Source organism: Syzygium oleosum, unplaced genomic scaffold, assembly GCF_021117445.2.
Source record: "Syzygium oleosum isolate NSW1041296 unplaced genomic scaffold, Sole_v2.1 Sole_v2.01, whole genome shotgun sequence".
NCBI classification, from domain to species: domain Eukaryota; kingdom Viridiplantae; phylum Streptophyta; class Magnoliopsida; order Myrtales; family Myrtaceae; genus Syzygium; species Syzygium oleosum.
In genome coordinates this window covers 26,902,957-26,972,700 of record NW_026607485.1, presented here as the reverse complement: position 1 = coordinate 26,972,700, position 69,744 = coordinate 26,902,957, and the positions used below count along the sequence as shown (strand labels likewise).

General features: G+C 40.5%; 6 protein-coding genes and 3 long non-coding RNA genes across 14 annotated transcripts in view; 6 read left to right on the top strand and 3 right to left on the bottom strand.

Annotated features, from left to right (window-relative positions):
• The window catches only part of LOC115669020 (probable proteasome inhibitor), a 4,700-nt gene extending 987 nt beyond the window's left edge, over positions 1-3,713 (top strand). For both annotated transcript variants that reach the window (XM_056312017.1, XM_056312014.1), the window contains 6 exons: positions 1,229-1,318; positions 2,236-2,313; positions 2,407-2,441; positions 2,536-2,599; positions 2,685-2,762; positions 3,264-3,713. In XM_056312017.1, the coding sequence (XP_056167992.1) occupies positions 1,229-1,318; positions 2,236-2,313; positions 2,407-2,441; positions 2,536-2,599; positions 2,685-2,762; positions 3,264-3,336 (418 nt within the window). In that variant the 3' untranslated portion in view covers positions 3,337-3,713. The remainder of the gene's footprint in view (positions 1-1,228; positions 1,319-2,235; positions 2,314-2,406; positions 2,442-2,535; positions 2,600-2,684; positions 2,763-3,263) is intronic.
• A 1,197-nt stretch (positions 3,714-4,910) lies between these two features.
• Positions 4,911-9,784, bottom strand: LOC115686284 (spermidine synthase 1). The gene is made up of 9 exons (XM_030611516.2): positions 9,494-9,784; positions 7,724-7,800; positions 7,503-7,625; positions 6,521-6,625; positions 6,169-6,241; positions 5,994-6,065; positions 5,698-5,893; positions 5,265-5,394; positions 4,911-5,180 (listed from the first exon to the last, which is right to left on the bottom strand). The coding sequence occupies exons 1-9, from the start codon at positions 9,672-9,674 to the stop codon at positions 5,115-5,117; spliced, it is 1,023 nt and encodes a 340-aa protein (XP_030467376.1). The 5' UTR covers positions 9,675-9,784; the 3' UTR covers positions 4,911-5,114.
• A 7,989-nt stretch (positions 9,785-17,773) lies between these two features.
• LOC115686328 (uncharacterized) lies at positions 17,774-19,172 on the top strand. The gene is made up of 3 exons (XR_004006336.2): positions 17,774-18,289; positions 18,399-18,666; positions 18,736-19,172. It is a non-coding gene; the product is annotated as an uncharacterized LOC115686328 (long non-coding RNA).
• A 6,771-nt stretch (positions 19,173-25,943) lies between these two features.
• On the top strand, positions 25,944-27,749 carry LOC130140153 (uncharacterized). Of its 2 annotated transcripts, none has more exons than XR_008818141.1 (3): positions 25,944-26,132; positions 26,207-27,105; positions 27,205-27,749. It is a non-coding gene; the product is annotated as an uncharacterized LOC130140153 (long non-coding RNA). The 2 variants fall into 2 exon arrangements; XR_008818138.1 differs by having other exon boundaries at positions 25,949-26,899; positions 26,989-27,105; positions 27,205-27,735.
• A 1,045-nt stretch (positions 27,750-28,794) lies between these two features.
• On the top strand, positions 28,795-30,063 carry LOC130140870 (uncharacterized). Its single transcript, XR_008818855.1, has 2 exons — positions 28,795-29,690; positions 29,821-30,063. It is a non-coding gene; the product is annotated as an uncharacterized LOC130140870 (long non-coding RNA).
• A 2,672-nt stretch (positions 30,064-32,735) lies between these two features.
• On the top strand, positions 32,736-33,413 carry LOC115686304 (crocetin glucosyltransferase 3-like). Its single transcript, XM_056308392.1, has one exon. It carries the CDS (start codon positions 32,736-32,738, stop codon positions 33,411-33,413), a length of 678 nt encoding a protein of 225 aa, XP_056164367.1.
• A 9,571-nt stretch (positions 33,414-42,984) lies between these two features.
• On the top strand, positions 42,985-44,838 carry LOC115686273 (UDP-glycosyltransferase 92A1-like). The gene has a single exon (XM_030611497.2). It carries the CDS (start codon positions 43,098-43,100, stop codon positions 44,595-44,597), a length of 1,500 nt encoding a protein of 499 aa, XP_030467357.2. The 5' UTR covers positions 42,985-43,097; the 3' UTR covers positions 44,598-44,838.
• Positions 44,839-45,930: 1,092 nt separating this feature from the next.
• Positions 45,931-59,211, bottom strand: LOC115686280 (uncharacterized). Of its 3 annotated transcripts, none has more exons than XM_030611509.2 (10): positions 58,640-59,208; positions 56,930-57,089; positions 55,988-56,049; positions 50,663-50,744; positions 50,462-50,582; positions 47,228-47,309; positions 47,029-47,132; positions 46,502-46,580; positions 46,365-46,415; positions 45,931-46,282 (listed from the first exon to the last, which is right to left on the bottom strand). In XM_030611509.2, exons 1-10 carry the CDS (start codon positions 58,943-58,945, stop codon positions 46,199-46,201), a joined length of 1,131 nt encoding a protein of 376 aa, XP_030467369.2. In that variant the 5' UTR covers positions 58,946-59,208; the 3' UTR covers positions 45,931-46,198. The 3 variants fall into 3 exon arrangements, with proteins under 3 accessions (XP_030467369.2, XP_030467368.2, XP_056168691.1); XM_030611508.2 differs by having other exon boundaries at positions 50,663-50,822; positions 58,640-59,196; XM_056312716.1 differs by lacking the exons at positions 55,988-56,049; positions 56,930-57,089 and having other exon boundaries at positions 50,663-50,822; positions 58,640-59,211.
• Positions 59,212-60,204: 993 nt separating this feature from the next.
• Positions 60,205-69,435, bottom strand: LOC115686279 (15-cis-phytoene desaturase, chloroplastic/chromoplastic). 2 transcript variants are annotated; one of them, XM_056316077.1, is made up of 15 exons: positions 69,038-69,435; positions 68,797-68,929; positions 67,864-67,952; positions 67,579-67,636; positions 67,178-67,333; positions 66,144-66,292; positions 65,737-65,856; positions 64,864-64,890; positions 62,995-63,208; positions 62,805-62,907; positions 62,315-62,362; positions 62,128-62,173; positions 61,363-61,550; positions 61,054-61,216; positions 60,205-60,568 (listed from the first exon to the last, which is right to left on the bottom strand). In XM_056316077.1, exons 1-15 carry the CDS (start codon positions 69,260-69,262, stop codon positions 60,509-60,511), a joined length of 1,779 nt encoding a protein of 592 aa, XP_056172052.1. In that variant the 5' UTR covers positions 69,263-69,435; the 3' UTR covers positions 60,205-60,508. The 2 variants fall into 2 exon arrangements, with proteins under 2 accessions (XP_056172052.1, XP_056172057.1); XM_056316082.1 differs by lacking the exon at positions 64,864-64,890 and having other exon boundaries at positions 69,038-69,432.
• Positions 69,436-69,744: the final 309 nt, after the last annotated feature.

Below are 69,744 nucleotides of genomic sequence, written 5' to 3'. Positions count from 1 at the left end.
GAGTGCTGTCGGAGGGTCTTGCAGTATATTACCTAGTTGTCTGTGCTTTTTATTTTTTTGGTTATTTTCCAAGTTTGAACGTGTATGAATTCATTTGAGGATGACTGAAATGCAGTCCCATACTTGACTGAGCTGGATCATGGTGTTCGTATTTGTTTAAAAACGATAAATTTTTTTCTTTTACCACTTTTACTTGGCAATGAAGTTAGATGATTTGTGCATTGCATTTATACACCAGTCAAGACCATAAATGCTTATGCATTGGGGATGCTTGTTTTAACTGCTCTTCTAAATTGTATGAGAGTGATCTGATGACTAAGAAGTCTGCCAAAGTTTTGTCAAGGGGGAAGACAATGTAGTGCTGTCAATCAAGAAAGTTGCTTGGGGAAATACTTTTTGATTTCTTCCCTTGGCTCAAATCGAGAACATCCGGTTTGGTCTGGCTCTAGCCTTTTGACTTTAGCTATGCTTCTGACTCTTTCTTGTCTTAGTTGGAGGGGTTCTATATGTAATCTTTTACTTGCTTAATATGTTCCATGGAAAAGGGGTACCGACTGAATTATAAAAGTAAATGACGATTTTGGTCTTTGAATATACTTCCTATGCCCGGCCAGAGAAGTTCATTCTGCAATTCTATGTGATTTACTCCTTCTCTTTTGTTGGAAATATGATTTTGCCATGGTATGATCATGTCCTATTTAACTTTTATGAACTTCTTGTTTGGGCACAAGCAAGTATTATATAGTTATTTGACTTGAATCTCATTTGATGCAATTAAGCTGTCTGTGTGAATTGGGAGATAGGTCTTCAAATCCTTTCCATTCTATGTTGTAGAGGACCTCGTTTACTCTGCGTAATGATCTATATGCATACGTACTTGCATGTGTTGTATGGTGTGTTATAATCTCTTCTCCAATGAGAAATGCTTGATAATGGTCTTATCGAGTATCCTGTGTTCCACATGAAAACAAACAATTGTTTAGAATGTGAGTTGGTTTCTAGTGATGAAGTCTATCAAATTGATCATTCACTTGTTCTGCTATTGTCATATAAGGCAGCGACACTATGGGCATTTAAGGTACAGCGGTGGGTAAAATGAAGTTTTAGATGATTGCCTGCTTTAACATGTGCGTTCCTTTTGGATGCATAGCTAGATTTTGCATTGAGTCAGATTTTTCATCTTCATTTCTACGCTTTATATATTAAAGGATGTCTTCTTCATTTTCAGAAGAGAAAATAGTGAAGGATCGAGACAACGTATCAATGAGCCTGGTCTTGCACCTCGTGAACCTTGGAGTCCACAAGTTCATCCTTCAGGGTCTCTCTCTCTCTCTCTCTCTCTCTCTCTCTCTGTTTGTGCCCTCGCGTGCAAAGATCCTGACAATCTTATCCAGTGTCTTTTAAACTGAGGGCAATGAAAGTACCTAATTACTGCTAGAATTTTGGTTTGAGAGACGTGAAAGCTGAACTGCTAATGTTGACAAGTTCCTAAGGTTGTCCTATTTTGAAAATCTATTGCATCTAGAATGTTGCACACTGAAGTATTTAACATTGTCCCCTTGGAGTTGCTGTACAGCAAGTCTAATTATTTTTGCTCTATGAGACTCTTGATAATAATTATCTTCTCCATTACTCTTGTCAGCTATGGAACACAATAAAGGGGTGGGAAATGCCTACATTGTGATATGGCAGTTCTGGTGAATTCAATGTTGCTGGAACAGGATATAGCCAGAATAACTGAACAGGAGAGACGTAGAAAAAGCAAGTAACATAGAATGAATATGTATCAGTCTCTTATCAATATAACAAAATGTGGGAGGAGCTCTCTATACCGTGGATAACAAGAGTTTAAGGATCAACATATATTCTGTTCTGTGATGTGTGGAAGATGAGAGTATTGCATGTTTAAATATGATATTCATGAATTGGTTCGGGTGTGAAGTAGTAGTTGGATAGCCAGCTTAGAGCAGTATAATCCTCTTTGTCTATGAGACCTCTTTGTTTGGTTCATATAGGAAATATCTTGCCACTTCCGATTATATGCAAGTAGATTGTGTGAATTCTTATCTATCAAAATGTTTTTCAATAAGCCTACCTTCTCACTTATTTTGATATGTTGTACCATAATTTTTGCCCGAAAGGAAAAAGGTTAGTGTTCTATTGTTGCTTCTTGCATTGAATGCTTTTTTGGTTTCTTTCCTCTCTCTCTCTCACTCTCTTTCTTTTTGTGCACAGAGTTGTATGTCCTCCTGTTTATCCTCTTGGTGGCAACGACCTTTTTCCTGGGCCTGGGGCCGGAATGTACCCAACCAGGTTCCTTGCTGATCTTTGCTTATTATACTTTTTTATTAATGCTTGGCGTTCCCTGATTGATTAGAGATGATTTTTCTTTAATTTTTAATGCAGGGGTGGTTATGGTAGCAGTGGGAGTATCCTTTTAGGTTTGTGTAGTTTCTTTGTAAATTAATCATTTATAGTTCTTTCACAATCACTGTTTTTCGAGAGGTTAACAAGTGTAGCAATCTGAGCATACAGGACCCAATGATCCCAGTTGGTTTGGCGGAGATGCTGGACACCCTGGTTTCCCCGGAGCCCAACCGTGAGTGTCTTCTCTCCCTGTCTCCCTGTCTCCTCTCTTTGTGTGCGCACACGCCTGTTGACCTCCACTTGATCATTTGAAACAGAGGTGTCCCTCCGGGTGCTCGTTTTGATCCATATGGTCCACCTGGTGTGCCTGGTTTTGAGCCTAGTCGATTTGTCAGGTAGTTATATCTTCTTTCCTTGACAATTGATTGACTTCTCTTATCTGGAGTCTGGTCTCACATACTCATTTCATTTGTGGCCAATAGACATTCTAGTGTCTCGTTTTACTGGAGTTTGGTGTGGGAATCGATTGTGACGGATTAATAAAAAGAGAGAGACAAGGCCATGGAGTATAAACGCATGTTCAAATTTCTAATATGAGGTTTTGCAGGGTTAAGAAAATCTTGTTTTTGGTCATTTGGCTAATAGCTTAGGAAGGCAATAATAATGAAAGGAGCAAACTAATACACAGTTACAATCTATAAGTGGTGATTCAGTTAAATGATAGCTTAAATGTTTTTGTTGGGCGAGACTGAGAGAATCTTCATTTTGAATGAATCCAATGTTCGTATCAATTCTGATTGCGTGATGGAATGCCGATTCCATGTGGGCTTAGATTTTTCTTTTCTTTTGAAATTTAAATTAGTCTTTTACGTCTTTGCCAAACTTCATACCTACAGAAACCCGAGGAGACCTGGTGGCGGGACACACCCAGACTTGGAGCACTTCCGGGACGGTTCGGATTTCATCTGAATCTAACAGTTTGTAGATTCTAGCCTTTTCTATGAGAAGACAATCCAAATGGAAGAGAGATGGCAAGAGTCAAATGTTGCTGCTCAGAAACATTCTCCTTTTCCCCCTTTCTTAGTCCTTATAATCTGGCTTTCTGTCTGCCTGAGTCGAATGGTTCTGTATATTATTATGTCGATAAGTTTTTCATTGTGATGGTAACGGTTTAATTTGCGTTGCAACTTCGAATGTGAAAACTTGGCTCTGGCGCATCCTGCCGATCTCTTAGCTGCGGCGGATGAGTTTTTTCTTCAATAGCCTTTAACATGTGAAATTTTTCACGGTAAACAAATGTTGATACTTAAATTTATATTTATATATACACACACATTTGCATGATCTTTTTTAAAATTTGTATAATAGTTAAATTTTCACGGGAGAGCAAAAACGGATTTGTTAGTAAAATTTAGTTTGAAACCGGTCTGGTTTAAAACAAACAACAATTGTAAGGGTGAGTAAAAGAATTGGACCGAACTAGACCAAAATGGCCGGTTCTGGGTGATTCTGCAGGAATCAGTCTGGCTCCCTATTTTTAAAATTTGAAATCGGTGAATATAGGTCTGATTTTTAGTTTCAGTTGTGGATCCACCCACTTGGATTGCTCAGATTGGATTGAAATATCATTTTGCTAATATCATGAGTCTATGGAGAGAGAGAGGAGATAGAGAGGAGAGGGAGAGAGACGGCGGCCGCGGCTATGAAGATGGAGAAGGAAGGTGTTAAGAAATAGACGGATTCGAAAGTCAATCTCCTCCAAGACGGACTCATCGACGTTGGCACTGGTTTTTCAGCCTCTATGGCTATGGAGAAGGAGAAGATGAACGTGATCCTCGTCGACAAATTCGGAGATAAAGGAGCAATGGGTTGAGATGAGCGTGATTAAGGGATGGAAAGTGTACATCGACAGTGCATGTCGCCACCACACAAGCGTGTCCTTATCACATAAATTACTTCCTCTGTTAAGGACTGTAGATTTTTAATAGTCTAGTTAAAACAGAAAAGGCCGAAAGAGGAGCCACTATTTCACTGTAGTTGCAAGAATGCGGAAGCCCCATCAACAGATACTGCCCCAATCAACTGCTCCTACCCTGTGTATTACTTTAAACTTGCAGCAGCACCGATCTAGAACTCCAATTTTCCTAGTATGTAATAACTACTTGCGTTGATTTATCGTGTACATTTATAAATGTCCTTGCATATATTTTCAACTTTGCGACGAACTTGAGAGAGTCCGAACAAACTTGCAAGTCCGTCGCTCGCAACCAGAGCATGTACCACATGATCCAACAAAAATTAAGGGGCAGGGCGGGGCTGGGCTGGTCAGGTGAATCTCAACCCCTTGCTCTAAAGAAACATGTTGAGAATGCAGTTCCAAATGCAGAAAAGAGAAATGCCATCTCACGAGAAACATCTATCGGCGCGACTTTAGGATTCCAGACATGCACGGGCGTGGCAATACGCTACTGAGTTGCAGAAAATTGATTACAAATCGAAAAGAGGCGCAACTGGTTAGCCAATGAGTCTGAACCCAGAACGGATATAAGAATAAAATTGGATTTATCAAAGTGTCCAGCAATAATATATAGCCTGGGGCGAACGCTGCTGCGATCATATATGCAAACCTCAACTTATTTCATGAACTTTAGCCAAACGCACCACTTTCATTGAGGATGGGGAGCTCAAAACACCGGGTAATATCTCTTCTTTGCTCCATTATGCTGCTACTGAAAAGAAGAAATTCCTCAACGAGCCTTCGCATCGATTACCTTCTTCGCAAAGGAGGGCAAACAGAATGCCGCTGTATGAATCTGCAGAAGGTTTTTATTATGATGTCAGCATATGTAAGAATGACCACATTCTTCGGACGATGGACCAAAAAAACCAAATTGTACCTCTGAGTTGTAGAACTTCAGTGGCCGTTTAGTCTTGCTAAGAGTTCCATCGACGTCTATGGGATTCACTGGATGCTTGAAATCAACAGGTGGTCCCTCCGTTGAGCAAAGCATGAAACCGATCACCCCACTGAAAGATCATTACGGAGCTGTCTTAGTTCACAGAGTCATCAGCATCATAAACCGCCTCACACCTAGATCTTATAGATATGAGAGCAACCATGAAGATCACAGGAATGAACAGTCGATATAATGCTTCTATTGAAAATACAAAAATTCGAGCTAAACTGCCTATATTTTGGAAAACAGAGCCCGTCAGTCCCTGCTTGGAACAGGGAAGATTCATGCTAAAAAGTGAAACTGCATAAACTATTGACAAGTCCATCCCCCTGTACCAAACTCAAAACTTATAGAAAATGAGAGAAGCACGTGCCTGGGGTACGTAGGCACAGTGGTCCATGCATAGTTAACTGAGCCTTTGAATATCTGACGGCAATTCGCAACAATGTCCTCGATAATGTGCATGTGAAGCCATATACTTTCTGCCTGAGTGCACATAACTCCTCCTGGACGGAGAGCCCTCCCAACAGACTCAAAAAAGGGCTTCTCAAAAAGTTCTTGTGCAGGACCTGGACAACACCAATGGGGTGGTTGAAGGAGTTGGGTAAGAAAATGATAGAAAAGCCAGCCCAGAAGAAATATGTTAAGGAACTTCAGAAATATCCTTACCAATAGGATCTGAAGAATCAACTATAACCGCATCATAAGTTCCTTCAGGTACAGCTTTCAAGAAAGCGACTCCTGAACAATAAAGACGAAATGCCCCAACAGGTGAAAATGGAGTTGTGAAGAGACAAGAACCAAAAAGATGCAAAAGAAACAGAAGAAAAATTAGTAAATATACCGTCGCCAATGTGGAGGGTGACACGGGGATCGTCATAACCAACTGCAACATCAGGAAAGAATTGTTTCGAAACCTGCAAAGCAGAGATGGAATGAACAAATATCTATACTTGAATCCCAAATGTGATTGATAAAACTGGCATAGGTGTTGCGAGTACATTAAATACTCTGAAGGTACACCCTATTATTTACGAAAAGAAATTCATACAGCAGATTCTCAAACTATTGTATGATCATTTAGGATATAGTCGAGGTGGACTGAGGAGAAAATAATGAATAATCTAGTCGGTTTTGAGTAAAACCTAAAAATTGACTGACAGAACAATAATTAAGATGTCATCAGCTTCACTCACATCAACCACCATCTTGTCAATCTCACATATGTCAATTTGTTCGACAGAAGAGTGGCGAGACACTTCACGAAGAACTCCCCCGTCCCCTCCACCAATGACAAGTACCTGAAAAATGTGCATTGAATTTGAAGAATCAGAGGTGAGAACCAAACCAGAACTATTCCTTTTTTCTAGGACCTGTTCACTAATTCATAGCAAGGAGATGATATTGTTGTGATAGAGCTAGCATAGTAGCATCCAATTGTAAACTTATATATGCGTTGTCAACATTGCATGATTGTAAAGTTCAACCACCGCACCTGCTGCAGAAGTAACATACTCCATAGCATATATAGTCTCTTTCAAAGTCTTCATTGACAGTCTTCTTAATCTAAAGATATCCATTCAATCAAAATGACTAAAACTATCGATCTTCTATTTATTTAAACTTTTTATTGCCTTCCACTAGTGAGGTAACTCCTCATGAGGAAAAGAAAAGTACATAGTTTACTAAAAGAAACCTTTATAATTGCTCAAAAATTTATCCGCTTCGACTCAAGGTAAAAAGTTCTCTGTCAAAATTACCAACTCAGCATATTCCCTTCCTTCAAAGAGTTCAAAGGTCCCGGTTAATTAAAAAAATCGTTCCTTTCCTAAAGCATCTACATTATCGATACATCTTCACACATGCACACATTACAGGAAGAGTAATAATTAAAAAGGAACACCGCTCAGTTTGCAAGAAAGGGCTATTAAAATAAGTTCCATAGTACTCCTACTTCAGTGAAAATGCAATAACCAAGGAAAGAACGCAGCTAACCTTAAAAGAAGGTATTTGAGCTCTCAAAAAACACACAAAGCAATTCTAATTATATGTGCATATTTTCCAAGGCAAAAGTAGACAATAAAATGTCGCAGTTAAAATATATTCAGATATCATCATCAATTTTCATATCAATAAATGTATACTAAGCAAGTCAGTGTCCAACAATAACATGAATACCTTCTTTGGATTCGGAATTGAGCAAAGGGGAAGATGAGTTATCATTTCTTGATATGCACACTCATCTCTCTCGGTAAGCTGAATCACCCCATCCAAGACAAGAACTTTTCCGTAAGTTGACGACTGCAGGAGGAGAATCATGATTAAGTTCAATTATCATGGTGTCATACGGAAGTTATTGTACATGACAAAATTATGATATATCGGCGAAGAGAAAATACCTGGAAAACCATAACATTCTGGTAGTCTGATTTTCCTTGGAATAAGATATTATCCACCTTTAACGAATGTGCTTCCCCTGGTTAACGTCGGAAATTTATTTTAAGCAGGGATAGACAAAAACAAGCAAAATTATATTGGAGTTAACATACTTCTCTAGCCTCAAGATAAGGATTTGCCAACAATTCCGTATTTACTATTTCCACGAAGATATTGATGTCCGTATCATGAAAAACTTTGTAATAGCTATGAACGCTACATAATCTGAACCGTTAAAAAGTAAAGTTTCTCTTCCAAATTGCCAACTTACTAATAGAGCTTAACCGCTTAAACAAGTATTGGCCAAACCTGGCCCTCTAGTCTTTGGCAAAGGAAAAGGCAGAAGAGCCAAATGCAGGTCCTTATGTAGCTCTATAAAAATAATACCCAAATGACAATCCCTAAGTTAATATAGACAAGGAAAAACTCTTCAAATATATACCTAGAGAACTTTTAGAAAATAATGTACCCTCATTGAAATATGTTTCACTATTGTACAGATCATTTCTCTGTATGCCTTGAAACCATCTTTAAAAGTTTCATATTATTTTTCCTTAGTTAAAAACTAGAGCCAAGCAAACCAACAACAGAATAAAGAAGCAACAAAGTGACCAACCAACTTAGCATGACACCCATTAAAAAATAGATGGAGATACAAGTAAAGAGGAAATGCCCAGTAGAAACAACACTAAGAAGAAGTGCCGAAATCTCAACCTTTTACATTGAATGCCAGTCAAAGCACGTCACATGTCCGAAAGACGCGACCAATAGTAAAATATGTTTGAAATAGAGAGAAGAAAAGTCATGATGAAAAGCCAAAACCAAGTATAAAGTTTAGTATTTGCTCTTGTCTCCCCTATTTTTCACCTTTTCATGTTATCAAGAATAGAGGTGACCTTCAAGAAACATACACCAAGCTCAAACGGGGCATAAGGAAACCCAGGCCATGCTGTATAACCAAGTTTCATAGGTTAAAACTACAATTTGTCTTTTCACAGTCATCAGCAGTTGTCATCCGATTATGTCCGTCATCATCGGGAGGTCTTAAACAAATTTCTCGGTCTCTTTTGAGCATTTCAAGAATGAGAAACTAAACAAGAAAAAAGGTTAATGAAAAGGGAACAAACAAAATCCACAATATGCAGATTGTAGTGCTTTCAAACCTTTCTAGAAAAGTGAAAAAATTTAAAAAAATTTCAGAAAATTTTCATTTAAAATGCAAACTTTATCAAAGCAAAAGAACAAACGGCACCTAAAACACTTCATCCGACTACCCTTTGACAAAAAATAGTTAAAAAACGATAAGATATTTAACCTCGAATCACGCGGAATTGGTACACACAGTAACAACTCAAACAATTGGGGGAAAAGAACAGCTGAAGAAGGCATTCTGGAACGCATTTGATATGCGCAATTTAACAGCGAGAATGATGGGGACTTCAGATTTCCTTGCGGAAAAGAATAGGCAAACAGCAAATCAAGCAACGGGGCGGATACTCGCAACGAAATCTACGTCAAAAGGACGATCAGTTCCAACAATTACATTAGAACAAGGTCGAATCCAAAGCGAGAAGAGACCCCGTTTGCCCGCCCAGAAATCCAAACGAGCAAACGAGGGAGAGGCCCCAAAAAAAAAAAGGAAGAGGCTGCCCACGATTCCTCAACTCCAAAGCAACAAAGCAACGGCGCTCGGAGATTAGAAAGAAGAGAAGAGGGAAGAAGAAAACACCGACCGGGCCACATTGGACTAATCTCAGAGAACCACCCGGGAATAACAGAGGACATGCAGTGGGCGTTGTTATCCGAGCCCGCCGCTTCGACCTCCATGGTCACGGCGGACACTCCGTTCTCCTCGCCCTCTCTCGACCTCTTCACGGGCAAATCGGTGCAACCCACAACACCCTCTTCGGCCATAAGAAGAATACCCGGAGGGGTTGCCGTCTCTCTCTCTCTCTCGCTCTCTCTGCGTCTCTGGCTAAAACCCTTTTGAGTTTGTGGAGAGAAAAACCTAGTTGTACAGAAGAGGCTGCACCGCAGGATGTCGGGCGTCTCTCTCTCCTGGCTTTTATATATGCGTCCGTGTGTGTGAATGCAGCGGAAGGCACATTTCGGTGGAGTCGGGCATCGTGCACGCACGCACGAATCTGCTTAGGAAAGACGCGTCCGTGTTCGTTTTGGTGTGATCCGGGCCTCTCGGACAGCGTGTGAACCGATATGGCAAGGGCCGTTTGGCAAAGTGCTAAATAGTGAAAATTTCTGTTCTTTTATTTTCAGAAATAGTTTGAAAACAGAAATGCGTTTGGTAAACTTTTTGTTCCCGGGCACATTTTTGCAAAAATTTGTGCCGAGAAACAGTTTTGGAAGAGAAACAAGAAGTAAAAAAAAGTTCGCTTCTTGTTTCACAATTTTTAAGAATCGGTTTTTTTCTTCTTTTCTTTTTTTCTTTTCTTATTTTTGTGTTGTTCTTCCCTGGGCTGGGCCGGTCGCCGGCGACCGACCACAGCCCAAGGCCGGCGAGGGCGAGGTATGGACCCTCGCCGCCTGGGCGAGGCTGTCTCACCCAGATCGGGCGAGGCCGAGCCTCGCCGTCGGTCGCGACGGCGAGGTCGGCCTCCGCCCACGGCGAGGCTCGGCCTCGCCCGGATCTGGCGAGGCCGAGCCTCGCCGTCGCAACCCACGGCGAAGCCGACCTCGCCGTGGGTCGCGACGGCGAGGCTTGGCCTCGCCGGCCTTCGCCGTGGGTCGCGACGGCGAGGCTCGGCCTCGCCGGATCCGGGCGAGGCCGAGCCTCGCCGTCTCGGGCGAGGCCGACCTCGCGTCGCGACCGACGGCGAGGCTCGACCTCGCGGGCAGACCGCCCGGCGAGGACCGCCTCGCCTAAGCGCGGCGAGGCCGTAGCCTCGCCCTCCGCGCCGGCGAGGCCGTGACGCCCTCGGCCTCGGGCTATGGCCGATCCACGCCGCCGGCCGCCGGCGACCGGCCATGGCCAAAGAAGAAAATGGGTAGAAAGAAAAAAACAAATTAAACAATTCAAAATATTATTAAAATATTATTTGGGAACATAAATTTTGTGTAGTTACCAAACGCATTTCTGTTCTTTTCTACTCTAGGAATAGAAATTTTGGTCAGTTTATCAAACGCCTTCAAATACTCAGAAATTGTTTCCGGGCACAGAATAAAAAAAAATCATTTCTGTTCAGAAATAGTTTCCGGGCACAAAATGGTATTCACGCGCACCCTAAGTCCACCCTTTTTCTTTTTCTGAGATAATCTCTCCATTCTTGATTCGAATTAGAAAATTACCCTTCCGCATTTTTGCCTAACTTTCTTCAAGAGCATTAAAATTGCGTTTGGTAATCATTCTGTTCTCAAATATAATTTCTGTTCAAAAATAATTTTTTTATTCTGTTCCCGAAAATAATTTCTGAGCATTTAAAAGCGTTTGGTAAATGTCCAAATTTTTTAATATTTCTTTCTTTTTTTTTTCTTTTTTTCTTCTTCTCCTTCCTTGGCTTGTGGCTGGCCATGGTCGGCGACTGGCCACAGGCCAGAGCTAGCGAGGGCCATGGCGAGGGCGAGGGCAGCCCTCGCCGGCCTCTTCCAGCCCTCACCCGAGCCAACGAGAGCCACCCTCGCCGGATTTGGCGAGGGCTGGACCCTCGCGGCCTGTGCAAGGGTCACTCTTGCCAGATCCGACGAGGACGGCCCTCGCCGGCCATGACCAAAGACCAACCACGGGCCAATGAAGGAGAAGAAGAAAAAAAATTTTGTTTATGTTTTGATTCTTTTTTTTTTCTCAGGAATAAGAAGCAACTTTATTTTGATTCTTCCTTACCAAAAAAAACTTTATTTTGATTCTTGATTTTGTTCCAAAACTATTCCTAGAAATAAAAAATTTACAAAATGAATTTTTGTTCTTTTTTTGTTCCTGGGAATAAAAGAAAAGAATCAGACATTGTTTGACCTGTTACCAAACAGCCCCTAAGGATCCCAATTTCGACCCTGACTTTTTTTTTTACCTGAGGAAAAAATAAAAACGCGAACCTTAGCTCCTGCCCCAATTCCAACTCGAACTTTTTTTTTGTCCCATGTAAATGAGCATCAGTTTTAGGCTGGATACCTGTTGCGTCCCGAACTTTTTTTTTTTTTTGTCTCGTACAAAGGCTTTGACTTTTGGTCAGTATTGCTTCCGTCGAGTTTCCATCCGATGACAATGTTAAAGATTGAACATGTATTTCCACGTGTACTTGGCGGAAATTTGAGTAGCAAATGAAAGTTTGTGCTTTTCTTATAAGACAAAAAAATTTTGGACCAGAATTAGTATTAGAATAATTAAGTATTAAACCACACCTTCATTTTACAATTTAAGTTTTTAGAACAGTTAGCAACGACCTTACAAAATCTCACAATTAAGACAAGACCTGAAGTTGGTGCTATTTTATAAAAAGAAAAAAAAAAGATTCGAGCTAGAATTAGGACCCGAGTTATAATTTGTGCTTGTTTGGGCTAGAATCCGGTTAAAATTGGGGTTTTTTTTAAAAGGAAATTGAGCCCTATTTTTTATAGTTCAAAATGATCACGGTACCTTTTTCAAAATGCCCACGTTGGTCCTTCAATTGAATTTAGCTGTTGGAATCCTCGATTGGCCATCGGAGTGCCAAGTTGGCTAATCGGAGAACACGTGTCGCGAGTCTATTTGCACACACGATGCTAATTTGGCTAATGGGATGTCATCAACGTAAAAATTCTTTTCAAAAAGAATTGGAGAGGGAGAGATGATCCACCGAACACCAAATTACAAGAAAGAAAAAGATTCGGCATAGCAAAAAGGAAACATGCGAGATTTAATTAAGCACCTCAGAAAAGATGCTTGTCGGCCAAAAAGAAAGGAGATCACAGCAAGATGATGTGCAATCTTGCTGAAGAAAGGTGTGGAGAAAGGGGACATGCGAGTGACTTGATTGATTTTTGGTTTGAGAGTAAATTGAATAGAAGCGGAAATTGCCAAACTCGTTCCGAGCCTTGCCGGAGACCAGGAGCTTCGCCGTGAACACCGCCATATCAATACCACCTTCTTCGCGGTGCCACTCATTTTATCTATCCCAGGGTTTCACCACGGCTGCGGGATTAGGAGCTCACCTCAAATCTCGTGCTTGTGGTCCATGGGTGCTTGAGCTCTGGCCTCATGGTTGCCATGGCCACAAGGTCACGGCCATCGTGGCCAACTCGAGCTTAAACTCTAGGCTGCGGCCATGGTGGTCATGAGAGGGTTGGGTTCAACTTCATTCTTGTTTGGTTTTTGGTGGGGTTCGTCAAATTTAGTCTTTTTTTCTGTTTAAGACCGGCAAAATTTCAACGGCCTCAAGCAAATTCTGTCACCAAAATGATTCGAGAACGATTGGTGGCACCTTAACAAGTAGAGGGACACTCTAGAATAAAAAAGGTAGAGGGATGATTTTGCATTTCGGACACAAATAGAGGGACCCTAGAACATTACATCCTTTTTTTTTTTTCTTTCTATAAGTGAGAAATGCGATGAGTAGCTAGCTCTCTAGATGTTACAATAAAGGTATCATACCTGTTATTAGAAGTTCAGTTTGAGTCACTACCTATTCCATCCATAACATACAAGCATATCGAAAGTTAGAGGTAACAAATGCTTAGGTACAAGCTGATTAGAAATTCGATCATGACATAGTTAAAGAGCAATGATTCCATAGGTGACTGCGAAAGCCTCTTTATTGCTGAGCTACTATACGCCATTCGTAAGTCCCTTATTCTTTTATTTGCATCTTATCTTATTTTATTTAAATATTTTTTGCATCATTGTGTCTTTTCAAAAGACTGTATGAATCCAAATTAGAAGCTTAAAAGCAAATTGTATTGTTTTCTAACGGTGTCTGTTAAAGTATTGCTTTTTTCATCTTGCACTCAGATATTATCTTACAAAAAAATAAATGAAAATTTTCTTCTCTTTTTGATCGGTGGAACATGTCAAATCTTTCAAATTGTATAAATATTGAAACGTATAATTACATACGCCTTTAAATCATTTTAAACCCTAACATCTTGTTATTTCTAAAATTTTATATAAATGTAAATCATATTCTTTCTTTCAAGGTATCCCCAACAAACTTGGATTCTTTTAGTATGTGTACCAATCCAAATAATATTTGGATAATTATATTCCCAAGAAAAGATAATATTTGTATAGAGAAATATCACTCTCGGTATCAGTCTCCTCCCGTGCATGCGTGAAAATATTGATGATGTCACTTTATGCTTGGGAGGTGGGAAAATCAATAAGAATTCAGTGGATCTATAGTTATAAGTTCTTTTTTTCTAATTCAGTAGAAACTGCTAAAGTATCCCACATTGCTTTATGCAAGATTTATATGCTATTTATATGCATTTTGATCGTTCCACCTACAAGTTTAAGTTTTTGGATTGGATGATTCTAATATGGTTTTGAACTAAGACTCTGTTTGTTTCACGAAAAATGAATAATTTGAAAAACATGTTCCTAAAACTGATCGCTCATATCAGTTGAAATAATTAACCAATGAAAAAAAATTTCATTATTGATGACAATTTTTGTCTAAATATTTTCGTGATGGGTGAAAAAGCTTTTCGTTCATTCATTTTTTCCGTGTGACACAAGCGATCACTTTTTGGAAATTGTTTTTCCAAATTATTCATTTTCCATAAAACAAACGGAGGATTTTCCTAAAACCGATCTCTTATATCGCTTATAAAAATGAATGAATAAAAATTATTTTCATCGCCCACGAAAATTTTTGGATATAAATTGTTATCGATAACGAAAATATTTTTCATTTAGTAATTATTTCGAGCGATCGCTTTTTTTGGAAAATATTTTTCAAATCATTCATTGTCCGCAAAACAACATATCCTAAGCTCTTCCTCATTTTATTTCATTTATGCGGCCTCCCGTTCGTCAAATTACACACTCAATTTCTAAATGAGATTTATATACTCTTTAAATTAACATAATCTCCCATCATTCGAATTTCTGGATTGGACCGTTCCAACAGACACATCTACATATCTTAAAACATAAGCAATACGCAATATTACAAGATAAGTGAAGATGTGGATGACAACAAATTGTTTGAAAACGGACAATTGAACGAGAAAAACGAATAAATTGGGAAGAGAGATGTTTGGGCAAAGTACAGTATAAAATGATAGGGCTCTCGATTAGGATTCGGGATGGGTGTGGCTTGTCTTTATTGTAATAAAAAAAGATTTTGTTGCACTTTTTTTTCTGAGCGTCGCTTTAGGCTTTCGGTCACTTTCTTATATTATTTTCTCGACCCCTTTTTTCTAAATAAATTGCCTTTTGGGATGTACGGGCAGTCATCACGCATTGATTCGTTATTTCTTTAGTGGTTTTTTTTTATTGTGAATATTGCATTGCCAGTCTAATTGAACTGGCTGCGGTCCACGAGAACCTTTTTGAAAAGTGAATAAAGCGATGCGAATTTGGGCAGAAGAAACCAAAGTGATTTGAAAGAAAAAGGCCAAATTCCATTAACGAAAGGCATCGACCATGCTGCCATTAGGGTCAAAACCAGCACGCACTTTCACTTCGATCGCCTCATTAAAAAAATTCATGAACGTTTTGAAATTTGGTTTGAATCTGGCCTAACGGTAGTTGAGAGAGGATATTCCGTCCAAAGCAACCCAAAGTTCCAGTTCCACACAGTTTTCTAACTTTTTTGTTTTCTTGTTTGTTTTGAGATTTGTATTGTGGAATTGATTAGTTGACCAACTAGGGTAAGGATGGAATTGATTATCCTTGATGAGCGTGGGGTCGATGGTGAGAGAGCTTTGATTTGAAAACTGATCAACAAATTGGGTTAAATGAAGAAGAAAGATGAACAATAAAATAAGAGAAAGAAAGAATAGAGAAAATTCATAAAATTACTCTAAATGACCTGGTTTTGAGTAAATTTGTCCACATCAGATCGTCGGTTACGACACTTAAGACAACCAATGATGACCGGACCGCCATATTAGCAATTTCAAGTAACAATTGGCCGGAAGGACTATGTTGGAATTTTACTACTATATTGAAGCAATTGAAAGGTTCACAACTATATGGGAATCTATACAATTGATTTATGACTAAATTGATAATTTTCCCGATAAATACTTTTATTAGTTTGCTAAGTCTAGCCACTTTGCACCTTGGGCATTTGTTACCTCATATGGAGAGACTTCCTAACTTTTAACTTTTGACACGCCGATGGGGCTGCAGTGATAGGTTCATATACCTACGATTGGACTGAGTAGCTATGACTTAAGCTGGATATTCTGTAAAGGGTGTGCGATCCTTGTAGTAACACTTAGAAGGGCTAGTTCCGCTGGTCTTACCCGTCCGCAACTTCTACTACGATTACAGGACAATTGTCTTACCATTTTAAAATTACTATTTTATTCGCTATATATAAATAAAAGTATTATTAAAAAGAGTCACGTCAGCATTTTCAGTTAGTTAAATTGGACGGAACTAACAGAGGTACTTGATTCTACCAATTTGATAAGTTTTAGAACTTGATTGCATTTTTTGATAACTTTATGATTCAATTGTACTTTCGCGATAAGTTTTAAGATTTCTATTGCGTTTATCTTTATGTTTTATTAGGAGAAACGAGCTTTCAAGGAATGTGATTCGCACAAAAAGTTCAAGGCTGAAATCATTGCGCTGGATTTGCTTATTGATGGTAGAGGCACGTGAAAGAGTGCCGATTCTATATCTTAAAAACACATCATTGTTCATAATTATTGCACCTTAAGACAATCATTAACGAGAACCAATTGATCTGCCCGTGCGGCGTCCGCCTAACATCCATAGATAGTTTTCACACCAATGTGCTTAACAATGGCAAACCGATGATTTGGACTGGACCAAGACAGAAATCTTACTAATATCTGAAGCATGTGACCCTTTTCTCGAACGAGTTACTTAATCACGAAATGAAAATTTTCGGACCTATGTGTGGGGGTGGCCTGGCGGGGGCAACCATGCCCCCTTCCTCAGGCGGGTCCGCCATCGAGGGTCAAGTGAGGAGGTTCAAGTTTAGACGCTAAAACTTCCTCGCAGAGACGGACCGCAACCAATGGTCCCGTGATAATGCGGGTCCGCCATGAAGGTTTTATCTAATTAGAGACATGTTAGGTTGTCTCCATGTTAGTATTCGGAAATGTGAAAAGACGATAGGAATTATTGAGTTCGAGACAAAATCAATCGCACTATTTTTTCGCTCCATGTGAAAGAGCCTCCACTCATTGTTTTCCTCCAAATGAGTAGGAATAATTGAAAATTTACCAGAGCACCTCTCGATTTCAGGAAATTAACAATTATCAATGTGCGAAGTACTCATCGCAAAGTGACAAAAGCACCTTATTAGTGAGGCGGTAGCAATGAAGAGGAGGTGGGAAGCCATTGTTCTTGTTCCTCCAATTTGATGTTAATTGCCTGTTAGAAAGGAAAAATGATGTCGTCGCGACCCTCCCGAAGTGAATCCCAAGGGAGCTTAACGGATTGCTTAGCGGGCGCGAATAATCGTCCTACGAGACGACGCTTTCATCAAAATTAGAAAGTTCAGGACTAATTTGGCACGCGTACAATAATTTTAGAATTTAGCCGTGATAAAATTGGATCAGGAAGTCAAACTAGAACTGGGTTGGGGTGGTGATCAATCAAATAGCTGTTGGGGGGTAGGTGGTTTGTCCTACTTATTCAGAGAATTCAGACGAAAACTCTGACTTCCCGAGTTTCAAGCCTCTTTCCTTTACTCGAAAAAGGCGAATTCTCACTTTGCCACTCTATTATTTCCAGGGATGGGGTCTCCCACTAGTCCACATGCACTCATGCATGGTGTCGTTTGCTCGTTCACATCACGGGACGGTTCCGAGGCCCACACAGACTCGCTCCTGCTTTGTTCACACACTTCCTTTGGAACATCGGAGGTGAGAAGGTCGATCACAACTCTAGGGTTCCCGGGTGGGGCCTTTCCGTAAGGTGGCGGCGACACCTGGCGCCGGCGAAAGCGAGAGAAAGAAAAAAGTTGAAACGATGGGAACTCCAAAGAGCACAATCCTTACGTGAGGGAGCAAAAGCATACAGATTGACATTGCACGTGTGAACCAAAGTTTAGTGTACGGGACAAATTCAGTTTCAGTCTTCAAACGTTTGGAGGGGATCTATCTATGGTGCCTCCGGGAACCATGCCCCTTTGATGTTAGATCGTCGTAATTCAGTACAAAATAACATAAATTGCAGACACCCGTGTTCATATAGTCGTGAATTGCCAATGTCATGAAGCACGTAGTTGTCCATCGTAGTTGTTCATGTAGTCGTGATGGCTGTTTCGATCTTTGGCAAATCTGGGAGCTTCTTTTGGATTTATTGTGTTTATGTTTGGTTTTTGTGAGTAAGATGCAGATTTTGAATTGAGGCATTATTCTTTTTTTGGTGAAGGAGTTGATTCAATATGCAGGTTAGTATTTTACTTGAAGACATCTTTCTAATGTATGTTGCCGTTCATGTGTTTGTATATGCAAATTCGTTGCCTTCGCTAAATTACCCCCTATCTCCATGATTTCCAGAAGAAGATTGAGATTAAGCTTGAGGTAGAGCACCCAAAACACAAAAACGAGGCATTCAGGGTTGCAGCTCTAGCAGATGAACGATGAATTGGTCTGACGCTCCACCTCTTGCTTTGCTGTTGATGCCTACCACAAGATGCTTTCGTTCATGGCTATTGCTGATTCTACTAGCTGATTTGGCTCTGGGTTGTGAGCTCTCACTACGCAATCGTTTCGCGCCTTCCACTTATGCCATAGAATCACCGAGGGAAGTTCAGAAGAAACCGAGGTATGCTTAAAATCGACTACCCATTCCTCAATTCTCGATAGTCCAAGATTTGATATGTCGACTGGTCAGGGCCGGGTAAAACCAGATGTTTGTCGCCTCGGGGCGGAGTAGAAGGACGTGCTCAATGGCCTCGGGTTGCTGAGGGGCATAATTGCAGAAAGGATCAAGTACAATTCTCTTCTTAACACGGATTTTCCTGAGTAGACAGTGCATTTTGACAAATACTCCAAAGAAAAGAAACCTGATTTTGGGTAGTGTTGGGGTCTGCCATACTCTGGTCCAAAAAGGTCGTGGTGCTTGGAAAGAGGATGAAGCTGTATAAACATCTGGTTTTGCAAGATTCTCTCTGTTTTTACTGTACCCGCTCTTCACGGAAAAAAAGTCCCAGATTTGGAGTTGGACCACACCAATTTTGTCTTCTATATGGCCTGAGATCCTAGAGGGACCGCAAGAATTTCATTGATAGTCTCTTCATAAAACATATCTCGTAGGATGTGTTCATTCCATGCGATCGCCTCCTTGTCTATTAATTCAGCAACTATGTAATGCTCCCCTCTGTTACGGTTAGTAGGCCCTTCAGTCAGTCCCCTTTTGAGCTGTTCATCCTCTCTTATAAAAGCTCTCCTCATTTTCGACAACCCACCCGATCGAAGGCTGCATTGTTTCGCGCCCCGTAAATAAACACTGTCAACCCCATGATGGTCGATTACCTTTCCCTACATGCCAGAAATCGCAATGAAGATGATATAAACCTTTCAAAGGTTGACCCTATGGAGCTGGGCTTTTGTACTATCTTACAAGCCTGCTTCCCCAATATAGCTTTATTGAACGTAGTTAGGTCCCTGAATATCAACCTGCCATTTTCTTTCTTGGATCTCAAAACATCCCATTTTCTCGGATGCATTCTTGCCTGTTTATCATTATTTGATCACAAAAAATTAGCAATCATCTACTTGGGCTTAACAATACAACCTAGAAAGGAGGGGTTGAATAAGTTAAATGTGGATTATGAAAAATTCTTGCGGAATTTAAGTCAAGAGCACCATAAGCAAATTACGACAGATATATGCACAGGATGTTGATAAAAGATATCGTGTTTTGTTTTTTTTTTAATCGAAATAAAAGATATTGTGTGATGGTGGTGCTAATGAGTAGTTGCTAACAATAATCAACCAAAGAAGTAAAAAGAACTGCAATTTATAATGGTTCAGCTTTACCCTCAAACCTACATTCACTCTCTAAATAATAGCGTCGATAAATAATAGCGGACTGGATTTCACTAGTAATTTTCAAAGTAAATTACGATCAGCAAGAGTTGTTCCTGTCAATCAATAGATTATACTATCAGAACACAACCACTACTCTTACACTTGTATACTTGACATTGTCACATTTACAAAGCAGCTTAAACCCTTCGCAAGATCTATTAGATGTAAAACAATGACACTTTCTTATTATAGACGAGAAAGATAATGTACGGCGACAATAAGCTCAATTTTTCTCTCATCCAACCCTTTCATGCTTTCTTGATCCTTCTTATATAGAAGTCTTCAATCATGTCGGTGAAACATTTGATGAGGATCGGAAGAGACGTTTGAGACTTGGTGGAAGTTGTTGCCGAAGTTAGGATTACCCATACAATCATTACCCCCGATATCATCAGGTTTCCTAAAATGGTATCTACTACATTTGTCACTTCACTAGTGTTCAGGCTTTCTCACAAAAAAGTTGTCATCACTTTTTTTTTTTTATTTCCCATAGGGATTCTCAGCCTGTACCGAATATGTCCTTTGTATTCAATGGTCATCTTCAAACGAATACCTCACCAACACTGCAGGAGACATGATATCAGCACGATCCAATACTCATTATCAGCATGTGCTCGGTAACACTAGACTGTTGATGCTTTCCAGCAATTGCTTGAATGAAGTGACTTGCGATTGTATATCTAATGATCCTTTTGAATACATCCGCTTCCAAAGACTTCTCAAGGACAAAATACTGACTCTAGTATCTCTAAGTCACCATGAACTACTCGTCATATTGGAACTTGTTCTCCTATTGTCACAATCTTTGTCCTAGCCTTCACTGATCTTGTAGTACTCATTGCTATCAACACAATTTATGTCACGCCCCGAACCCCATCGGGCATGCGTCATTCTTTACTCGGTCGATTTATGCGACATCCCAGGAATTATCGCCGATCTCAATACAATTATCGAGATTTAACGCACGGCGAAACCACAATCAACCCTGACAATATAAACCGGGAAAGTCAGGAGAATATACATATTTTCATTATCAAACTTATAAAACCTTTACGTTTACACCACCACATACACTTGCACACCGTATTTAAAACCACCGATATACAAAAGATTGATGACCGGCATTCGACCTAAAAAATGGTACTCTCCAAAATTTATCATTCGAACCCCTAATGCTAGCCCCTACGCTCCTTACTCGGCGTCGATTCCGAGTCCGACTCATCCCCATCCGAATCTGAACTTCCTCGATCGGCTTGCTCCTCCGAAGACTCCGTCTCCGCCTCAATCTCAATCGGGTGATTGATGTCGCCCGACTCACTGGAACTTCATTCGATTCTCCTCACTAGAAAATCAAAGAAATTGTATGCATGCACGAAATTGGGATCCATATATTGCTCAAAAGGGAGTATATATTCCGGGTCTCCTACAGCTCTTCCACTCCTCGACTCATCATTAGGCTCTACCTCGGGTTCTACTTGAGCTCCGCTTCCTCCTGGTTCTTCCTCGGGATCGGTTCTAAATCTATGTCCATTTGTTCAGCTTCGCTTGCGATGCTTCGGCCTCGGGTTCATGCTCGGCCTCCGAAGATCCTTGTGCGGCGGGTGCGGGATGCATCTCGGATTGCGCTAAGCTAACCTCTGTCTTGGTTAATTCTCCATCTATCGGGGTATGGCAAATGGATCCCAATCCCCAACGAGATCAAACGGAACATCAAAACCCTAACGGGCCCGAACTCATCCCCATCTACATCCCTAAAGAACCAGGGCAAGTATAAACATGAGTCTCCCATAAAGGTAATCCTACTTCTACGAAAACCGTTGTGGTATGCTTAATCCAGTCATTCCATCACCCATCGGAAATTTCAACCTCATTCTCGGTGTGCACGCACCCCAAAACGCTCGAGTGGTGGTGGCGGAGGATTCATGGCTCAGTCGGGGTTACGAAAATATTGGTTGAGATAACCATGAGATCACATCTCGCAAGTACACTCTTAAACCCCACCTAGGCTATCACGTACCTCTAGATAATTACACAAACACAATCACACAAATCAAATCATCACATAGCGGGCATATCACATACAATCACAATCGAGTACAAATCTCATGACATGCACTCATTCCGTTCTCATTATCTCGTTTCCACATGCCTTGCCGGTGACCCGTTACGATAACACGCCTTAGGTACACTATGACCTCTTTCCACAACACTTCCGGGCCGCGAACGTACACGCCTCGGGCTCAACATCTACCACCTCTTGCACAACTTGCGTTGAAGTACACGCCTCAGTGCAGCCTTCCTGCGAACTGGCATCGTCCCGCGTAAACGAACACGCCTTAGGACGGAACAATTTCCACAAACACATGTCATACCTCATTTCTTTCTTACTCGTGCACATGCTCAACAAGCATTTACCACACTCAACTGGCCAATCACATGTGGCCCGTACACGCATCAATTACACACAATCCATGCTCACTCAATTTGCCATGGCCAATTTTTAACAATTAAATCGTGGCCTCAAGCGTGCACCCAACAGTGCATATTTCAATCATTTAACCATACAACCACGCACTCAATTTAATCACCACAATTCAGTCATAGATCAAACACGCATTAAACACACAATTTACCATTTTTCTCCAACCAAATGGCGTCAAATCGGTCCGGTCCTTCACGACACTTTCTCACCATTAATTACGGTTCTAAAAATCCAATTTGCGTCCCGATCGGCCCATCACAGCCCACTGCACAGCCACTCACAGCCCACTGTTGTCCTCAAATATTCCACCAAAAATTTCCAAATTCAATCCTACGGCCCGCCACATAATACCTCTCCTAAATCATGCAAATTCGCACATAATTTAAACCCGATTTCACCCAAAATTAACCCTTTATTAATTCCCAATGGTAAAATGGTCACTTTCTCCGTTTCTCGTCTAAATCGAACTTTTCTAAAAATCCGAAGAAATCCAGAGTTGTACGTTCCAATTACAACATCGTCCAAAGGCCTCGCCGTGACTTTCCAAATTTTCTCGATGCTCGGTTTGGTCTCTAATCCATATTCAAATTATATATATAACGTAACTCGAGCGTTTCTCGGACTAACGGGTGGCTTTTGGGAAATTCGCTGTACGACCCGTGGATCGATACTAAATCGAGTCACGTGCAATTTATTCAGACCGTAACGACTTCGGTTGTCATTAAAATCGCGAGAATCAATTACTAGATCCAAGGGGTACGATCGTTTGATATAGGTTCGTGGATAATTCATCAAGTCATTTCGTGGTCCGGCGGAATCACCCGCGATCCATTACTATGACAAAGTGGCGAACCGACCCTTAACTATCCTTGGATCGGCCAACAAGGTTCAAAATATCACCTCGACGGTTTCATGGTCGAAAGTCAATTCACGATCGAATTTTCTTTGGTCGTATGAATTTAGATCCCTCACTAGCCTTTCCCTAACTAAGTTAGTATCCCAGAATGATCAGCCCGGATGAGAACTAACTACGAGTACATTAATAAAATAATTCATTTCATAAATCCCAAGTGAGCGAAATTGCGGAATGTCACAATTTACCTTGGTATTAACATATGCACTTATATTAGCACCAATGATAGTTTAGAATCATCAAAATTCCACAATTCCAGATTCACCCTAATCTGAAGGTATCCCCATATACTGGCCCTTTTTTTTCAATTTCAGGAACTCTCAGCTCTCTAGTCGGATTTCTTCTCAACCCCTAAGGGCAATTTCTGCTAAAATTCATCTCTAACTTATTCAAGTCAATAACTTGACTGGAATCATATCAATACTGATTGAGGATCGTAGCTACGCTTTGGCATTCAATGATTTTCCCATCAAGGAAGAATATTGAATCATCCGCAAACAATAAATAAGAGAGTGTTGGACATGAACTATTCATCTTAACCCCTTTAATGCTTCCATCTTCCGCAGCTTTCTTCATCAAGTGAGCTAATACATTAGCTACTAGGATAAATAAATAAGGGGAAAGAGGGCTACCTTGTCTCATTACTCTGATGCGATGAAAGTAGGGTGGTAGTTCACCATTAAATTTTAAACCCAAAAGGACCGTCGACACACTGCATCAACCAGTTGATCCATTTAGCACAGAACCCCATTTTAAGCATACTGAGCTCCGTGAAGTCTCATTCCACACGATCATAGGCTTTTTTAATGTCTAGCTTGAGAACCACATGAAATTTTCTCTTCCTTTTACGAATTCTCAGCTGATGGAGCACTTCCTAAACAATGAAGATGTCATCTTGGATACGCAGTCCACTCACGAATGCGCTTTACTCCATAGCAATCAATTCTGGCAACCAAGGATTAAGTTGGTTTGCCAGAATCTTCGAGATAATTTTATAAGCAAAATTACACAAACTGATGAGATGGAAGTGTTCCATCTTTTCAGGATGAGGAATCTTTGGGATAAGGGAGATGTGTGTTCGATTCAACTCTGGATTTAGTTGCCCGGAACTGAAGTGTCTCTGCATTTCTTTGAGTACATCCCATTGAATATCTTTCCAATAAGATTGGTAAAATCGTCCATTCAAGTCATCATCAGGCCTTGGTGCTTTGGTGGTTCACAGTTGATGAACAACCATTGTAATCTCTTCTAATGAAACTTATTCAGTTATGCACCAGTTTATATAGTCCCCCACTAAACATGGATACTCCTCTAGAATGGGCTGAAAGTTGTGATGACCAGCTGAGCGGTATAATTTACTGAAGCAATCCACAGTCATTTGCTTCAACTGATTAGGATTTCTAATCCACTCCTCTTCATTAGCTTTCAACATAGAGTTTTATTTCTTTGTCTACGTTGGATGGTAGTGACGTGATAATATTTTGTATTTTTATGCCTCCATTTCAACCAGTTGATTCTATATCTCATCCCTCAATACATCTCCTCCCGACACCATAAATTTTCAATTTTGCCTATCAGGAGCTGCACTCTTGTTCTATCATAACTTAGGTCTGGGCTGTTCGTGATGTTTTGAAGCTCATTCTTAAGAATATTGATTTTTCTTGGACCTTTAAAGACTTTGTTCCTACTCTACTGAGAGCTTTAGATACATTGCCCAATTCATTCAGTAAGGCAGCATTCTCCAAAGGGAATGGCCAAGTGTCCCTTACTACTTTCCCACGCTCCTAATCATCAAGCTTGAACACCTCAAATTTATACAAACTCTTCCTTTTAACTAGGTTAGGATAAAGAGATAGCATAGCAGGATTGTGCTATGACCAGAGCCTATAGCTGGTAGTACAGGCATTACGGAACAAAACTCGCCATTCAATAGTGCATAAGACTCTATCAAGTCTTTTTTTTTTAACATAATCATCTCCCTCCCAATTGTTTGTACTAGTAAATGCACATCCCTTACTTTCCATATGTATTCATGATAAAGTATCAAGGAAATCCCGGAAAGCCTTTAGTCTGTAGTTCTCGGCTAAATGTCTCTCCACTTTCTTCTAGTGATAAAGTATTTCATTAAAATCTTCGATACAAACCCAAGGAGATGATCCTAGAAGTCATTTGGTGCATGAACGCAAGTTAAGTGCATTCATTGTTTGCTCTTTTGAATCTTGTAGATCACATCAATAAAATGCACCGAACTTGATTTAACTGTTACCAGGATCTGATCAATCTAAAATAGTGCCAAACCCCCTGCAATGCTGATTGGGTTGACAACAAAATAATTCTGAAGCTGCATGCGAAGCTTTAACCAAATCAAAACCTGTTTTTTATTCTTAGTGTCCATGAGAAACACAAAAGTGGGCTTTCCTAAGCCACAAGAGCCCCGAGAGCTTGCAACATCAGGGGATTGCCTAAACCCTGACAATTTCAGCATATAAATTTCATTTATAACCCGATGTCTTATTAGAGCTAGCTATCAAAAGCCCATTTTTCAATTTTAGCCACCATCTGGATTGGGGTATCCAAGAGTTGAGTTTCATCCAACGTGTGGGGACTAGGCATCTTCTGCTCATAGGGGCAATACCTTCTACCTTTCTTGTTAATAGCATTTTTTGGCCTTCTGTGTTTTCTCTGCAGGGTATTCTCTGCTATAGGTTAGGAAGTGAGCTCTACGAACTATGTGGGAGCCGAGAAATGCGGAGCGAGTGCTTCAGTCTTCTGACTATCAGTGGGAACTAAATTGCGATCACCTGTAAGTTTCCTTTTGCCTCTCTCCTTCAGCATATTGTTGGGCTGATGTTGGGGGCTGCTGATATCCTGTTCTAGAGTATTATTTGGCTAGAATCCAAAGGAGTTTCAGGGACCATTTCATCCTCTACATCCTCCACGCTTGGTCCGTGGAAAACCTTCCAAAATGGACTATACTCATTTGCCTCAGCCTTCAGCCACGAATTAAAGAGGTAATCATTGTCCATGGAGAAGAAGTCTTCATCGTAAGGCACTTCCTCGCAGAATTTAACACCGCGTCCAATTCTCCCACATAATGAGGAAGCCGTTCAACTATGAAATCAATCCAAATCTTCTTTCCTCATGGCTAGATACCATTCCAGATAGTAGAGGGGATGATAATTCTAAAGTGGCTCTCGCCTTCCTAACTTTATAGGATGCGAATCCTTTTGTTTCTATTCTCACCTCTGAATCTTCTCCAATATGCTGAGGTTCTACTAATTGCTTCTTTGGAGATCCAGTCGAAAGGAAGCCCATGAACATGCACCCAAAAAGAACAAGAGTCAAAGACATAACAGTGGGGGGTGGGGTGTTGGGGGTGCTTTGTTCCCATGTTTGAGCAATATGAGATGATTAGCAGACGACCAAGGGCCTGAGTTCAATACCCGGTTCTTCACCACCTCAGGTTCTAACTGTGTGCACATTACATGTTCAGCTTTCCATGCTTTTCTCATGGTTCTTAGAAAAGCTTGGAAGTTCACACTGGGGCTTGTATGTATTCAATCAAATAAGGTAAGGTGGCTTTCTGTTTCTTTCGAAGCAGCCCCATCCACAACAGCGATTTTGTTCCCTAACCACGTTCTTCCTAATCGCTCACACAGGGCAACCGTACGCATCCCAGAATCATTCTCATCATCCATATTTACGTCAAAACGGGAAAACCAGCACAACAAGGGAATTGACGCCCACTCACCTCAGTGCACTCGGAATCTCGCAAGGTCAGCCCATCTGGATGGTCTTTCATTTTTCAATTGGTAGCTTCCAGAAAAATAAATTCTATGAGAAAAAATTATTGATTGGTCTTTCGCCCCGTTCAGCACAGCAAAGAGACTTCTAAGCAGGAGGAGTCACACTTTCCACGGCAACACGAGTCATTTTGCAAAACACATCTAGCCTCTCAGTTGAGAAATCCAACCCCATAGCAGAAGATAGGCGCAACGCACACCATTTTTTTTCCAATCCATTCCAGTACGATGCAGATTCAATACACAGTGGCCATTTTGCCTGGCGGTCCAGAAACAACAAACCCAGTGCAGAAACAGGGCACCGCTCTAAGAAACTTCAAAACCCAGCCCAGAAAAAGGGGCGACACACCTCCAAACTTCAATCCATTCCAGCACAATGCAGATTCGATACTAAATGGGCACTTTGTGTAGCAGTCCGGAAGAGCTAACTCAGAAACAAGGCAATGCACCAGGAGTCTTTAATCCATTCTATTTTGAAGACACATTACAAACCTACGCCATGGATGTAAGATTGAAGATACTAGGGTTTAAGGGAAGATTAGGATTTTGTTTTGCCGAAATTTCTCCCGCCACGAAATATCACCGAAAGAAGTTCTCCGGCTTTTAATTAACGGAAGCCAGGGTCCTACGTACGCTGACTCCGAATAGGAAATAGCTAGGCGATTGAAGAAATCGACAACTTTATACACAATGGGGTTGTACATATGCAAATTGCATCGGAATTCAATCGACGATACAATCTAGAAAATATAGACTCGAGAAAGTAACCAAATGCAAACAACCTATGCCGAAAATCGACGACACCGTTTGAAAACATGAACAACACTATGCCGGAATTTAATTCACAACATAGAACCCGTGATAGAGATTACACGCCAAAATTTAATCGACAACGTGAATCGGGCGGCTACAACTAGAAAAATAAAGTGCATTGCAGGAAAGTAAAGTACTAAAAGATAATTGATTTGTTTGATTTGTGCCGGAAGAGCTTTTAGTAGGTGGCTGGTGGTATTTACAATGATTCAGTGTTAACTGCCTTCCGATGGTTTCCAGCAGTTGTCTTTCCTTAAGTGGTTTCCTCGATTGTCCTCATGTCTCCCGAAAATTTGATGTCCATGTTCCCATGATGCTACCATTGTCTCCAAACAGTTGCTTATGATTACAGCACGTTAACTGCCCGAGATCTTATTCTGATGGTTGTTACCTTTCCCATGAACTTATTTTTAGGTGACAAATGTTCCCTCCAAGAATGCAAACTCATTCTCTTTAATCTCAACTGCTTTGCTGATTTTGAACTTCATGATCATGCTTCGATGTTCTCCAAGTAGATTTTTGCCGGAGACTCTATCATTCCGATTGCCTCTCTCGACCAATGACTATACTCTCTTGTCCTTATATTCCGAAGAACTATATCAATATTATGTTGTTCGCCCATCATTAACATCTATATCAATGATCACTAAATATTTATAGTCAAATATCGACAACCGAATATGTATCATGTGTGCATACCGATGTCGATTCTTGAATGTCAATCTCTGTTGTCGTCGACAAAGTGTCACATGCATAATAATGTTCAAGTGTTACTCATGTGATTGTCCATGCCTATGTGCTAAGCCCGTGCTTGTCTGACTCGATTCTTTTTTATGTAAACAGATTTACATTTTATTGTAGCTACAACCAAAGGGTAGAGGAGACCTCTACAAACGAGAGAGTACTACTCATCGTGGACTTTGAATATTTTTTAACTAAGGTTAGGTTTCAAATAGCTGTTGGGGAGGCGGTCTGTCCTACTCATTGTGAGATTCAGACGAAAACTCTGACTTCCCGAGTTTCATGCCTCTTCCTTTGCTTGAAAAAGGTGAATTCTCACTTTGCCACTCTATTATTTCCGGTGATGGGTCTTCCATTAGTCCACATGCACTCATGCATGCTGTCGTTTGCTCGTTCACATCACGGGACGGTTCCAAGGCCCACACAGACTCGTTCCCGCTTTATTCACGCACTTCTTTTGGGACATCGGAGGTGAGAAGGTCGATCACAACTCTAGGATTCCCGGGTGGGGCCTTTCCGCAAGGTAGCGGCGACACCTGGCGCCGTCAAAAAAAGAAAGGTTGAAACGATGGGAACTCCAAGAGCACAATCGTAATTACATGGAGGAGTAAAAGCATACGGATTTGCGTCACATGTGTGAACCAAAAGTTAGTATGGTACAATTTCAGTTCCCGTCGTCATGAAGGGGATCTATCTATGGTGCCCTTCGATCGTAGATTGTTGTAACTCAGTACGAAATAACGTAAATTGCAGACACTCGTGTTCATGTAGTCGTGAATTGCCAATGTCATGAAGCACGTTTTTGTTCCATCATAGTTGTTTGTGCGATTTGCTTAACGAGTGAGTTCATGTGAGCGTGTTCATTGTAACATTTGTTTTGACCTTCGGTGAATCTGGGAGCTTCTTCTGGATTGTGGTGTTTAGGTTTGGTTTTTGTGAGTAAGATGCAGATTTTGAGTTGAGGCATACTTCTTTTTAGGAGAAGGGGTTCATTCCATATTAAGGTGTATATATATATATATTTGGACATAAAGGTTAGTATATTTACTTGCACTGACATCTTATATTTTCATGTCATTGGATATACACATTTGTTGCTTTTGTTAAATCAGCCCTTTTCTCCATGATTTCCAGAAGAAGATTGAGATTTAAGCTTGAGATGAAGGACCCGAAACCCAAACCGAAGGCATTCAGCAGCAGATGAACGATGTTATTCCATTGGGGAACTAAAAGTACCTGGTTGAAATTCTTGATTAAGTTTAGGGACCCGATCGCTCATTCAACGATTTTGGGAATTAAATTGTATTGCCCACAAGTCCTAGGACTCTACTAGTTTACACAGTCTTCATTGTGGAATTAAAAAATGACTTGATCTTCTGGGCTTGCTTTAGGAAAATCTTTTAGCTGGAAATGTCTCGTATACGAAAATACCAATCCGTTCGGCAGAAATTGGGGACTGCTCTTTTCACGCATTAGGGACGGTTAATCCCGCGCTATTGCTATGTTTAGGGAAGGGTGCAGTCGTCCATAATGGAAGTTAGAAAGTAATGGCAAAATTCCAATAAGAGCCCTTAGGGATAGCAGCCCCGTCCCTGAATCATATCTTTAGGGATGGCCCTAGCCGTCCCGATTAGCAAGGGTATCGATGGGTCAGATCGGGCCGGGCATTTTTGACAGCCCAAAACAACGGGCTCCACAAAACAATCACCGTTTCTCTTTAGCAGTGAGGGTACAAGCGACAACGGGCAGTGGGCTAAATGCCGTCATTGATGGTCATTAGGGACGGGTTTTCTTGACTTTTAACGGACGGTTTTGCCCGTCGCCTCTTCTCACTTGTTTAGTAGTGTTCGGCTATCCATCTATAAACATGATGATTAAACCAGTTGGGACCTAAAAGATTGGCCTGACTTATTACCCTAAAAAGTTATTTGTTTACAATCGTTCGTGCCGGCCAAGTTCTGCCCGAGTCTAGACGGGTCGGGTTGAGCTTATAGACGAATAGCCTCGCCCAAGCCCCACCTGAAAGCGGTCTTTCGATCCGTGCGGCCCGGGCAGACTTGTGAATCACTAGTAGGCTCGCAGTACATCACTTTGGTACTCGCTATAATTCGAGTTTGATCACTCCGGTATATATATAATATTCATGGAGGCTGATGTAATAATGGTTTCCTGATTCAAACACCTTATAATAACAGGCAAATCATTTGAAGTTTCTAGCATGCGACTGATTCAATGATACGAGAACATATCGGAAATTTCGATTTCTAAGAAAAAAATGGGACAATTACCAAAAAAAATATTAAACCTATTGCAATTATTTCAATTCAGGCCTAAATCTTTTTTTTGAGCCAGTGGAGTCCTAAACCTTTTGCATTTGTGCCAATTTAGTCCATCCAGCCAATTTTGGCTTGAAATTGATGATATGGACGCCGGCCATACTACATGGCGCAGCCGGCTGTCCTACGTGGTGTCGCGGCGACCAGCTAGAGGAAGAAGGAAAGAGAAAAAACAAAGAGAAAGAAAAGAGAAAAGAAAATTTTTAAAAAAATCAAAAAAATATTAAAATATTATTAAAAATTGTTCACGTCAGTGTCGGTCGCGCAATGTAGGATGGCCAACGTTCATGTAAATGATTTCTAGTCAAAATTGATTGGATGGAATGAATTGGAACAAATACAAAAGGTTTATAATTCAATTGGCCAAAACAAAATTAGGATTGAATTGACACAATTGCAATAGGTTTTGCATATCCCAAAAAAAATCGATGGGATGGAAAGCTAGAAAACATTACATTATGGTTCCATTTATATCGCTTGAAATAATTAGTCAATATTCGACCAAATAAATAAAAAATTAGTTAATAAAAAAGTAATTCATTATCGATAACAATTTATGTCTAAACATTTTCGTAGATAATGAAAATATTTTTGATTCATTCATATTTGTGAGGGATACAAGCGATTGTTTTTAGAAATATATTTTCCAAATCGTTCATTTTCAGTGAAATAAACAAAACAAACAGACCCTACGTTTCAGACAATCATGATAGCATAAAAGATGTCGAAATTCAATACACAAAATCAAAGATACAACGAATCCGAACGGCCAACAACCACTTTCGACAGCAATTTTATTTTGGTCGATAGAAAGACCCCATTCAAATATTAGAATAATACTCGAGGGGTACATAGAAGGCTTTCAAGCCTTGTGAATTCCACATAACTTACTCGCTCTAAATTATCAATGGTTAATACCACGAAAAATCCCAAACCGGTATACTTGTAATAAATTTACCCCAAACTAATTTTTTGACCACAAAAAATCTCAAACTGGTACACTTATGACAAATTTACCTCCGTTAGTTTCCGTTAAATTTGATTAATATCACGAAAAATCACAAACTGGTACACCTGTGACAAACGGAGGGTAAAACCCCAAACTAGTATACTTGTCAATTGCCACATGTCATCCAATTTAACAATTTGACGATAAAATTTAACGAAAACTAGCATAAGATAAATTTGTCATAAATGTATTAGTTTGGGATTTTTGGTGGCCAAAAAATTAATTTGAGTAAATTTATAACATATTTATTAGTTTGGAGTTTTTGGTGGCAGTGTAACTTTGTACGACTAAGAATGACCTGGAGAAGGCAGCTAGCCAAGAGCTCACCACCACGAAAGAACGACAAAAAAAAGATCTGGTCATGAACCCAAACCCAGCTGTGCACTTCTCACTATCAATTGACCCAAGGTGAAAAACAGAAGCATCAGATGGCTCCTTCCGTCGACGGTAGTCACATCGTGATGCTACCTTTCATGGCTCACAGCCACCTCGTCTTGTTCCTCGCCCTCGCTAGGTAGATCCGGCGACGAAGCCGCTTTGCCGTCACCGTCGCCAGCACTTCTGTTAACGTACGCCGCCTTCGTTCGGCTGCTACGGGGGACCCCACACTTGCTACTGTCGATTTCGCGAAGCTTGCATTTTGCGCCTCCAACCATGGCCTGCCGTCCAACACAGAGAGCACCGAGAACATACCACTGACCCAGATGACGACCCTCTCCTACGCATCGCTGAGCTTGAGAGCTCAGCTGGAAAGCCTTGTCGCAGACATCACCTACCAAGAGGGTGGGCGGCCACCCGTCTGCATAATCTCCGACCTCTTTTTCGGCTGGGCGGTAGATGTGGCCAAGGCCTTCAGCACGAGGAACTATGGCTTCACCACTTGCGGGGCCTATGGGACCTTGGCACACTTGTCCTTGTGGCTCCACCTCCCACACCGTGGGACAGAGTCCAGTAAGTTCGTGGTACCGGGGTTCCCAGAACGATGCCTCTTCGACAAGTCACGCCTTGTGGTGATGATCAGGGAGGCGGATGGGGAGGACATGTGGTCCAGATTCCTCCAGTCTCAGTTCGAGCTCTCTCTCAGTTCAAGTGGGTGGCTGTGTAACATGTCCGAGGAATTTGAGCCGCTCGGAGCGGCAGCCCTGAGAAACTTGGTGAAGCTTCCGGTCTGGACCATCGGTCCCCTTCTTCCTGATGCGATTGTCAGGGACGACGACTCTTCAGGTTCCTTGAATTTCATCTCTGAACATCGACCTGAAAAGCCACTTGGGATCACCCTGGAGAGATGCATCGAGTTTTTCGACGCTCAGCCTCCGGGCTTTGTTGTGTACGTCTGCTTCGGTTCCCAAAACACTATAACTATAAAGACTCAACATTTGTGAATGATTTTCATCACTATTTCATTTACAGATTATACACGTTTATAAAGAGAAGAAAAAATACAATCTTTGGCAGAGCAAAAATCAAGGAATGCCAACTCATCTATAGTTGCAAAAATCAAGAAATGCCAACTCATCTATAGTTGGTAAGCTAATTTGAAATTCAAAAGATATCAAAAAGATTTCATATCTTAACACGCCCCCGCAAGATGGACGTTCCATCCGAAACACCCATCTTGTCTCGTAATTGTATTGTCTGCAGCCTTGATAACAGTTTTGTGAGAATGTCGGCAAGTTGATCATGGGTGGAAATATGGGAGACTCGCATCTTGCCGGCTTTAACAAATTCCCAAACGAAATGGTAATCTATCTCAATGTGTTTCATTTGGGAATGGAAGACGGGATTTGCACAAACATAAGTGGCGCCTATGTTGTCGCAATACAAGCTTGGTGCCGTGTCCATGTGAATGCCAAGTTCTTGAAGCAAAGATTTTACCCAAATGAGTTCCGCAGAGGCCATGGCAATGGCTTGGTATTCTGCTTCAGTAGATGACCATGCAACCGATCGTTGCTTCCGAGAACTCCAGGAGATAGGATTGGCCCCGATATAAATGACAAAACCCGAAGTAGATGTGTGATCATCGATGTTTCCTGCCCAATCTGCGTCGGTGTAGGCATGAAGCACAGGTTTTGTGTCGCGTCTCAAGTGTAACCCATGGAACAATGTTCCCCTAAGATAGCGTAAGAGCCGTTTTGCGGCTGTCCTGTGGGTTGTGGTCAACTTATGCATGAATTGAGATAGCTTGTTTACCGCAAAACCAAGGTTCAGGCGAGTAATGTTGAGATATTAAAGTGCGCCAATGAGGCTTCGAAATTCTGTAGAATCAGCCGGTGGTTCTTTATCATGGACCGAAAGAGATTGACCCGTGGCTAATGGTATCCTTACCTCTTTTGCGTCTCCCATTTTAAAGCGTTCAAGTAGTTCTCTTATGTATTTATGTTGAGAAAGAAGTAAGCCGGTCTTTGTAAGAATGACTTCAATTCCCAAAAAGAAATTCAGTGACCCCAAGTCTTTAATTGAGAACCGATTAGAGAGAGCGGTGATGAAGTCCGAAACAAAATTCTAGTCCCTTCCAGTGATAATGAGGTCATCTACGTACACTAGAAAATAGGTTTGAATGCCACCATGAGAGTAAATGAACAGTGAACTATTATTCTTTGAATTGACAAATGAATTTGCGAAAAGGAATGAACTTAGCTCATTATACCAAGTCCGCGAAGCCTACTTTAACCCGTATATGGCTTTGTGAAGTTTGTAAATATGTGTTGGTTTTTCTGGATCTTTAAAACCAGGCGGTTGCAATATGTAGACCTCATCTTGGAGAGTTCCTTGGAGGAAGGCATTGTTGACGTCCATTTGTCTCAATGTCCATTCACGCATTAGAGCCATTGATAAGACCACCCGAATGGTATTTTGTTTGATGACTGGGCTAAATGTATCGGTGTAATCAAGGCCCGGTCGTTGGTGAAAACCTTTGGCCACAAGACGTGCCTTGTACCTCTCAATACTACTGTCCGTACGTCTTTTTATCCGATAAACCCATTTGCAACCTACAACATTTAAAGATGGATCAAAAGGTATTAGTTCCCAAGTCCCGTTACGAATAAAGGCATTGATCTCAGCCGACATTGCTTCATACCATTGAAGATCGCACATAGCTTGTGTAATTCCCGTTGGTTCTATAGTTGGTGGAAGTGGATGTTTGGTGGTGATGTGGTTGATTTTTTTGGGCTTGAAAATATTATTTTGGGATCTAGTGGTCATTTTGCGAGTTCGTGTAGATGGATTTATGGGTTTTGATGTTTGATCATTGTTGATAGTGGCAAGTTGGGTTTCGGATGAGTTGGAAGGAGCAAAATTTTGGGTGCTTTTTGCATGTTGCTTTGGGGAAATAGATGCGGATGCATGGGGTAGGTTTCCAAGAGGTGGCATTTATTGGGATTGATATGAAGTTTGGGAAGCCGATGGGGATGCAGCATGGGCTGGAATGCTGCTCTGAGGGGGCATTTGTGCAGGTGGTCCGGTGTTTGGCAGTAAGACCGGGAGAGAAACAGTGGGTGGAAGAGGTGAACTTTGAGAGGATGACAAGACACTCTTAGAATTGATAAGTGTTTGGTACGAGAATATGTTTTCTTCGAACACAACATGACTCGAGATATAGAGACGATTATTTTGGGAATCAAAACATTTGTATGCACTTTGTGACAACGAATACCCCAAGAATATACATTGTCGAGAACGAGGCATAAGTTTATTTGTGTTGTATGGACGTAACCACGGATAGCATAGACAACCACATGTGCGAAGATTTTATAATTGGGAGCCATTTGAAATAGTGAGTGCATGTCTAGAACGGGTGTTGGCAAACGATTAATTAGGTATGTAGTAGTTTGAAACGCATATGACCAAAAGGAGGGTGGTAGGTTTGCTTTGTGTAATAAGGTGAGTCCGGTTTCAACTATGTGTCGGTGTTTTCTTTCTGCGGTTCCATTGTATTCCGGTGTGTGTGGCGGTGTGGTTAGATGGGAAATTCCGTGTTTTACAAGAAAAGATTTCAGGTTTTGAAATTCTCCACCGCCATCCGAGTATAAGTTTCGAATGGAGACAGAAAATTGTTTTTCAACCAAGCATTTGAACTATTCAAAAATTTGGGTAACATTTGATTTTTTTCTTATAGGATAAAGCCAAGTGTATTTCGTAAAGTGGTCAACAAATATAAGATAATAACGAAAACCATCGATTGAAGCAATTGACACGGGACCCCAAACATCGGAAAAAATAATATCAAGCGGAAAATGACTCTCGAAAGTTGATACTCCAAACGGAAGTTGTGACTCTTATTGCACTGACACGCATCACATGATAACTTAGAACCTACGATTAACTCAAAGACAAACGAGTTGGAAAATTATTAAGAAAATGACTTAGAATACGAAATGAAGGGTGACCTAGTCTATTGTGCCAAACCATTGGTTTTGTCCACTCACTAACAAAAGCCGTGAATTTTGGATGTGTGTTTGTAAGAGGCATCCGATACACACCATTGCTAAGCCATCCTCAAAGCAACGTCGCCCCCTTGCGAAGGTCTTTCACCAAAAAATAATTGGCAAAAAATTCGATAGATGAGTGGTTATTGTGACAAAATTGTGAGACGGAAATTAGGTCTTTTGCACTATGAGGTGTACATAAAACATTGGACAATTTAAGAGTTTGGTTCGAGTAGGATAAACTAGTAGAACCAACGTGACTAATACACAAACCTGTGCCATCACCAATGACGATCTTGTCGGGGCCTTCATACTCTGAGTGAGTGGTGAGAGATTGTTAAGGTTGCTTGTGATGATTCTGAGGTGACTTTCATGGCCGGAGAATGCAGAAGGTTGCTAAAAAAATGCAGAATGGTCGGATCAAAAGGCTCTTAGGAGCATAATGCTCTAATACCATATAAAGGCTCAACGTTTGTAAATGATTTTCATCACTATTTCATTTACAGATTGTACACGTTTATAAAGAGAAGAAAAAATACAATCTTTGGCAGAGCAAAAATCAAGGAATGCCAACTCATCTATAGTTGGTAAGCTAATTTGAAATTCAAAAAACATTAAAAAGATTTCATATCTTAACAATAATTGAGTCCAACATGAACGAGCTTGCGACTAGGCTCGAAACGAGTGAAAGGCCGTTCATATGGGTCATGAGGCCACCCCTCGGGTTCGACATGGGGAGCGAGATGAGGGACAAGTGGCTGGCACTCGGGTTCAAGGAGTGAATCACAAGGGTAGAGAAGAAGAGAGGGCTGCTGGTGAGGGACTGGACACCACAGTTGGAGATCCTGCGGCATGGGTTGACCGGGGTGTTCCTTAGCCATTGCGGCTGGAACTCGACGATGGAGAGCCTGAGCTAGGGGGTGCTGATCATCAGGTGGCCGATGGCAGCGAAGCAGGCGTACAACGCAAAGATGATGGTGGTGGAGATGGGAGTCTGCGTCGAGCTGGCGAGGGGCGCGGCAGGCGAGGTAAGCCGGGAGGAGGTGAGAAGGGTGATTGAGGCGGCGATGGATGCAAAGGGTGGGAAAAGGAAGGAGTTGAGAGAGAAAGCTATGGAGGTGAGGGAGAAGATCAGGAGGGCAGTGAGAGAGGGAGAGGGGTCTTCAGTTAAAGTAATGGATGAGTTTATGAGGAATCTAGTGATGTCTTGATTGTCATCTTCATTCAGTGCATGGAATGAGCAGAACGAATAATTAGTTGGCGATGCGACCATCAATCTCTTTCGGTTGCTGCTTTTCTATCTCTTTAGTTGGCAGTTACTATCTAATTAACGGTGGGGTTGCAAAAGATGACCTTTGTTTTCGTGACACTCCCAATAAATTCATTCGACATGTTGTTCTCTTCCTAAATCACGATATTATCTATTTTAACCCTCCTATGTTAAGACTCGTGATTTTATACATTTTCTTGAGATTACCCAACCGGTTTGGAGTTTCAGCACTAAACAATATCATTATCTCAAAGAACATCTCTTGTGAGTTCATTCCAGTTTAAAATATATAATTCAAAACATTTTTCCCCTGTTCTTATGCAATTCGGTTCCTTGATATCCTTGTTGGGGCTAACAATACAACTTAGAGGGGAGTGAATATGTTGTTTGAGAATTATAAAAAATATTTACTAGATATAACAATTAAGTTCAACTTCAAATATTGGCATAAACATATATGTTGCTGTTTAACAGATGATGATGATTACGAACATGCAATGCTAATAATGAAGAGATAGAGAATATTGCAAATAAAGATATAGTGATTCGGCTTTATTTACAAGCCTACATCCACACTCAATACTAACAGCCACAATAAGGCTGGAATCCACTAGCAATCTTTAAGATAAGTTACAATAAGCAAGTACCGTCTTTCCAATAGATCACAATATCAAGACTCACGTACTGCTATCAATCTTGTACATTTGCTTTTGTCACTAATTACAAACATTAGCATGACCCATACATTGACATGAGAAGTTCACAGCTGATATCTACAAAAACAAAGCAAAAAAAGAACACTCAAAGCACATGGATCGTTTTATTCGTTTCCACCCAACCCAACAACTTTTCTTGGACTCAATATATAGTCATCCATCCTCATATGACCGTCCCCCATTGAAATCCTTAAGTAGTTGCCAGCAGCAAGACGTTGCTAGAAATCGTCAAGCTGGTTCTCTGACGTCGACAACGTCTCTCTAACAATGGCAATTTCCCAAAAGAGTGTCAGTGTTAGGGTCTGTCCTTGCTCATTATAGCCAAAACTGCTTCCGATCAACCCTGGTCATCTTTTTCAGATTCCAAGCCTTTGTAATAGCTATTTTCTTCTTATCAATGTTCTAATCGATTAATCAAGTGACAAGCACCTCCAGGATTAGATATCAGCACGATCCGTTACCATAATCAAGACGTGCAGATTTTTACTAGTTTGTTGATGTTGTCCACTAACAAACCATGTGGACGACTTGTAATTAATCATCTAATGATCCTCTTGAGTATCTCAGCTTCCAAAGATGTCACATTGATGATAAATTGACCATGATAACTCAAAGTCATCATGAACACCTCGTCATATTTGACTTATTCTCCTCCTTGCCAAGATCCTCATCCTTGTACCTAGTATTCGCTAAACTCACATAGGTTATTGACATCATCACAGTCTTCCATCTCATCTATCTAAAGTAGTTTCTCTTTGCCAACAATCCGTTGCTCCGATAATAATCCGCTTTACCCAATCATGATACTGATCTTTCCAAGCATATTGGAAGTTTCGAATCTACCAAGTTGTTCATCTTCATGGTCCTTATAAGCTTTATGAAATATCCTCGTTATAGGCTTGTTCTCGGCTTGTTCAGCCTCAATCAAGGTCCTTCCAGATATTTGCCTTATCTGATAATCCCTCCAACTTGTAGATATCTTCAACGCCCAAAATCTTGTTCACCTCTAATATTGGCAGCGATCCTTTGATATTGGCAAAGCACTTTTGACCATGGTAGAGCACTCATATGAAAATCATTTAGTGCCGATTATGACATCGTCTATATTGTGGCTTGTGTGTGTATCACCTGATATTATTCAATCAATACACACATAATAGCCTTTGATTATCTTTGTTATCATTAAAATAACATAAGGAATCTTTTAACAGTCGCCACATTGGTGATTTTCCCAACAACCCTTGTTTGGACCTTCTTGTTCCGGAGGGATCACTTCCTACCATTGTCGGATGTGTCACTACGGTTTTGGTGGAATGTTTCGTTTTGTCTAGCCATGAGATTTATATGAAAGGTCGGTGTGGAAAATCTTGAAAAAAATTAATCTTTTTGTGAGAGTGAATTTGAGGGTAAACATAAAAAAAATTCGCCTTAAACAGGGCTTTCTTATCTCACTCCCAAACAAAATCGTGTTGAGGATAGTGCTTTCAAATTAAACATCCTTTTCAACTCTTCTTAATTCATTTAGATGGGGAAAACTGGAGAGTGAAGATCCGAGATTTGTGAGTAGCAAGTTTAGGACAAGCACATTTCCAATTTGGAAAATGACACAAATGATCCCTGAATTTTGGCCCAATGTGCAATGTCGTCCATGAACTTTTAATTTGTTCAATGTGTCCCTGAACATTTGGTACATGTTCGATTTAGTCCCTAGACTATATGAAAATGTTTGATGTTATCACTGAACTTGAATCGATGGAAGGATAAGATTGGATGTTTTCATATAATATGGAGACTAGATTGTCTCTACTACTCATCGTGAAAATGTGCAATGTCTGAACATTACTGAGCATAAGCACAAAAGAGCTTTCGGTTGTTTCAATAAGGTTATTGCATAAGCACAAAAGAGCTTTCGGTTGTTTCAATAAGGTTATTGAGTGCCAAGTAAAATTGTTCTTTAAGGCTTCAATACCTATGTTTATTTTTCTAAGAGGAAGTTGGACGTTTGTATGTGTTTTCTCTCTCAAATTCGTGATTATTATTTTGTAGGCCAAGTTCATAAATTTATAGTACAATGGGGGTTCTTATATTACAAAGATTTTACTGGATCCTTGATTGATGCTTATGCAAAATGTGGGAGTGTCCAAACTGCTCATCATGTATACAGGAGTATGGCAGAAAAGGATTTAATATCACACACTGCCCTTGTTAATGTGCATATGCTCGGGAAGGTAAATATGGAAATGATTTCTTAAATGTCTTGAAGGAATTAGTATGTATGCAATCGGAAGTTGATGACATTACACTCTGCTCTATACTTCATATATGCGCTGATATAGCATCATTGTTGTTGGGACGACAAGTACATTGTCCTTGTTCTGAAACGTCTAGCCAGTAAAGATGTGGCCATTGGAAACGCTCTAGTTGACATGTACGGGAAATGTGGCGAGATCAAAGATGCTATTCGTGCTCTTGTTGAGATACAAGTGCAAAATGTCATATCATGGGCTTCTTTGTTTGCTGCCGATGGGAGGCATGGCTTCGGAAACGAGGCGGTTGCTCTTTATAGGCAGATGGAATCTAAAGGGCTGAAGCCAAATGATGTTACATTGCTATCTCTCCTCTTTGCTTGCAGCCATAGTGGATTGACCAGTGAAGGATGGGATTGCTTTACTAACATGATCAGTGAATACAGTATTGTTCCAAGAGCAGAACGTTTTTCCTGTTCGGTAGATCTATCTGCACGTAAGTGGTTTACGGTGTGTACTTAGTTGCATCCGGGTCTGTTAAGGGTATGGCAAATTTTCCCATTATTCATGGCAATGGTGACGGTTGGCAACATAATTGTGGACAAATTGATGTACTATGTTGTTGGTTATGACATTTTTCGTACTGCATATCATGTCCATGGGTTGCTTTGAACTTCTAGTGTTCATGAAAGAATATATTCAAATGAGAGAAAATCCACTATTGGATATGTGTTTACCTTTGGTGGAGGTTCTGTAACTTGGAAATCAGCTACACATAAATTGCGGGAAAAATGACAATCTTGCTAAATCTAAAATCGACTTGGTTGAATCGGATGACTGATAACGTAATTGCTGCGGTCATTCCCAAGCCAATATTGTGGCCAAGTGAGAGAATGGGTATTAAACTTTGTTCTCGCAATAGAGTTGAGTAGCTAAGAAACTTCCTAGCAAATATTCCATGTGAATGAAATCAACACCTTTGATGTCTATCTGTAAGACAGTTGTATATCGTCCTTAGACTGGAAATTACCCTTCACTGTCATATCGTTATTACTAGGCGAAACCAAACGTCATGTTCGCATAACAAATATTTTGATAAATCTGAAACAAGCTAATTGCTTTTCTTAACTATACAAAAATGAGACGTAAAATGAATCGGAATGGTGCCTCATTAATCAACAACCGATATCGACAGCAATTGGACCGATGATATCTTACTTTACTCCGAATTTGATTTTATGTGATCCTTGATGCAGTAGGTCTACAAAGGACTTATTAAGTGACTATGGTGGACCCTCGCATGCACACTCCACAGAAACAGCCAACACAAAATATATATGATTGAGCGAAAGAATTTTTCACAAATTAGTTTTCCGAGGTTTTAATCGTTTGGTTTGTTGAAAACGATTAGTTAACGGAAAATCATTTGCGATCAAAACAAATATGCATACTTGAAAATCATTTCCTAATTTGAAAAGGGGAAAACGTTTTCCTAAAAAATGATTTACTGAAATGCAATTTCTTTTGTTATTAAGTTTTTTCCGAAACAAACACACCGTAAAGTCCTTTTAGATTGATTCACATGGAATCCTTACAAGAATGCATGGTGCATTTGTTTCAAAGAAAGAGCTTTTCAAGAATTAATTTTACGGACTTTCATGTGTTTGGTTCGCTGAAAATCATTAGTCAATGGAAAATTATTTACGGTTAAAGTAAATATCAACACTTAAAATTAGAACGAATTCCTCTTTCTAAATAGAGGAAATCATCTTGCCAACCATAACAAGTCTTTTCAGGCTTTGCTCACTTCTTCACCTTCTTTAATACCTATTATACACCTTTTCTATATACCACCAAATAAATAAAAGCTAATCATTTCCAAATTTCCGATTTCCCTTCATCATGAACTTCTATACTAAATAATCACACCTTACTAGGCCAAAAAAAAAAATACACCTTACAATTTTTACATCGCGATTGGGCAGGTTTTGCTAGCACAACAATCTTTAGACGGTATGAGATCAGCCACAAATGTTGAAGGAGCGGATCCCAAAATAATTTATAATTATTTATTTTTTTAGTAAAAAATAGACTATTATTCTCGCAGTAAATTAAAGATCGACATTTAATTATTTTTTTCAAAAGAAGAAAGAAAAGAAATCATGATGATAAATTATCGATGGACCCACAAAATTAATGGCCATTATAACCATGATCAACGTGGCCTAAGCCTACCTAACATTCTTTCAACTCTAGGTGAAAATATCCACGTCCGCTTTGATTCTGCAACCGCAAGCGTTCGATTACGGTACGGCGCAACATCTATTTCACTGAGAATGAGCAGAAGGCAGCTAGCCAAGAACTCACCACCGCGAAAGAACAACGAAAGGTCAAGCAGAAGCATCAGATGGCTCCTTCCGACGACGGTGGTCACATCGTGATGCTACCTTTCATGGCTCACGGCCACCTGGTCCCGTTCCTCGCCCTCGCCAGGCGAATCCGGCGACGAAGCCGCTTTGCCATCACCATCGCCAGCACTCCTGTTAACGTACGCCGCCTTCGTTCCGCTGCCGTAGCAGACCCCACGCTTGCAGCCGTAGATTTCGCAGAGCTCGCCTTCCACGCCTCCGACCATGGCCTGCCGTCCGATGCGGAGAGCACCGAGAATATGCCACTGACCCAGATGGCGGCCCTCTGCTACGCGTCCCTGAGCTTGAGAGCTCCCCTGGAAAGCCTGGTCGCCTCCATCACCTGCCGGGAGGGTGGGCGGCCACCCGTCTGCATAATCTCCGACATTTTCTTTGGCTGGGCGGTGGATGTGGCCAAGGCCTTCGGGACGAGGAGCTACAGCTTCACCACTTGCGGGGCCTATGGGACCTCGGCGTACGTGTCCTTGTGGCTCCACCTCCCACACCGTGCAACAGAGTCCTGCAAGTTCGTGGTACCGGGATTCCCAGAACGATGCCTCTTCGACAAGTCGCGCCTTGTGGCGATGATCCGGGAGGCAGATGGGGACGACTTGTGGTCCAGATACCTCCGGCCTCAGTTCGAGCTCACTCTCAATTCGAGCGGGTGGTTGTGTAACACGTCCGAGGAATTTGAGCCGCTCGGAGCGGCCGCCCTGAGAAACCTGGTGAAGCTTCCGGTCTGGACCATCGGTCCCCTTCTTCCTGACGTGATTGTCAGGAACGACGACTCTTCAGGTTCCTTGAATTCCATCTCTGAACATCGACCTGAAAAGCCGCTTGGGATCACCCCGGACAGATGCGTCGAGTTTCTCGACGCGCACCCTCCGAGCTCTGTTGTGTACGTCTGCTTCGGTTCCCAAAACACTATAACCGAGTCCAACATGAAGGAGCTCGCAGCTGGGCTCGAAGCGAGCGAAAGGCCGTTCATATGGGTCATGAGGCCGCCCCTCGGGTTCGACATGGGGAGCGAGATAAGGGACGAGTGGCTGCCACCAGGGTTCAAGGAGCGAGTCACAAGGGTAGAGAAGAAGAGGGGGTTGCTGGTGAGGGACTGGGCACCGCAGCTGGAGATCCTGCGGCACGGGTCGACCGGGGCGTTCCTTAGCCATTGTGGTTGGAACTCAACCATGGAGAGCCTGAGTCAGGGGGTGCCGATCATCGGTTGGCCGATGGCAGGGGAGCAAGCGTACAACGTGAAGATGATGGTGGAGGAGATGGGAGTCTGCGTCGAGCTAGCGAGGGGGGCAGTAGGCGACGTAAGCCGGGAGGAGGTGAGGAGGGCGATCGAGGCGGCGATGGATGCAAAGAGGGGGAAAGGGAAGGAGTTGAGAGAGAGAGCCACGGGGGTGAGGGAGAAGATCAGGAGGGCAGTGAGAGAGGGAGAGGGGTCTTCAGATAAAGCAATGGATGAGTTTCTGAGGAATCTGGTGATGGCTTGATCGTCGTCGTCATTCAGTGCATGGAATGAGCAGTACGGTGGGGTGGAAAAGATGACCTTTGTTTTCGCGACACTCTCAATAAATTCATTCGACGCGTTGTTCTCTTCTTTTCGTCCTAAATTGAGACTCGCGATTTTGCTCTTTTTCGGGAGATCACCCAACTTAACATTGCTCTCACCTGAGCATGTTATATTAGAGTTTCAGCGCTAAATAATATTATTATCTCAAAAAGCTTCTATTATGAGTTATTTTCAGTTTAACATTTATAATTCAAAAACGTTTGACCCCCGTTCCTATGCAATTCGGTTCCTTGATAACCTTTCGTCATCATATAAGCCTGTCAGGAGCCGATCCTTATTCGGACCTTCTCGCTCCAGAGTGATCCCTCTCTACCCTTGACGGATGTGTCACTACGGTTTTGGTGGAATGTTCCGTTTGGTCAAGCCATGAGATTTATGCGAAAGGTGGGTGTGGAAAATCTTGAAAAAAATGGCAAATTCGTGGGTCAACATTAAATTTTTCTTCGCCTTAAACATAGGTTCCTCATCTCAATCCCAAACAAAATCGTGTTTACGACAGCGCTTTCAAATTGTACATCCATTTCAGCTCTTTTTACTTCATTTAGAGGAGGTCAACTGGTGAGGGAAGATAAGCGATTTGTGAGTAGCAAAGTTCAGGACAAGCACGTTACCAATCATCGGGGGAATCTGCGGGCAAAAGAGAACCGCGGCTAATTTCCTCTAGTCTGTCTTTCCTTTCCTTTCTTTTCTAATTCTAGATGTTTTCTTGACCCAAAAACGAGGAAAAAGCCGAACCCGAACCCAACCGACTCAACAAGTTTGATACAGGTTGGTCGAGTTTTTTGAGTCACGAGATTTTTTCTTGGCACTATATTGGTAAGGCTAGCAATTTGTGTTTACATGTCGCAATCATGATTTTGATTGGTGTCCAGCTCGCGTTAGCATAGCACTTCATAACTTCAATTCTATAAGCTAATTAAGACCTACTACAGAAGCATGTAGGCTGTTCTCGAATTTTTTCTCTGTGGTTCGTAAGTTCGATCAATCTTTGATTATTCCACATTTCGTTCATCTAAATTCAGTCTATCCCGATTCTTGAAGCATTAAAAAAACACACTGTGCAATCTCTACTTTCACGAAATTCACTCCAATCGAGGAAAGCACGTGAATTTTTATAAGAACGAGATCAAAGCACGATGGTTGAGAGTCGCATCTTGAAATTGGACCCTTGAATGTTAGAGAATTGGGTACGGTTTGAAAGATCATGAAGAACATCACTCTAGTATGCCACTATGAAGATTTTACAAGCTTGCTTTCGCCGATTGAAACCCTGTCAAAGTGTGAATATAATCCTATTATGAACAGAACATTGTATTCTCATTTGTGGTACATGGCACCGAATTTGTGATACCCGGGTTCTCAATGCAGCAAAGGGTACCAAAAATCCGGTTCCGGGGCACCACAAAAACACAAGTAAATTGCTTCAAACAAGAGATGGGCAGGTCGGAACTAGAAGCTTTCCTCTACAGAGCCACTGGCCACCTAACACAGTCCGGTCAATGATTATACCGGATCTCCAAGTCATGGGACACGCTCTAAAACTCGCTGTAGTGCCTTTTTGATTCCGTCCTGATCGAGCAATGTTGTCAATTGTATTTCTTGCACCTAGTATAAAGCAGGATCGGTTATTTCACTCTGAGAGAGAGAGAGAGAGAGAGAGAGAGAGAGAGCGACATGGGAAACTTACCTGCCTCCCAGCGCGAGCAAGAAGGATAAATTTCTTGTCTGTTGGTGGTGCCTACGATGAAGAAAAAAGATGCAAGGTCAATCAAAGCTTATAGTCCTGGGATGAACACAAATTATCACCAAAGAGGAAGAACTCACGTTGGAGAGCCAGAGTTGGAGGTCTTGCGAAACCACCCGTTTCTCAAAACCTTGTCGATTTATTCTCACATCCTCTATGCTGAAAAGAGGGGAAAAATGAGATAGGAACCTGAGATAACAAAATATGCGATGGAATGCTCCAATACACACACACATATATTAATAAAACAATTATTGACCTAGATAAGTATCCTAGATTTTCACCCAAAGCAAAGCAACATAAGCCATTGCCAAAGATTCTTTGCGTCTCCATATCTACTCATGTAAGAAATGCAACTACGTGCACGTGCCCATCACAGTTCTGCTAATCATATAAGGATAGTGTGGTGGAAATTCATCTTAAAATATCAGTGCATCTTATTGAAATCTTTAACTGATTCCAGAGCCCAGATGCAAAGGACTATGGAGACTACGATAGTACCCAGTAAGTTTGACACTAAGTACATTGGGTATTCATTTATTGACAAATTTAACTCAACTTTTGCCATTTTATACTCTACTAAAGTTTGAGAGATATTGGATCATACCCTTCCTCCCGTAGTAGTTCTTCAATAATTGTTTCAAGCCCAGGAAGAGGATCAATCTTGCTGCTGCTGTTCGTGCCTAAATCATCAGAATTAACTGAGCCATCCTGTAAAAGAATGGTAATTAGCAGAGGTCAATTAGAAAAACAAGAAGAGTATCAGGATCCTAATGAAAAAAAGCAGCAAGTTATAAACATAAAACCTGAGGAATCACTTTGTCCAGAGTTTCAAGAAGTGGATCCTCCTCTAACTGCTTCATTGACAGAGTAATCCTTGACTTTTCTCTGCACCAACTCAATCCAAACCACATAGCTGAAGGTCAGGGCCGGCCAATAATAGAGAGAGAGAGAGAGAGAGAGAGAGAGAGAGAGAGAGAGAGAGAGAGAGAGAGTATTGATAGTTAACTGAATTTTGAAATTTAAACTATTCCAGTTGATACAAAAAGTACATCGCAGTTTTTCCGGCAACAATAAACATGATATAACTAAATTGAAGCCTGTGAACCTCCAATTCACGATCATGTCGTAAATATGGTTGCTCATATAGTATCAACTGTCACTAAACTTCATTTCAGCATTGAATGACTCTTCAATCAATAATTAATGAAGTTGAGCATTGAATGACTCTTCAATCTGGACATTCTCTTTTTCTACTTGACCTTGACTTGGCATATTAAAGAAACCCCAATATAAAATGGCTGCAAAACATTTGTAGGATAAGAAAGAGAACTTATTAGAAAGGTTGTTGGAATTGTAATTCAAAGGTCTTAGGGGTCATCAAAGCCAAAAGTGGGAATCAACACCCAATTTAGGTGCTTTGAAGGATTCGTCATCCACAAACCGTGTCACAGTTGTCTAGAGTATCCCCCAGGATATGGCGACATATGCAAGTATTTTGCAGAAGACAACTCAGCACCAGAAGACAAAGGTTGTTCGATGATCAGAAGAACCCAGGAGAAGATTAGAAAAAAAGGGTATCTTGTCTTGAAAAAAACTCAAGAAATCTAGAATCATCAAGGAAATCAGAGGATCCTTGACACCAAAGAAATCAAGGAGTCTTGATATACCAAAGAATAATACTCAACTGATATCATTTTGGGATCTTGTAGCCTGTCTTTAGCCAAATCGGATCCATGATAACGAGTTTCAATTGTATGTCTCAGTATACAAGTTTACCATCACAGCAGAATAGACAATGAGAGAGAATTTTCTGTTTCACAAGATATTATTCTTCGATTACTAGTCCAAGAATCCATATTTTCATCAACCACACCTATTCCATCAAAATGACAACCACTTCTAGCTTTTCTTTGAATGCTCCATCTGTCCAAAAAATTGCAAGTTCTATCCCATTTTGATCAATTGAGATGCACGTGTGAGTTGTGATAGAAAAAATCCCACATCCAAGGCTCCGTTTGATTCGTGGAAAATGAATGATTTGGAAAACATTCCCTAAAAATGATCGATTTTATCGCTTACAAAAAAGAATGAACAAAAGATATTTCATTGTCCACAAAAATGTTTAAACATAAATTTCTGTCGGTAATGAAAACATCTTTCATTGACTAACTATTGCAAATATTGCAAGCGATACAAGCGATTATTTATAAGTACGTGTTTTCCAAATCATTCATTTTCCATGAAACAAACGCAGCCCAAGAATTAGTGTGGTGTAGAGTAGCTAATATGTCCTAGTTGGAACATAACTATTGACTTAAACTTGGTGGGTCCAACTATATATATTGAAGGATTCAAACTTGGGCTCTCTCTTGATGATTACCATGGGTGAAGGTCTCGAAGTTTTGCTATGCTCCCAACAAATGGTATTAAAGCCAATGGCTAATTGGTGGCCCACATCCAATGTGTATCTATGTTTAGTGAATATATCGAGAAAGGAATCTTGTGACCAATATGGTTTTCTGACAGCCTATATGGATTGGTCTGGCGAAAGAGACTTGGGTTAATGTGGGCGTTCTGGTGTAGCAACGTGGTCCTGATAGTAGCCTATATGGTTCATTTTGCTGAAAAAGACTAGGGACGAAAGTAGGCGTTGATGCGGTCTTCACAATGCAACAAAGTAAAGATTTAGATTGAGACATATAGATTCAGAAGGATATCTAAATTAGGGGGAATTGACCTAACACTGAGCTCATAGGTGAGAGGGAGATTGTCGAGATGCACGTGTGAATTGTGTTAGAATAGTTTCACATCAAAGAATTGGTATGGTGTAAAGTAATTAACATGGCCTAATTCGCATAACTCATTGGTTTAAGCATTTAAGTAAAGGTGGGTTCAACTGAATATATTGACGAGCTCAAACTTAGGCTCTCCCTTGATAATCTCCCTAAGGAAGGTATCCGGTAGCCCACTCTCAATGTGTATCTGTGTTTGGTAAATATCTCAATAAAGAAATCTCGTGATCAACGCGGTTTGCAAGCAACCTTCATGTATGAAACTTTCTCAGACCACACACCCCCCACCCACCAAACCAACCAACCACCCTCCATCTTCTCCCCTTCCATACACAAATAACCCACCCCACTCTCATGCGCTCTCGTATCCGGAAAGAGACTTGGGGTAAAGGTGAGCATTGTAGTGTAGCAAATAGTCTTGATAGCAGCCGTCATGGTTTAGTTTGGCAAAAGAGACCAGGGATGAAGGTGGGCGCTATTGTTGTGGCGCTCGTCACAAGGCAATAAGTGGAGATTTAAGTTGGGACATATTGATTCAAAATGATACCTCAATTAAGGAGAGCAAACCTAACATTGAGCTTACATATGAATGGGAGATTGTTGAAATACACGCATGAGTTGTATTAGAAAATTTACATATCGGAGAATTGGTCGGGTATGTGTTAGTTAATATGTTATAGTTGACCCATAATTCTTTGGCTTAAGCTTTTGAGTAAAGGTGGATTTAACTAGATATGTTTGACGAGCTTGGACTTGGGCTCTCTCTTGGTGATCTCCCAGTATGAAGTTATTGCTTAGGGGAAGTCTAGAAAAAGTCATAATAAATGAAACAGTCTCGAAGAGTGTGGTTTGGCAAGTTCAGTGTAGTACTTAAAAAAATATGGTCTTACTTATAACAAACTTGGGCCTTTTTCTCATATTTGCTAAGTCTCCCGAAAGAGTACGATTTATAAATGAATACACCTTGTAGTCTGTCTTTGACAGACAAAGAAGAATAGCAAAAGCAATTTTATACAGTTTCTTGCAGCCAACAGAATATCACATAATGTTTGGCCCCAAAAGACACCAGATATGCAATAGGACATACCAGGCAAAGCCTGAACTTTTATGGAAGCTCAAGGTCATCAGCTGGCAGTTCACAATTCAAGTTCAAACACGAGTAACATGGCAGAAATAATCTAGTCTGGAATAGTAAAGGGAGGAAACCTGCAAAAGGTACATATAATAGAAACAGAGCAAACTCACCTATCAACATTGATGACTTTGACCCTCACTTCATCACCTTCTCTTAGAATGTCTCTCACATCTTGAACTAAATCCCATGAAACCTCAGATACATGTACTAGTCCAGTAAGATGATACAATCCTGCACCAGATAATAATGAGTCAGCATTGAGCATCTGAATGTAAATGCAAGGAAAACAAAAGAAGGTAAAAAGTACCTACCGTCAGGAAATCTTAAGTGAACAAATGCACCATAATCCTCAGTGGAACCTACCCTGGCTTGAAAGATATCTCCTACATTAATCTGTTCAGAAAACTTAGACCAGACCGCTTCTTTTTCAGAAAATATTAATTTTCTGCTGTCTTCATCTGCTTGGATTACCTAGGAATTGAAACAAATTAAACCCAACCTCTCCGTTGAGAAGATCGTAGAAGGATATAAGGGCACTGCTGAAAGATGCCGTTGAACTATCAAACAGTTGTAGCAAGAACAGGGAAGGGAGAAGGTCGCAAAGGTAAGAAAATGAATAAACTGACCATTCTGACCAATTGACATATATCACAAAGTTGATAAGACACAAGTCTATCTCATTAAATGCAGTAATCTACACAAGTATTGACTTCACAACAAATCCAGATTTTACAAACTTCGAAGCAGTCCAGAGTTTCTCCTTGACCCAAAACAATTACCAAACGATGTTCTTTTTCTTCTTTGTGCAATTTTTAAGGGAAGAAAAGGGAGAGAATTGGAAGAACAGGAAAGCAAGTTGATGTAGTCAAGTAATAGGACTTCTTCATGGTTCAAGTTAAGATCTAATGCCTCCTTTTCTGGATGCTTGGGGCTGTTAGAAAAGAATATTGTTAAAGTGTCCCTCAGAGCTTGTTTATGGAGTTTCAATGGGCTTTTTATGTTCTCCCTCCGTCCAATAACTAAAGCTTTTGGATTGGCTTTATTAATATAGTATCAGAGCTAGGTGCAGCTGGGAGTTTGTTTCGTGCGTGTGGCTCCCCATTCATCAAGTTCACATGCAGCTTAGCCTGGTTTTCATGTGAGAGGAGTCATTACAATGTCCCGCATGGCTTGCCTATGGAATTTCAATAAGCTTTATATAAATGTAGTTTCCCTTTAGCTAAAAACTTAAGTTTTTTTGTTGGACTTTCTAACAATACTAACATATTTGTAGAACAAATATTCTCTACATTTTAGATCTCAGTCTGCCCACAAGAACTCGTATCCTGTTAGAACCTAACCTCTGGAGCTATTTCACTTAAATGACAAACACGAGTTCTTCGAGACCATCACCTATGCAGCACAATTTACTAGTCAAACCTAACAGGGCCATATTTGGATTAACATCAATGAATTGTTTAAGAGACTATTCCAGGTCTACACACTATCCTTGATCAACGTAGCCAACAAGTGGACCACCCCCAAATTTAGGATAACGCGGCTACAAATCATTGCCCTCTTGCGAAAGAAAAACGAACCATGCTTACCTACCAAGTTTTGAGAGTGTTTGGCTGATAAGGGCATTTTTGTCTATTTCCTTTATTATTTTATATATTGCGGCAATAAGGGTAAAATTGTAATTTTTGCCTTTGGCTTTTTAATAAATAGATACCTTGGGGTCACATAGACCTAACCCAACACTCAATTCAGTTTTTTGTCTCTCAACATAGTATCGAAGCTACATCTGAACTGAACCCTAACCCCAATCTCTTCTCTACGCAACCTTTCGTTTTTCCCTCTTTCTCACCTTCGCTCTCTCCCACCGCAGTTCCTTCTCATCTTCTCATTTGCTCTCTTTCACAGTGTAGGGCAAGACTAATGAGGTGATTCTTTAAATCTAGCGTCTGCCCTAAACCTCACCTTTATGAGATAATCTAAAACTTCTCTACAATCGGTGATTCAATCTCTTTTGCGATTTTATGGATCTTCTTGTATGAGATAGTTCCTGTCTTGCCACCGGCCTATAATTCTCTCATCTGTGAAGACCAAAGCATTGCAATTCGTGGACCACCATATTTTTTTTTTTAGATTCTTTTGAAAATATCAGAACTATCGATTTTTTTCAAGTTTTCAAAACCTTGCAAAAATCAATTTTTTTCAGGAGTGTATGTAATTATGATTTCTTGGCAGAATTGAATGTTGAATATGATCAAATACGTGTCCAAGTCCTTAGCCGGTGTCCATTCCCTATTCTAGAACAGTCCTATGCCCTAGTTAACTCTCAAGAAAGCCGTAGGACAACAATGCTCTATCCCTCTACTATTGATCGATCTGCTCTACAAATCACTGCTGGCACTATTGCCAAATCTGGTTCGTCCTCTCGATTTAATGATACCTCTAAGGAGATTGTAAAGTGTGAACTTTGTCATAGGCCATATCATACTAAGGCTACATGCTAGAACTTACATGGAAAACCTGAGGAAAAAAGGGCACAAAGAAAGGCAAAAGATAAAGCAAACCATACTAAAACTGTTCCTGCCACACCTAATATTGATATCGGTTTATCCGATATTTCGACGTCTATTGAAAGCTTTTGCTGCTGCTGCCTCCTCCACGGTTGCCAGTTCGTCTTCCCTTTCGCTTCAAATCTAGCAACATCAAGTATCTTCTTTGGGGGTTTAATACATCTGATGTTTCCAACCCATGGATCATTGATACAGGGGCTACAGATCACATGACAGGTTCTTCTAGTCTCTTTCATCAATAAACACCTACTTTCGGCAGAGAAAAAGTTCGTGTAGCTGATAGAACACTCTCTTCCATCGCTAGAAAAGGGTCTATCAATTGTTCCTCCACTCTTGCCCTACCTTCTGTGTTACATTTTCCACCATTCTCTACTAATATCCTTTCTATTAGTAGTTCGAGACTTAAATTGTAAAGTAACCTTTTTGTTCCTTCTTATTGTGTTTTCCAGGATTTGGTAACGGAGACGGAGATTAGTTGGTTGTCTTTATATGCTCGAGGGTAGTGGGGTTTCTACTTCTACTTCGTCTTCTACGCCTCATCAAGTTGATTCGGCATTGATAAATCTTCATCCCCTTTAGGAAATTTAGAAAAAGCTTTTCCTAGTCTTCAACTAGTAATAAAGATGAGTTTTTGTGAAGCTTGTGTTTTGGCTAAACAAATTTGTTCAATATATTCATCTTCAAATAATAAAAGTTGTTTCCCTTTTCATGGATTAATACTGATGTGTGGGGTCCTTCCCGACGTACTTCTATTTCCGATCATTGATAGTTTGTCACTTTTATCGATTGTCATTCTCGTACAACTTGGGTTTATTTGTTGAAACATGAGAGTGACGTTTTTCGCTGTTTTCAAATCTTTCACAATATGGTTCAAACTCAGTGCAACACCACTATGAAAATTCTTCGCAATGACAATGGCACTAAGTACACTGCAGATCAATTTCAACGATATCTCTATGATCATGGCATTATTCAACAAACCAGTTGTTTTGATACCCAGCACAAAATGGTGCTGTCAAAAGAAAGAATCGACATTTGTTAGAAGTCGCCAGGTCTCTTATGTTTGCCCGTCATGTCCCAGCTCAGTGTTGGAGTGATGCTATCTTAACTATTGCCTATTTAATCAATCGGATGCTGACTAGAATTCTTGATTCCCACGCACCTATTGATGTTTTACGGGGATCGTCGACTTTTATTCTTGCCCCAAAAATTTTTGGTTGTGTTTGTTATGCTCGTAATTCTTCCTCTAAGAGTAAGTTGGAACCCCGTGGTCTCCGCTGAATATTTCTTGGGTATTCATCTACTCAAAAAGGTTACAAGTGCTATCATCCTCCTTCTAGGCACACTATTACATCTATGGATGTGATTTTTCACGAGTCTAATTCCTATTATTCTGCTCCACCTCTTCAGGGGGAGTGTCCTAGTGTAGAGGTATTGCCCATTCTAGATGTTCCTGAGAATATTACTTGCACTCCTCCGATAGTCTCTGATGGTTCTCCTCCTTCCCAAGAGGAGAACAATACGACACAATAAGAGGATAGTCAGGAGAGATAACAGAGCCTCGGGGGGAGAACACACATGTTAGGCAAAAATATTGGTATCTTTCAAAGGCGGATTGATAGTAGGGAAAAAGGATAAGCCACCAACCAAGAATAAAGGACGTCGGACACCAAGGCCTAAAGGAAACCCACCAGCTTTACGGGATGAGTTCCTCCACCCACTGTAACACATCAATGACTATGCTATGTCCATGCTTAATCATTGTAAGAAAAAACCATACCATGCTTGTTATATTCTGCTTCAATGAGATCTTAATATGCAGTGCACCTTATCAAGATCAGATCAAATGAAGTTCATTTTCCTTTTGTTGAGTTTCACAGAATTGAAGTTTCCCCAAGATGATAATGAATGTGGTCGACCATGGTATCTTGAACTGATTCTAGGCGGAGATATTAACAGGATAGAGTTAATTACTCATCTATTTAGGTTGGAAGTATTGTAAGGTAGTTATCTCGGGTGTTGCAGGAGCTACTTCCCACTTTTGGAGGCAAAGTTTTAGCAAAAGCTATGATGGATCTTCCTGAGACTGTGTCAATGTAAAAATGTCCGCTGCTCTCACCAATCCCAGACTAAAGAAGCTGCTGCTGATTTAGTATGTGAAGAAGTATCTAGTTAGGTTGCTTCAACTTTGGTGCCAAAATCAAAGCCTAAAAAGGTGAACTTCATTTCGTAGGACCGCACAAAATATTGAAACAAAAAAAGCAATTTATTCCTTGAGACAAGTACAACTGCAACGCTGATTATACTCTTCATGGAGCTGGTCTGCTTATTCCTGTATATTTCTATTTGCTAGATAGCAATAATCAATTGGGGACAGGCTTAGGAAGCCAATCTCAAAGACAAGGCCACATGGGGTGAGAACCTATCCTGTATGGCTTTGAAACAGGCTATAGAAAGTGAAGATGTCCAGAGGCAGAGGACCTATATTCTGAGAGAAGGAAAACTCAGAGCTTTGTTGAGCATAGCACTAGATTCTCCATAGGGTATAACACGGGTCTCTCTCACTTGCATGAAAACTAATTTCAATTCAAGAGAAACATGAAAGACAATATTTTAGTTGATGCACTAAAGTCTATGCTACACTTGCATTTTGCTTAATATCCATTGGGTTTCTTTTGACTGATAGTTTAACTTGAACAAAATTATAAAATGAAAAGTAAGGCTAAGAGCCATGAGATTTTTTAATGTTAGATCTTTTTTGGCCATCCTGGTGTTAGACTTCATTGCCTGGTGCTTGAGAAAAATCTTTCTACTGATGACTCTTCAAATGATTGTTGTAACAATGAAACGTCCGACACAAGCAAGTACAAGCAGGTTGTGACTGATCAGATTCGGCAATCAGCACAAAAATCATTATTTCTAGAATTGATCAGGAATGTACTCTATCTTGACACTATTCTAGACCTATTCTAGAGGAAGTTATTTGCAGTAAGCCACGAATACTAAAGAAATTGATCCACCAGCAATATGGTTAAGAGTCTAAAAGCAAACCATTATGATCAGGAATCCTACCTTCACAGGAACAACTGAGCCAATCAGACCTTTCGCAACCTCTTGGATGTTCTTGTATGGTTCTACAATGAATATAAATACGGAAAAATTGCGATCATGACAGCAAGCATATAATTGGATGGAACTGGAATAAAGTACATTGAAACAAACAAACAAAAAAAAAAGATAATAGAAGAGTGGAATTAGTGCAAAATATTGATCTCAGGGGCTCACTGGTTTATTAGTCCCCAGATTTATTGATGAGAGAACTCCATTAATTTTCTTTGAAAAATTATGTTCTCACAAACCAGGGTTCAAAGTAAAGATATGCTTATGTGGCATACAACAATATTCAACTCATATATGAGAAAAGAGAGATATCATGCAAAGTTATTTTAAGGGGCCCTTCCAGAAATCAGGTTCTAAGCTTCCCTCTCCTAATTTCACAATGAATGTGGAACTTTTTAATCAATTATTTTTCGATCTCTAAGACTATATTGGTAGATTGGCATCTTGTAAGAAGGAAGTAACTACAATTCTTTGAACTTCTTGTTATTCATATCATGCATTTGTGATAGTTTCTTAGCTGCTAGATTTGCTGTACCTGCAACTAAAATTATCAAATGCCTGAGAGGATTTCATATCATGAATCACAAAGATCTTAAGGCTGCAGAGATACAAAAGCTTAAAAAGGTATCTTCGTCTTACATATTTGATGGAACAAGATTAGGTTTTGCTCGTGAAAAGTGTGCTTTTTTTTCTCCTAAATTCTGCTACTAGATTACAATAGGTACTTTCCATTTTTGCCCCCATATTCTCTTCATTATTCATGAATTGAAAAACGAATAGAAGCAAATCCACAGAGAATTTATCATTAAACATGTGAAAAACAAACAGAAAGGCTGATGATGAACAAAAAACTCATTAGATGAAAAATGCACAAAATTTAAGTAAACTGAGGACCTTTGCAAGAATGCGATGGGCTCAACTGTGGGAAGGGTAGAAAGCCAACAAGGGAATAAAACCGGACCAACAATCCCCCTCCATTGAATCCTTCAACTCTTCCAGTATAAATCAGTCCACTATCGTTATACGCCCTTGCTGCCTTCCAATCAGCAGACCACTACCTCTTTGCAGAAGCTAGGTATTAGATGATAATGATTAAGAGGATTTCAAAATAATAATATTTTATAAAACTTCAACATCTCATGAAGTTTCTATAAAGAAGCTTTTTAATATCAACAAGGCATATATTAAGTTGACCTAGGAGGTCAAATTCATTCAGAGCTATACAACAAATTCCCATGCAGCATGAAAGTAACCATCACTAAACCACCAGATAGGCATTATGAAAGCTTCGGCAGCAAGTCAAATATTGTAAAAAAGGTTTAGTAGACAATGCACTGCTTCTTTAAATTACATCAGACCTCTCAGAAGCCATGGTTCGTCAACAATGGGTAAAAGGTCAATGTTAGAAATGTGCAGTACTATTTTCATTATACGGAATGACCAACACTTAATAATCTCTGGTCGCTTTGACCTAAACCAAAGATCTAAATAATAGGTCATACTTGATCTAATAATTTTTTTGTGCGGATTTAATTTTCTAAATATTTATTTAATGATAATGTACTTTGTTTGAGTTAAATAAATTATTAGCAAAAGTGCGTTATCACTAAATAGGAACATTATATGGTTGGTATACAGACAAAATAGTGGAGAGTTATGATCTTCCATATCCTTGGCACTATTGGACGTTACACTCCTACAACCTACACTTTCTATGCTGGTATTGGAAAGAACAGTAAGAGTATCATCGTGGAGGAGATCCTATGCAAATATGTGGGTGTAACACAACAAGTACTTGTGCTAGACAAGATTTGGCTGAAGAACACTCCTTGGAGTGATTACGGCAATCTAAATGGGTGTTCTATTAAAACTCATCATGCTCCTATGATTTGAGACATTAGCATTTACTTTTCTCTTTTTGTGTGAACTTAGATGCTATCAATGGCAATGTTGGTTGTTTAGGGCTATGTCCAAACACAATCAATTGCATTCCTATTGGATGAGTTATATCAACGCTCTATATAAAGTTCATCTTTTCTTTTATAAAGAGACAAAATTTGAGCATTTTAACATTCGATTGCATGCGAGAAAACCTGCACAATTAAACTATATCAATAAAGCTCATGAAAGGGACAATTAGCACACAAGACAATATCTTGTTTTCACGCGGGTCAATGGCAAGGCGTTCATGGACAGTACTGCAAATAGCAAGAGTTCATTACTAACACCTATAAGTCCATCGAAAAAATTATGGAAATAAATTTCTCAGAAAACTTGGAGATCATCTAACTGTTGAGTTACCGTTTTGAACCCAAACTAATGGACATAAAATAAGACTCGGATGATTTTCGCAAGCACTCGTGCTTATGCACATCGTCGAATTTCGTTTCAGGTTCTTGGCAACTTATCACTACCCTTCAAAGCTCATCTCATGAAACTGATGTAGCCAATACTTTCAAATGAGCGCGAAGAACATCAACATCATTAAGCAAGAAAGCACATCAAAGCCCAATCAAAACAGAAAAAGCACGAAGCCCATACAACATCATTCATCCAAACAAGACAACAGAAAGAGGAGAGAATCATCAAACAGCTAACACGCACCCGAGGTTGCTTAGCGGCATCCGGATATGGAGCTTCATCAGCGGCATTGGCACTGGCCGTAGCGGCTTCTCCCTCGGCGTCCTTCGTCTGAGCATCGCCGGAGACGGACACGGAGCACCTGACGACGCCGTGAAAAGAAAAGGGTCTCTTGGAAACCGCATGCTTGAGGCAAATCTTGGGGAAACCGCCATTGGGGTGGTGGGCCGTGGAGGCAGGGGTCGCGTCGCCGGTGAAGAGCTGCGAGACCGCGAAAAGGGTGATCGACGATGATCCCGCCAGTCCCAGATTTGCAGTCAGGATCGGCATTCTCGTGGCTCAGGGGGGAGAGCAGAGAGTTTCGAAGTTCTTGACGCTGCTCTGCTTTTTTGCTGGGGAAAAAATTCAGGGGAGCTTCGGATATTCATGGAAATTCCAAGTGTCGCATCTGCGCCCACATATCTGGTTTTGACCACATTCCCATTGCTGCCGCCATCAGATTCAGTGACAGTGTCATTTCAATCCAATGGATTTTCGATGTGCGTACGTTCCTCGCTTCGCATCCGTTCCTTTCTTGCTCTTTCCAAGTAAAGAGCGTGGAGCGGATAAGCAACCTTTCTCTGTCTCTCTCGCGCGCGCGAGCGAAACCGTAAATAGTGTTGAACAGCGATGGCAAGAATTGTGCACAGGGAAAAAGAAAGAGCGCAAAATTCATAAATTTTATGTATGGAAGGCAATTGAGTAGTAAAACATTCTACTTAGTTCGATCAATTGCAATCTAGTTCTAAACATTTTTATTCGGTCCAATAAAATAATCGACCTTTATTGAAAAATGCAATTAAGTCATAAAATTATGTTGAAAAATGCAACTCAAGGCAATATCTTGCCAGATATTGTGAGACCGTCGTGGCCTGGGCGAGAGCCGGCCTCGGCAAATCTGACAAGGAGAGCCCTCGCCGGGGAACGCCCTTGCCTAGGCAAGGGTTGGCCAAGAGGCTAGGCAACCGGCCAAACGCAAAAGAAAGAAAGAAAAAAAAATTAAAAAAAAAAAAAAGAAAAAATCGAAAAAAATGTATAAATATTATTAAAAATTATCTACGTCAACGCCAATGGTGCGACGTAAGCCGGCCAGCATCCACGTCAGCAATATCCGGTTAAAATTAGCCAGAAAGATTGGATTGGCACAAAAACAAAAAGTATATAACTCAATTGACATCATAAAAAAGGTTTAGATCTACATTGGCATAAATGCAAAATGTTTAGAACTTTTCCAACACTATTCCCCCAATAATTTCATTGAAACCTTATTTCATTTGATTAAACAGACAATAGCAACTTGATTTTCTTGTGTTTTATGTCGACCGTGTGAATATGACCCATGGATGATTGTGGTGGATGGCATTAATTTATCGATCAATCCTTTTCCCATGATTTGGTATGCTCTTGCTTCACGGCGAATGGCGAACTGACAATAGATATCGGAAAATAATTCATCTCTGTTTTCTTCACAGACTAATTGTACTCGTCTCTCCCTCAATTCTCAGATTGAGCTACGATGCATTTTCCTTTAATGTCTTCTGTTCTCTCCATAAAGTAAGAACACTTCATACTCTCATCTGTTAGCGTTCCTGTAAACAGGGACATTGCCCAGGTCCTTGTGTTGTAATACTTGCTTTCATGCTTGTATAGCCATTATACTGTAAATTCACATAAGAAGCTAAAGAATGGCAATAAACACGTGCACAAGCACATATCCATTTAACCGAAAAGTTTGATAATCCGAGTAAGTGGCACCGAACCGTTGAAATACCACGCCCTGTACCCTTGATGAATTTCTTTGGATAATCTTCGGTATTACTTTCCACCAAAATGCTGGAGTGAAGAGACCTCTTACTATGAAATGCTTGCTTCAGCATATTGTTTCGGTACCTGAGCAACAAGCGGTTCATAATCCTGCAGAAAACGAAGACGAAACCTTCAACAACTTCACATTGGCATAAATAGAGACAAATATTATGTCCATGTGTACTTCCCAACTTGACCAGAAGAATCCTTCCGACCAAATGACTTGTCAGCGTCGTGGACAAGTACCTTGTAGTTTTGACTGAATACCAAATGGAACTTTGACTATGCTAACAAAGATACTCAGAGGCACTTTCTCTAGCAAGTCCAAGTTAAAGCATAGAGGAACAGTGTCCTATACACGGGAGGCAGTCAAATTGGTTCACTTATCTTCGGTTGAATTTACAACAACAAAAAAAATCATTCATTACCTAGATAATTTCAGCCTCATATAACTATTCGATGCCATGCACACAATTTATATGAGAACACTTTTCCATTGTCCAGTTTTGACATTCTAGCATGGATACTACGCTAAGATCTGTGGAGAAAAATTTTGGCCAAGTGAGCACCTCATAGCGGATGATATTTTTTACCTTTACAATGGCCTGGGCACAAAGCTTCCCGGAAAGGACAGCTCCTTCCATTGAAGCCAGATATTTTTGCTTTGTGTAATCACCAGCTAAATAGAACCCCTCAATGGGGGACTTTTGCAAGGGACGGCAAGGCTCACAATCTGGAATTGTTTTGTAAACAGACCTGAGAAAAGCAGTTATCCACAAGACATCGATGGGGTTACTATCAATATAAAGATGCAAAGCAAGCCATATGCAGTCAATGAACACCTGTAGGTGAAAGTATAACTAGGGAAAATAATCGAAAACCTCAAGAATTCATCTCAATACCTTGGCGTTTTAACAACATGGTACTTAACAATCTTTGCTTTGCTTTGATCTGCAGCTATTTCGTCTGGGAAAAGTTTAGACAGCTCCTTCATTGTGGCATCTATAATTTCTTCATCACTGCACGAAATCCATTCTTCTGCCGGTGCAAAAACCAACTCAAGCATGGATTGATTCGGGTTATAGTATTCCTGCAGATAAACAAACCGCAAATCAACATCATATATTTTTCAGCACATGATGCTATGAAGAAAGCTAATGCCGTCGTTGACTGCTTATAAACCTAGGAATGCATGCCATGCTCTCGATCAGTTTCAGATACAGAGAACATAACCTAACAGGTGTACAACAATGGTTAAACTGATATATAAATCAAACTACGAAACTTAGTTAAAGTGGCAATATAGTTCATTAATGGAGATTTAGTAATCTTGCCAGAAAATTCAACTTCAGTGGCAAACATTGCCAATCCTACAATCATGCCATTTGTGTTTATTTTTTTCTTCTTATTTTCTTGTGCATTATTACTGAATGAGTCGATCTATATCAAACTTTGAAAGCTTAGTAATCTGGTATATACATCAAACTGCAAAGCTTAGTTAAAGTGGTATAAAGTTCTTGCCAGATGTTAACCATCACTATTAAAATGTGTGAAGATGGAAAAAGAACTGGATGTTGAGAGGTGAACGAAACACTCCATTTGCACTAATCAGTCAATGCTGACTAACAACTTCAAACATCATCTTCAAAAATGGCAACAGAACATACCTTGCATGTTACGGACATGTCAGCATACACACTGAGAAGGGGACTTCTGCATCACACGAAGAAGCTAAGTAAAAAGGGTGGAACTAAGAAGTGAGAACAACATAGCGAAGAAATCGAGACTCCAAGACAACATTAGTGGGTGCTTATCCACTAAACGTGAGATGTCATCAAGCTAGAGAGGCAGAACCTGCTAAAGAGTAGATGATCATATGTGTTCTTCAGCTTCCTATCAAACCTACAGTAGAAACAACCCCATGATCAGACCAGCAGCAACAAACTCATTAGTGGCTTTTCAAAATTAATTAAAGCAAAAAAATGCCCAAGCATAGCACATTATAAGCAGCAAGAAACCGACCAATTTATCTATTGTCGTTCTTGAACAGAGTTAAGACGAAGAAAAAGCAGGCACACGAAGTTCAACATAAAAATCGCTTGAGTGCTGCACAAACCACAACTCTACGTCTTATAAGAGACAATCCACAGCATACGGAGGCAGACATTCAGACCTGCCATAATGCTGGTGTAAGGACAACCATAGAACAATAATTCAAGAGTGTGGTAATAAAGTCAGCACACATGAATGGCACATATATTTAGGTCTACAGAGTGAGACAGAGAATGAGAAAAGAGTTTTCCTCGTATGGTCCAACATAAGGATCGCAAAGTCCAGCACTAACCATATATGAATATTGATGACTGGAACACCGACCAACTTCTCCAATCTTTTGAAGTATGGAATTTCCTTCCAGCTCTCAGGCAGTAGAAGTTTTAATATATCAACTGTCAAGAGAAAAAAAATGTACTATTTTCATAGAGAACAGAAGGATGGTGAACATGTAAGGAAAAAAGCAGAACTTACAAGTATACCTGGAGTAGCAAACACAAAGGCATCCCCTTCAATGACATCACCGTCATTTAGTATAAAGCTCTTTACTGTGCCATCAGCATTTAATTCAATTCTTCTTATTCGTGAATTGAGCCTGACATCACCTCCCAAAGACCGAATATGATCAACGATTGGCATGCAAAGTCTTTCTGGAGGATTACCATCTAAAAAGGCAATCTTTGAACCATGCTTCTCCTGTTAACATACAATTCCATGAGTTCCTGGGATCTGGTGACATACTATATCTATATTTCTTTCCAATGTGCATTGTGCTTACATTGGTGAATGATGAACTAGTTGTCTAATTCAACCCTTATAGTTTTGGATTAAAAGTCAAATTCTGCAGAGAAGATTAGAGTCAACAAAGAAAGGACAGGCGGGGAAGCTGGTTTAGGTGGCAATTCATAACGACAGAAAGGTTCCCAACATCTGGTTTAGACACATGTCTGCTTAAGCACTCACGATCACTTGAAAAATAGGACTTCAGGTCTTCGTTTGAAGGGGTCCAGGTAATGGGTTAGCATCAAGTGGCTAAGAATGCATATGCCATACCATTTTCATGAACAACAGAGTAGTTCACACTGTTTATTCATCAACCTGCTAAATCCCGATACTGTGTAAAAGATTTACATGCATCCACATGCTATGTTAATAACATAGCCTTCCCAGTTGCCTTGTTTCCTTCACTTTCTTTGTACAAGGTATTAGCTTTGACCATTATGGTGCTGTAGTTGAAGAGGCGATACTTTCAAATGCTTAATCAGGATTATGAACAGTGTGATATATAGTCCTATACTCTCTCTATTAGACCAGCAGAAGTGCAACTGCATAACCCCTAGCACTAGTCTTAAGATGCTAGCCACCATAAATTATTGGGCTTGCATGCAGAGCTCTTGGATCATTGATTGTCACTTTTCTCCAAGTAACTATTGTTTATCGTCATAGCTGTCGCATGTTGTACTATTTCAATGTATCAGAAAGATCTTTTCCTTTTTCTTCCTAATAAGCTTCTCATAGTCCAGCTATATTCATCTGTTAACATGTGATATTAACAGAAATGACATCACCCTCAATTATTACCTTCAATCTTCTACATTTAGACAATAATTTGGATCAACTTATTATTGTAACGTTGATCATTATAGTTTTCTAACTTCAGTGGTCTTGACATCCAGTAAGGTCATTTCAAGTTTGAAAGTACAGAATTCAACATTCTACATTAATAGGACATAAACATAGAGGCTTGGTTATGGACATGAGGCTAGGTCCTTTATGCTACGTTTTGGAGTTTGCTAGTTCCATCACGATCTAATGGGTACCACAAGATTGCAAGAATCTCATATGATGGTTCACTTCTTTTTCTTCACTGCTGGATCTGTTCCTCTGTATAAATAGGACCAAGGTCAGTACTGGGACTTGCAGGGTGTTATTTCGATGTAAATAGTCTTTGGTCAGCTAGAATGATGCTTTATATTTAAAGGGAACTAGGAAATGTTACATTATTACTCTGCAAACGAGTAAAATATTAATATGTTCCTCCAAGTTTAAAGCTTAAGTTACAATTATCTCAGTCATACTTATCCACGATTTTTGCTATAGGCTTTTCTTTGATTGGAGAATTTTACCGGATTAGCAAATCATTAAATTGAGTTTTTCTGGATTTACCATGTAGAGGATAATATAAGCACAAAGTAAAATCTTACAATTCCATATAGCAGAACTAGAAATTTTGACAATAGTCCGTACACAGGATGAATTTATACAGCTAACAATGTCCTATCATCAGATTAAACCTAATTAAATCGACCCAGTAGACTTAGGGTAGCTGTAATTCTTTATGAAAGATATACCTGTAACTTCACCACAACGTAGCCACTCTAATTACTGCACAATTACTGCAGAGTAGGTATGAAAGAGTATGTGATATTCACACTCAAGCTTTCAAAAACACACGCGTTCTGTTATAGAAGTAGTCTCTATTCTTGAGCGTTGTCAAAAAAGTAGCAATTTTTTGATGTGGAGTGCCTCTTCATGGTACACTAGCAATTTGGATCACGAAAGGCAACTTTCCACATTCCGGTCTGATAATTATTGTTTTTCTTGTCATATCTAGAAATGCATCTCCAAATGACTGCTCATGGTTTCAGCTATGCATATGACACACTAGTACATACATTACCCTATATTTAATAAAAAAAACAAATATTAAACCACTAGACAATCAGAAAAATTTTGCACCTCCACGTTTTAGACAAAGGACATCATGGTACTTGATGATTATGCCAACTGGAATGGACGAAGAGAGCTTAGCGATTACATCAGTTATCCATTTAGATTAGCTGGACATCAGTTGCAACAGAGAAGCATGTAGTGAACATGGACACGTGGAGCAAATTAGGCTAGAAAAGCCAAGTATCCTCTATTCGCATGCAGTTTACGTTTGTAAAAGACGGATATCCAAGCAATAATACAATCGACCAAAGACCCACGAGCCCCATATGCAAATTTAGTCATCTACATATAGCATGTATCTTTTTCTGGCTTTCCGTGCTTTCCTATCTACGTTCAGTCCAGAGAACTTAGAGAGTATAGGGCAGCAACCCAGCGCATAACAGAAACTCTAGAAGATGCACCAAAAGCATTATGATGATGCTAAAACCGACATCCAATGAAACAAAAAAGTAAGTTGACATGAATGACAAGGTGCCACGAGCTGAAAGTACCTGAAGAAACCGATTCAAAGCAATCAGTATACACTGCATAGAAAGTTCATCTGGGTTGATAAAGTTCAGTGCCTTCGACATTGCAATAAACACCTCCTTGGTCACCCTATCAGGAACGCCCTAAAAAAACAGAGTAGTCAGTCAGCTCTAAAGAAAATGCAATCTTTATGCAGCAAATGCCATGGTGATTTATAGAAATTATCCTGTAAGGGCTTTCTCTCCCATGTCAGCCAAGATAACTTAGAAGAACTAATCTCGGCATCCACCGAGTTTCTACTATGATAAGCATGCCAAAGTGAGCCCAGGCATATAAAATTCCCCAAGCCATTAAATCATGAAATCTACAATTGCTCATCACAACCTCAAACCAAGGGGAACAAAAAACATATTGATGACAAAATGAGTACCTGCTTTCTCATCCATTCTTGGACAGTAAAACTATCCTGGGCCTCGACATAAGCCTGTCCACCCACCATTGCAGGCAAGAGCCCAATTGCGAACTTGATTTTCTCTGGCCAAGTCAGCATCTCATTATTCTTCAAAATCGCCAATATGCCTGCATTATACCGACATTAAGTCCATGTCTTTGAAAGAGTTCAATCAGGATACTGGAAAATAATGAGCAACTAACTGCAATCATGACCATGAAAGTCACTGATGATATTCCCAAAAAAAAAAAAAGGAAAGGAAAGAGCTACAAGCTGTAGATCACTGAGAAGAAACGGTTACGGCGATCTGAATTATCTGAGGTGTGCGGCCAAGGAGATAGGCATACAATCAATTTAAGTTGGCCTAGGCTTATTTATCTGAGGTGGGCTAACTTGTCATAAAGAAAAAGTTTACTCTACCGGATTGCAAGAAAAACCTTACTCCTTGTAGTGAAACAAATTGGTGCGTGATCTACTGTTTCCCAATCTATGCACTTCAAATACTGTAAAGGATTTTTTTTTTCAGGATATGTGGCTTGTAAAATTTTGACTTAGCTGAGTTCAAAAACCCCAACCGAAAACTTTCAGCAACCAAAAAATTTGTAGCACTCTCTATTCACTTCCCAGCCATGCTTACCACGCATCATTACCTGACCAGCCAAGTGAACTACCCACTTATGAAAGCAAAAACAAAACAGCTCCACACCATTAATGTAGATTGCTTCAAAGGAAAAAATTATCCATCTAACTAAATGATTTTAATGACAACATACAAAAGATGCAAAATATAATAAAAACCCTGAAACTAAATATTTGATAATTAATGCATCGAATATTTGTGCAATGAAGCTATCAAATGAAGTATGCCCAGAGAATCAACTGTTGATATGCCATATCAATGTCATGGAATTGGCCTATGCTGCTGCATCCCAACTTCAATGACAAACAGTTAGTATGGACAAGTTCCTACACTTAACACAACTTAGACATGTGAACATCATGTCCATACTAACCATTAAAAGGCGCGGGTAAAACTTCTGGGAAATCAAATCTGCTGAATTCACCAGGTTTGTTTGGCATTGCAAATATCATGGAGTGCTCCTTCCACTGCAGCCGATCATCAATTCCAAGTTCACCAAACAAATTCTGCACATTTGGGTATGCCCCAACTTTCCAGTGGAAAATCAAACAATGAGAAAATAAGAATAGTAATTCTAATTCGCACCAGACCATTCAGATCGAGGTTCTGGTTTGTTTTGTGTTCTTGAGTCATACTAACCAAACAGTCCCCAGCATAATCAAGCAAAACTCAGATAACTGATCTGGACAAGGTCGACTTAATATAGCCAACAGAGCATTCTTGAGGAAGCATCTATCCAGATTTTAATGTTCTACCTACAAAGTGCAAACTTACAGAAAATATGTAGGCCCGTCTCATACCAGTCTCCATCAGCATCTTTCCATGCAGCCACCTAAAGATAAAGAATTTCCAATTAACCACCGAATACGATGCTAAAGATTCCTTCTCCCAAATTTATTTTCTTGTAAAAAAAAATTGTTCTGATCAGAAAGCACTTGACCTCTCTGCTACAGTTGTTTGTCCAAAATTTTTATGGTTATTTTGGGCAGTATGAAAAAAGAAATCAGACTGGTGCCAAACTTATTAATCACTACGACAAATGTGGCATGGCACAGAAACCTTTCCACCAAGGACATCTCTCGCTTCTAGTAGTAAAGGTTGGTGACCAGCATCCGCTAAGTACTTCGCTGTTGACAAGCCAGCCAAACCTGTAATTTACCTCCAAGAAAGAGTCAACTGTACCATCAGAAAAAGAGTAGCAGTCATCACGTACTGAAAGTAATTCTAAAATCAAAGCACACATCATGGTGAAACTATATTGTACTCTCTCGGACCATCTTCTCTAGAAAGGAAATGAAGAATCTGACTGCCTGTTGTTCCGTTGAAATTAGTTAGGATAGAGAGTGAAAGCAATAAACGTGAGAATCCAACTTAACATGACACGCTCCCAACTTTGAATGTCTAATAACAAAGGAAAACAAGAGAACTCGAGTTTATCCTGATCAATACAAGGCATACCCCCAAAACCTCTCCCCTTATAGTTACTCGAACCAAGATAAACACTTGATGCTAGAATTTTATGCAAAGGAATTCCATCCAAGAAAGTATAGGTAGAAATACTTCTCCCCTCCAACAACAGCACAGACAGCATCACTATTGGAGTGCAGCATTGCCACTTGCCAATAGTCATAAGAAATAAGTTCATCCTAATGTATGCCAATGTATTGATAAACAATAAAAATGTTCAAAACATATAAACCTACCACAGTCGGTAGCCATTCGTAGATGGACACAGCTTATAAGTTATAGTTGCGGTTTCAGAAAATCGACTTCAACATGATATATAGCTTGGCAAACACCATCTTTTACGTAAATTAGCTTCACTAGTTGATCTACATACAACAGAGCAGCCACCGAAACCGGTGCCAATATCTCTAAACCAAGAGAACCATAAGCAAAAGTGAAGCGCGGTAGCGCGAATCGGCGACCCAATAAAATAAAGCGCACAAAGATTTAACATTTCAGAGAGTTCCCAGAGTCGGGGAGTCTCACCTGCTCCGGCAATCACGACTTTCAACGGTTTCGCCGGGCGAGCAGCGGAACGGAACGAGGCGGACAATTGGGCCGCCTCTAGAAAATTAACGGTGTTCTCGAGCTCCGGCCTCGGGGAGTCAATGCACACCACCTGTTCGCCAACCCAAACAAAAGCTATAACGCCGCGCCCCCATCTCTACAGACAGGATCAAAAGCAGAGCAAAAAGGGAACGAAAGCAAGGAAAATTCACAAATTCACCTTGAAAGCACGCTCGTCCCTCTTGGGCCCCGAACGGACCGAACCCTCGACCGAAATCCTCAAGCTAGCCCCCATCGACTCGCCACCGCGGAACGCGAGACCGCTCGCCGGGTTCCTGCCGACGACAGCCCCGCGTCCGGCGGCGGACCCGCGGTGCCGGACCCTCGAATGGGCGATGCTTCTCAAGCTCGAACCCGCGGCAGAAATACACGCGCACCCCGTCATCTTGAAACAGAGGAAGTTCAGCTAGAGACAGAGAGAGAGGGAGAGACAGAGAGAAAGAGGAAGTGGGTTAGGAGGGTGGAGGGCGGCGAGGATAATGGAAGTGGCGAGAGACGCACTGAGCCATCTTTTTGGGCAAATTATAGCGGCCGAGCTCTGTCTCTGTTGGTTTTGCATACATGTAATATCGTCGTCCACGGGGAAAGTGGGGGAAGTTTGTTAATGTCGTCGTTAAGAATATTCCGTGGAGAATGGTAACAGATTTTAGGACAGTCCATGACAAAAGAGCTTCTCTCCATCTCTCTCTCTATCTCGATTCTAGGACAGTCCAAAACAAAGAGCTCTGTCTCTGTTGGTTTTGCATACATGTAATATCGTCGTCCACGGGGAAAGTGGGGGAAGTTTTTTAATGTCGTCGTTAAGAATATTCCGTGGAGAATGGTAACAGATTTTAGGACAGTCCATGACAAAAGAGCTTCTCTCCC

Coding starts and splice junctions, on each gene's coding strand:
- LOC115686284 (XM_030611516.2), bottom strand. CDS start 9,674: ATGGCCGAAGAGGGTGTTGTGGGTTGCACCGATTTGCCCGTGAAGAGG. Junction 6,626..7,502: donor CAATTCCGAATCCAAAGAAG/GTATTCATGTTA, acceptor CACATTTTTCAG/GTACTTGTCATTGGTGGAGG. Junction 5,181..5,264: donor TGAAGTTCTACAACTCAGAG/GTACAATTTGGT, acceptor AACCTTCTGCAG/ATTCATACAGCGGCATTCTG.
- LOC115686279 (XM_056316077.1), bottom strand. CDS start 69,262: ATGACGGGGTGCGCGTGTATTTCTGCCGCGGGTTCGAGCTTGAGAAGC. Junction 66,293..67,177: donor TTTACCCGCGCCTTTTAATG/GTTAGTATGGAC, acceptor GGTATAATGCAG/GCATATTGGCGATTTTGAAG. Junction 60,569..61,053: donor GTGCCCAGGCCATTGTAAAG/GTAAAAAATATC, acceptor CGTTTTCTGCAG/GATTATGAACCGCTTGTTGC.
- LOC115686280 (XM_030611508.2), bottom strand. CDS start 58,945: ATGCCGATCCTGACTGCAAATCTGGGACTGGCGGGATCATCGTCGATC. Junction 57,090..58,639: donor ATGCCGCTAAGCAACCTCGG/GTGCGTGTTAGC, acceptor GCAAAGAGGTAG/TGGTCTGCTGATTGGAAGGC. Junction 46,416..46,501: donor TCCAACTCTGGCTCTCCAAC/GTGAGTTCTTCC, acceptor TCTTCATCGTAG/GCACCACCAACAGACAAGAA.
- LOC115686304 (XM_056308392.1), top strand. CDS start 32,736: ATGACGACCCTCTCCTACGCATCGCTGAGCTTGAGAGCTCAGCTGGAA.
- LOC115686273 (XM_030611497.2), top strand. CDS start 43,098: ATGGCTCCTTCCGACGACGGTGGTCACATCGTGATGCTACCTTTCATG.